Raw genomic sequence first — 72,089 nt, 5'->3', positions numbered from 1 at the left:
GGCATTTTTACACTTTTCTTTTGTCATCTTAAAATGCTCCTAATAAGTGTGTGTCAAACTAAAATGTAAAAGAAATCCACCAGGTATTGAAACTCAAAAATGTTTAATTCTCATATATTTCTAATAAAAGTCTGACCAATCATTTTAGTCGGTCCGAATAAAACAATTGGCCAAACCTGACTGAACCTCCTGTCAATCATCCATTACGGCCGTCCAGCATCCGATCCATTATCGCCATCTCCGCATCCAATATGTGTCCCTCTGAATCTGACACTTCACTGGCGCTGCTCCTGTCACTGACCACAGTCTACTGTCTAGGATGTGTTTGGATAGAACTGACATGCACATGTGGAAGGGATTAAACGGATTTATGAACAGAAACGACAACTGAGGGGCACAAACGGGAGTCTGATGAATGAAGGATGGAGATAAAAGTCCAGAAGTCAGCTGTACTGGACTGAACAGGTCTGCATAAAGCTCAGCTTTTATGACGGTGGGACTCATACAGGTACATGTACATGGTGTCACACATGTAAGATGATGTAGGATGATAACTGTATGGACTATGAAACTTCAAATGTCCACGGAAAATTCGCAGAGGGCGCGCGTTCACAGTGCGCGCGCCCATCCCCTGGGCACTGCAGTGAAGACACTGACCCAGTACTGCACAGACCAGGTCTACTGATGGAACAGGAGCCGCGGGCCCGTGGCAGGTGGATGATGCATCTGATTACTGAGGGAGGGGTCCGCGGACACGCCAAAACGGACCGGACCTCCGCCTCTGCTTCCTCCTCCGTTTCCATCGCGCATCAGATGAGAGGAGGAGAGAGGAGGAGGAGCCTCAGAGCTCAGGCAGAGGGAAGGGGGCGGGGCTTTGGAGGGAGGCGGGTTGTTCATGTTCAAACTTTTACTAAGTGCTGTGAGAAATGCCACATCGGTAGGTATAGCTTTAAGTTCTTACATTAATATCTATGGCATTGTACTGACAAAAACAGTGTTTTTAGGCATTCCATGTTTTCTTTTGTCTGTTTTAGTCACATGATACACACAGGAGTTAGTACTTGATTGCATAACCATTGCTTTTGATGACTTTTGATGGTCTAATAATTTTTCAGCAACTGTAGATCCAATCAGTAATGCACATGTATAAATGATTAGGAATAATATTGTTAAAATTGCACTTATTTTTCATAAGAAATTTCATTTTTTTAGGCTATTTTCATCTTCATTGTTCAGATAGTTTGTAAATGTAAATATTTTCCTAATTTAATGTCATTTTTTTGCACTAAAACAGAGAAAAGTTTGGCGTTGTCATTATTCAAGGCTATTATGCTACCATCTTACTTGAATGTGGTCCCTGAACTACAGTTGTGGAAAAAATTATTTGTTAAATCATTAATTTCTTGTTCATTTTAATGCCTGGTACAACTAAAACTACATTTGTTTGGACAAATTTAATTATAACAACAAAAATAGCTCATAAGAGTTTAATTTCACAGCTGATATCTATCAATTTTCCATGTTTTTTTGATAATAACCAAAATTTCTTAAGTTCATACATCAATATCTATGGCATTGTACTGACAAAAACAGTGCTTTAGCATTCCATGTTTTCTTTTGTCTGTTTTAGTCACATGATACACACAGGAGTTAGTACTTGATTGCATAACCATTGCTTTTGATGACTTTTGATGGTCTAATAATTTTTTCAGCAACTGTAGATCAATCAGTAATGCACGTGTATAAATGATTAGGCAAAAATATTGTTAAAATTGCACTTATTTTTCAAAATAAACTGAAGTTTTTTCAGGTTATTTACATCTTTATTGTTCGGATAGTTTGTAAATGTAAATATTTTCATAATTTGATGTATTGTTGGGGGGAGGGTTGCACTAAAACAAAGACAAAAGATTGGAGTTGTCATTATTCAAGGCTATTATGCTACTATTTTACTGGAATGTGGCCCCTGAACTACAGTCGCAGAAAAAATTACTAGTTAAATTAAATGATCAATTTCGTGTTCACTTCAATGTCTGGTACAACTAAAGGTACATTTGTTTGGACAAATATACTGATAACAACAAAAATAGCTCATAACAGTTTAATTTAAGAGCTGATATCTATTTTCCATGTATGGATCGTTTGTAAATGTAAATATTTTCATAATTTAATGTTATTTTTTTGCGCTAAAACAAAGACAAAAGTTTGGAGTTGTCATTATTCAAAGCTATTATGCTACTATTTTACTGGAATGTGGCCCCTGAACTAAACAGAGTTGGACATCCCTTGGGTTATCGGATCAGTTCGTGGGTCAGGGTCTCCTCAGACCTCCTATGGCGGCAAATGAAATCCCCCTGAGAAGTCGCCTCTTCAGGACCAGCTGGGAAACCCTGAGTGAGCGCGGAGGCTGAATGTGTAACACCTCCTCCTCCTTCAACAGCTCCTCTTGAGCCGTCTTTGATCGACGACACTCAGCTGCCAAACGCTCGAGTGGAGCGGCTCAGCGGCCAACAACCAGCGTCTGTGTTTGGATCCGAGCGGCGTGCACGGTGCCCGACTCATCCTAGTGTGAAGGGGACGCTGTGCGAAGCCGAGTGTGTCCTCAGCTGACATTATGTTCACCGAGGAACACTGACAACAAAATATAGAAATGAAGTTGAAATCCAAATGAATGACAGGGCGTGACTTTTCATCTTTACTGCAGTTGAAAAGGGTTTTTATGTTGCATTTCTTTAAGACTCTCCTGTCTTTCTGAGGTTATTATTGTAAGCAAGGTTATTATCGTTAAGGAAAACTAACGAAATGAGGAAAACTACAATTGAAAAAAACATTTTTGTTAACTGAAATAAATAAAAACTATAAAGAAAAAACAATAATAATAATGGATCGGATTTATATAGCGCTTTTCTAGACACTCAAAGCACTTTACATTATTGATCCATTATTCATTCGCTCTCACATTCTCCCTCTGTTGGTGGTAAACTACATTTGTAGCCACAGTTGCCCTGGGGCAGATTGACAGAACCGTGGCTGCCATTTTGCGCCTACAGCCCCTCCGACCACCCCCAAACATTCATACACCAGTGTGGGTGCCACTGGAGGCGAGGAGGGTGAAGTGTCTTGCCCAAGGACACAACGGACTGACTAGGACAGAGTGGGATTCAAACCGCCAACCCTTCGGTCATTGGACGACCCACTCTACCACCTGAGCCATGGCCAATGGTCAATAACTAACCAGTAAATAACCAATGGTCAATAACTAACTAAAACTGTATTGTGTGCTTACAAAACTAACTAAAACCGATAAAAAGTATGGATAAAATTCCCTTCATTTTCGTCTTTGTCAACGTCGGATTGATACGAAAGCGATTTATTTCGCTCAAGCAATTTGGGGGATGGAAAAAAAATGACTTATACCTGAAGATTAAAAAAAAAATGAGTTTGATAGAAAATGCGAGAAGTGGATTGGATTTAAAAACAAACCCATCAGCACTGAAATGGTTACGTGAAACCCTTATTTTCCTTTTATTGTATTATTTATGAATATCTTTTGTTGAATACTGGAACCCTCAACTGGCCTTGCTGTACTGTTTGTTGTATTTGATGTTCATGAATATGTGAAAAACAAAAAGAATTACACTGCACAAACACCAGAAATACCTGATCCTGGATAAGATGGATCCCATTTCTAGTTTATAGGTTGAAAAACAAAGGGATCACAGGCCTATTTTTAATCTTTTATTACAGTATCATCAATGAAATTGAGCGGTTCGGTGATAGAATCTACTTATAAACACACTAATGGACTGATCATCTTACATATTGATGACCTGTTTGTATTTAGACTCTTGTAACTCCAGACTGCAGGTGCAGAGGTTTTGGCATCAGTTTTTTGGCTCAGATTAGATTTCCTACCCGTACAAGCCCAGTTTTAGACTTTAACCCTTTAACCCCTGAGATGTTATTCCAGGTAAACGTGCTGCTGTGAATTTGTGTCTGTTTCAGTATCATAAAAGCTGCTGTGAGTATGTGTTTGTGTTCCTTTTATTCAGTGGTTTTGTTTTACTGTGTGTTTTAGGTCAAAAGAGGTGGAATAACAGAAAAAGACAAAGAAAAAAAGTTAAGTTTTGCAGGTTTTTACTAAACAAGACACTCAGAATGTGCATTAATAAGAGATTTAGGATGTTGAACATGAACTGGGAACTGGAAAACACTAAACAAGTATTTGAATTTAGGCCCGGTAGTTTTTTTTTTTTCGGGGCTCTTTTTTTAATTTTATTTTTATTTTTTTTATAAATCAATCCAGATTCTTTTTGGCACCTGGTTGAACTCCAAAAAGCAGTTACATGGTGGAAACTGAGTAAAAACACAGTAAGTACAGGGTGGGGAAGCAAAATTTACAATGAACATTTAGTTGTTTTTTCTCAGCAGGCACTACGTCAATTGTTTTGAAACCAAACATATATTGATGTCATAATCATACCTAACACTATTATCCATACCTTTTCACAAACTTTTACCCATATGAGTAATCAGGAAAGCAAACGTCAAAGAGTGTGTGATTTGCTGAATGCACTCGTCACACCAAAGGAGATTTCAAAAATAGTTGGAGTGTCCATAAAGACTGTTTATAATGGAAAGAAGAGAATGACTATGAGCAAAACTATTACGAGAAAGTCTGGAAGATACTATTAAAGAAGAATGGGAGAAGTTGTCACTCGAATATTTGGGGAACACTTGCGCAAGTTTGAGGAAGGGTGTGAAGGCAGTTATTGAGAAAGAAGGAGGACACATAGAATAAAAACATTTTCTATTATGTACATTTTCTTGTGGCAAATAAATTCTCATGACTTTCAATAAACTAATTGGTCATACACTGTCTTTCAATCCCTGCCTCAAAATATTATAAATTTTGCTTCCCCACCCTGTAAGTAAGTAAATAAATAAAAATCACAATAATGCTGCAAACAACAGTGAAAACAAAAAAACAAGGTAAACTTTATTTATAAATAAATAAAAACCCTATTTGCACTTTTGATAATGAGTCGGACTCACTCACTGCTGGAGGGTGCACTGAGCATGCTCAGATATCAATGGAAAGGACAAGGTCTATTCTATCAGCACATTCTGAAATTTTCCTATTTCCTATTTATAACACTTGAATTTTTATGAATATTTAAAATAAATCATCCCTTCAATTTCAGTTCAGTTCAATTTTATTTGTCGAGCCCTACATCATAACAAGGTTGCCTCACATGGCTTTACAGAATTAGCTGGATATGAAAATAAACAGTCAAATAAACAGCAGATGAAGGAAATGGATTAATGTCCTGGGCATCCCCTGTTCATAGACCCTCCTTCTCAGCAAGGAAAAACTCCAAAAACCCAGTGGGAAAAGAGAAACCTTGTGGAGAACCACAGTGAAGGAGAGATCCACTCCCATGGATGGACAGGCTGGAGATGAAACCAGGACTGACGGACGTCCATGTAGTTCCAATCCGTTCAGAATGAGCGCCACAGACACGTCAGGGGTTAAAGGGTTAAATTCAGTAAATGCTGTTACAAAGTTTAAAGCAGCTCCTCCTAATTCCATGTAAAGGTGACTCTGAGTTTGTTTGTAGAGTGGTTTCAGTGTTTCTTAAAAAAGTTGGAGGTAATGAATAAAAGGCGGAGGGAGCCCGGATCAATAAGTCTGATTGGGTCTGATTGTCTGACCCAAAGTCTTATCCAGCTCCGGTCCTGATGTACAAATACAAACCCTCATGAATTAAATATTAGACAGACAGAGGAGAATCAAGTCTGAGAAAAGGCAAATGGAGATCTAATAAGAAAACTATGCTTTCTGTTCGTCTACATTTCCTTAATGATTATGCACAGCAGTGGCGGATCTAGAAAAAATGGAGGAGGGGTGGAGGTGGTGGTGGTGGGGGGTGTTATCGTTAATGAAAACTAACAAAATGACGAAAACTAGATTTGAAAAAATATTTTTGTGAACTGAAATACATAAAAACTACAATTAAAAGAAAAAACGATAGCACTGGGTTACAAAAAAATGTTTTTTGCAAGTTGTCTAGGTTTTTTTAACTGAATTAGGACCATTTTGCACCGCTAAATCCAAAAATGACATCTGTTTTTCTCAATCAGGTCAGTTTTTTTTGCTAATTTGATTTTGAAAAATTTGATCTTCTCACACAATATCATAATTAATACAAAATAAGATTGGTAAGCACACTTTATGAAACTTGTGACTTGATTCCTGTTAGGTACAATGGTGTATTCACCGCAGATGTAGCAGAATACGTCAGGCTTATTTTTGCAAGATCTTCTAGTTGAAGCCATTTCATTCACTTGTAATATTAAAAAAAAAAACATTAATCATAAATTGGCAAAAGTAAAATCTTCAGAACTCATTTATTGCAAGAAATATGAAAGAATTTTGTATCATATGATGTGAAAATGCCCATAAATATAAGCAAAAATGTTAAAAAGCCAATATGTAGCATAGTTCAGAAAGTTGACCTGATTGAGCAAAATTAATGTGATTTTTGGATTCAGCACACCAAAATGATCCTAAATCAGCTCAAAAAACTTAAACAATAAATTTGTTGTTGACCAGTGTTATGCACAGCAGTGGCGGATCCAGGAAAAATGGAGGAGGGGCGGGGGGGTGGATGTGTTATCGTTAACGAAAACTAACAAAATGACGAAAACTAGATTTGAAAAAACATTTTTGTGAACTGAAATACATAAAAACTACAATTAAAAGAAAAAAAAAAAACGATAACTGAAACTGTATTGTTTGCTTACAAAACTAAAACATAAAAATTATGGATAAAACTCCCTTCGTTTTCTTCTTTGTCAATGTCGCACTGATATGAAATCACCTTATTTCGCTCAAGCAATTCTATCTGGCGGCACCATACGGCACTTCACGGTCTGTTACTTCTCATCACTTGTGGTTTAGAGTCGTCTTCTCGTCCCCATTCTACCTGGAAACATGGAGACTAAAAGAGAAAACAGCAGAGTCCTGTATGAGATTTATTTGAATACAACAGTAAGGAAAATAAAAAATATGAAAAAAATAAATAAGTAAAAACTACCAAACCTGCTCTAAAAACTAACTGAATTAGAGTAAAAAAAAAAAATCCAAAACTATTATAACCTTGGTCGAAGCAAAACAAAATTAACCCTCCGGTATCCCGTCCAGCAAGGCCCTTACTAAGCACCAAGTGTGCCATTTTGGCACACTTGTAGAATAATATCAAAAAAAATTTCATACAGTTTGTTTTTAATTCTTTTACACTTTTTTTTTCTATTTCATCAACTTGTGCCGTAAATAAAAATACCAAATACTCAATAATTGTCACATTTTTTAACCCCTTAAATGCTGTGTTTGTAATGTAAACAAACCATTTTTTTGGATGCAAAAAACACAAAAAAATATTTTTTTCAATATACTACATAAAAAGTAGATCACATATTATTAGATTTTTTAATCCTGCCATATGTCAGTGACTAACTCCAACATCGGTTAATTTGCATTATTATTTTTGGCGCTAGGTCAAATGTTCTGTTCAAATTCTAGCATATGTCACCAAGTGTGCCAAAAAGGCACACCTATAAATCAAACTATTAAATATTATATATTGATTTATTTTTCTGCTCTAATTTGATTTTATTTTTGTAAATCAAGGTCAGTCCTAATCATACATATCAAATGGAAGAAATAGTGCGTTTTAGGCACACTTTCTTTTGTTTACAATGTGCACATTTGAGTTGGTGGCCAGAATTTTACAGATCATGCAAAAATGAACAACTTTTGAATTCTAACCTTATTTAAATTGTGAAAAATAATATGAGGTTTTTTAACACGAAGTGCAAAGTGTGCCTATAAAGCACACCCGGATACCGGAGGGTTAATAGGAAGAGGAAATACATTCACAAGGGGAATAATTAACATGAAGCAGTGCATATGTGTTGTGCTGCAAAATGGAACAAATTTTCTTTACTTTTTTATCTCAAGCTTTCATATATTTAATCCAACAAAAACATTTCACTTCTCGTGTATCTGTGATTTAATTAATCATGTGTTAAATTCAGGAGGGCGGCTTCTTCTGTTCCTCATGTTAAACATTCTTTAATTATATCACTGTCTTTATTCTGATTCCATCTATTCTGTGCTCAGCTCTTTCTATCTGAGTCATTTTTCCTCTGGGTGTTCCATTTATTTATTTAGAATGCACTGAACTGTGTGTGTATGAAATATAAATAATAACCATAATGTAAATAACTCTGTCTCATCTTGTCTAATACTGTAAGAGACTTGATAATTATGTTTACATTCATGTGACACTGGGGAAGGCATCAACTCTCGACTCTTCTTTCAGAATTGATCTGATGTTATATTCAGATCTTTTTCATTTACCTTCATTTATAAAAGACTCGAGCAGAGGATTGTGGGTAATTAAGGATCCACAGATGCATCCTTGAAATATCTCCAAAGGAAGGACTCAAACATTGAAGGGGTCCTAGACATTGGAACAGTCCTTCAGGGGAAGATGCATCTTTTATGTAAATGAATCCTTCCTTGAGATCGGAACGGCCACTGATGAGCCCACACCCCCAGGCCTGGCTCCGGGGGCTGGGGGGGGGGGTGCTCTTTGTCCTTGATCCAGATCTGGGCTCCCATAATGATTTTAGCCCACGTCCTCACCAGGGTTTCTGCAGGTATCAGCAAATCTAATGTAATGGTTATTAATGCAACGTAAAACAAATTTAATGCCCGTGTCCAACTGGGGGGGTGGGGGGGTATGTACCTGGGGGTGCGTTCCATACATAACGTCACTTACACTAGCGTGAAACAAAACTGAAACTTAACATGCTTTCAATAGTTGCTTTTCCACTGACCCTCAAATTGTGCAAATATAACTGGCACATAAAAATTGACCTAATGGAAAAACGACAATTTCACCAAAAGCTTCATTTTTTGATTAAAAGTTTTTGCACTGGCATGAGGTGGTTTTCTGGGCGTAGTGAAAATGGTATATCGCACAAAACTGCAATGGAAAGACCTTTTTTTGCAACTAGAGTCAGGTGAATTAAAAAAACGGATGCTGACATACGTTCCAACAAGCAAAGAAGAAGAAGAAACATGTCGCGGTATGTGTGGACACACCAGGAAACCCAATCATTTTTTCATTTAGTACGAGATAGAGGGGTAATATATAATAATAATGAATATATCTGTAAATCTACACAATCTTTACATTCGTCGCCATGTTTATGGAATAACTTCTCGTGTCATCTCGTGATAATAAATAAACAAATCATCGCATTTGTGATTTAATGTAAAAACTGACATTATGCGCTTCTGTTTTTTCGACAATTAGTAAATATTGGTAAAGGTTTGCGCAGATGTCCAATGGAAACACAACTAGTGTCCGACTCCGACTTCTAGGCCTCTATTATACAGCAGACTTTACACGAAATTTTCACAACTTCTAACCTGTATCCACTGAACCCCCCCCCCCCACACACACACACTGCTCTATGGGCCCCCCACAAATGCTGGGCCCCATGGATTTGTCATGTCCCCCCCCACCCCCCACGCCCCCTTATTGGTGCCCCAGTTTATATATATATTAGGGCGACACAATTCTGGCAAAAATGTCAATCATGATTTTTTATACATACACACACACACACACACACACACACACATATATATATATATATATATATATATATATATATATATATATATGTATACGTGTGTGTGTGTGTGTGTGTGTACACTCACAGTCAGTGAAAACTTTGAGACCATATTTTTCGTCATAATTTTTATTTTGAAACCCTAAACTGGAATTTTTTCATATGAATCATTTGTTTAGTACATTGGCATACAGAAACAAAAATCTAAAGTTTCAAGAATAATTTCAAAACAAAAAACTTAATAAAAGCAAATGGCACCTGCCAGACACAAAGTCACAACAGTAGTGGTTCTGGTCGGGAGTTGTCACTCTCCCTGGACGTGGTCTATCGTCAACAGAGCCTGTGGTGTTGTGGTGTTCAACCAGGTTTCTGGTTGTGGGTTGGGAACATCCCATACATCGGCCTGGCTATATCACTGCAGCTCAAACTGGCCTCCACCATACCCAGTGCCCGGAGATGTTGTTTACGTGATAGACGTGGCATGATACCATTCACTGGACTAACAATGGTGGTCTTTTTTGGGCCTTTATATAGGCCTTCAAAACCAATCCTCAAATTGTGCAGATACCCACTGAGTATTGCTCAATGTGTATTTGGTCCACTTTTGCAAAGAGACCAACCCATGTGCAATGAACCGTGACAACATGACAACTCATCATTATCTCAACTACCCGAGCACTAAGTCATCAATAAATCCACAATGAATAATTACAACCCCCTACAAGTAGAAATATGCAGATATTTCTACCTCAGAGTTTCTATTGATTGTCAGTATATCTATCTATCTATCTATCTATCTATCTATCTATCTATCTATCTATCTATCTATCTATCTATCTATCTATCTATCTATCTATCTATCTATCTATCTATCTATCTATCTATCTATCTATCTATCTATCTATCTATCTATCTATCTATCTATCTATCCATACATACATACACACACACACACACACACACACACACACACACATATATATATATATACATAGTAGAACTGTATATACACACAACGGTTTACCGTTGACGGGCTTTAACCAGGTTCTGAATAGTTCCTCCTCCAACCACTTCTGCTCAAACTTGCATTTTCCCATTTTTCCCACACTTGCTAATATTCCCTCCACTCTTTCACCACAGCATGAACACACTCACAGCACATTGCATTCCAAGCATCCGGTTTTGTGACTGTGCATCAGCCATAAATAATGGCCAATTAAAGGGTTCTGCCTGTCAAATATTGCACTATATTTTCGATCAAAATGATGAAATGTGTATGTAATCAAAACAAATTGTGAATAAAAATGATTTGGTTTTTTTCCATCAAGTGTATTTAATATTTTAATGCCTCTGGACATCAAATTTAATGCTTTTTAATGACACTTAAGGCCTTAATTTTCGCAAAATCTATTTAATGACTTAATGCTTTTTAATGACCTGCAGAAACCCGGCTTACCTTAGAGGCATTTGACTTGGGAAAATCTACAGGGACATGATGCTTCTCATAACCAATCTTCTAGTATCATTCAGGAACCGCTCTGACATGATAATGTGGCAATCCATGTAGGGAAAACAGCCTTTCAAGTGGAAGATTAGATATCTTGGGGTCTGATTCACAAGTAGGGGATGGATGGGGACTTGAAAACCAGATTGGTGTAATGTCTGCACTGATGTGGATGCTGTATTGGTTGGTTGTGGTGAAGAGAGAAGCAATCCAGAAGGTAAAACTGTTGACTTCCTGGTCAACATTCCCACCCCCACAAACTGACAGAAGGGGGTTTGTGGATTGAAGTGGCTGAAATGAGTTTTTGCTTGAAGGATGTTTGGGCTTGTCAATACAGTGAGGTATTTGGGCGCCAGGGGCTTGGAAAGTGCCTCTTCACCACACTTGGAGGACCCATTTGAAGTGGTTCATCTGGTTGGGATGCGTCCCTGGTGATGTGTTTAGCGATGGTCCAGACACAAGGACTGGCAGCTTTTGCAGACACAAATCTGGTGCAAACCAGATAAAAACATTGTAATTCACAAAACACCAGCAAAGGATTTTATCGCAGACTGATTTTGCAAAGCAGCGGCACGAGGTTAGAATAGTTTTGGATTTGTCATTATAGTTTAATTTGATCTAGTTTTGACTTTTTTTTTCTCTAATTCAGTTAGTTTAATTAGTTTTTAGAGCCGGTTGGCTAGTTTTTATTATTATAATTATTTTTTTTCCTAAATGCTTAATTTTAGATTTTTCGTTTTTTTTTTTTTTTTATCTTCCTTGCCGTCGTCTTCACATAAATCCCATATAGAACTCTGCTGCTTTCTCCCAACTTTAGTCTCTTTAGTGGAATCGTTATGCTACATTTTTTGGTCAGGACGTAGCCAACATGGCGTAGAGGCAGAAACGTTCCAGACGACACCAGGTCCACTGGAACACTGTCAAAACTTCTGTTTCTTCAAAAGGGTGGAATCCCTCCAGTATACTCAAACATTTGTCCACAGCATGTGATTCATTTACAGGAATGTCACATATTTGATACCAACTTAGCGACACTTGTGAATGTAGAGGCAGAGTTAATGCTGGGCCCAGTTCCGGTTCCAGTGCGGGCAACAAAAAACGTCGTACCACCTCAAATATAAGTTTCCGAAGGTAGGGGAAAGGAAATGAGGTGCACAAGAACGGGAGATGATTCGAGCCGAGCTGAACTGGTTCCACATAGTGGACATGCGGCAATAGAGGAATTAGTAAAGCGCCTTTAGTTTCACTTTCACAAAGGATCGTTAATAATAATAATAATAATAATAATAATAATAATAATAATAATAATAAACTTTATTTGTATAGCACCTTTCATACAGAAATTGTAGCCCAAAGTGCTTCACATTGACTGAAAAAATACAATATTAAAATACATTAAGATTTGATTAGAAATATAATAAAATAAAAATAAATATAAAAACAGCGCACATTAAAATATTTGATTATGCATAGAATTTTTGAAGTGCAAGAAATAAGATGAAATTTGAAATACAATAAAATAAAAAATAAAAGCAGAAATACAATAAAATAAAATAAAAATAAAAACCGCACATTCCTGGATCCTGAATTGTGACCCCATTTTTATCTCCTTTCAAAGGCTAATGAGAATAAAAATGTTTTTAATTTGGTTTTAAATATATTCAGTGAACTGGCTTCTCTAATGTCTTTTGGAATTGTATTCCATAACTTTGGTGCATAGTTAGTAAAGGCTGCGTCCCCCATTTTCTTTGTAATATTTCTGGGAGTCGCTAGTAACCCTGCGTTTGATGACCTCAGTGTTCTAGTTTGTACATAATTGATCAGTGAGTTTGCAATGTAACTTGGTCCGGTTGCATTTAGAGCTTTATACGTGAGGAGTAGTATCTTAAAATCAATTCTGTAGGTTACCAGTAGCCAGTGCAGGGAAACCAACACTGGAGTAATGTGCTCTCTCTTCTTGGTTTTGGTTAATAACCTAGCTGCAGAGTTCTGAATCAGCTGAAGTCTGTCTGTGGTGCTTTTTGGAAGACCTGTAAGGAGTGCATTACAGTAGTCCAGTCTGCTGGAGATAAAAGCATGGACCAGTTTTTCAGCATCCTTTCGATTTATAACCGGCATTACTTTGGCTATGTTTCTGAGGTGGAAGAATGACGTTTTAGTGACTTTCTTTATGTGGGACTTAAAGTTTAAGTCTGAGTTTATAATGACTCCCAGACTTGTCACTTCTGGTTTGATCCAGGAAGTGAGTTTGCCCATATCTTCAGTGTAATTTTTGCATTCCACAAATTCATCCTAAGACCCGGACTGGACTCTTTGGCGGGCCGGATTTGGGCCCCGGGCCGCATGTTTGACACCTGTGCACTAAACTGTTAAGACTCGACTACTGTAACTCACTCCTGTCCGACAATAGCCAAAAATCACTGTCCCGCCTCCAACTGGTCCAGCAGTGGCTTCTCATTGGTTTAAACAGACGACGTCCCATCACCCCAGTCCAGTCCTGGCTTCACTCCACTGGCTTTATGTACATTTCAGAATTGATTTTAAGATTTTACTGATCACTTTTAAAGCCTGAATGCACCTGGCCTCTTTCTACATATCTGACATGCTAATCACCTAAGAGCCAGTACGCACTTAGATCCTCGGGCGGGAGGAGGGGGGGGGGGGGGGCTCCTGACTGTTCCAAGGTCAAGGCTTAAATCTAAAGGTGACCGTGCTTTCTCCATCAGGGCCCTTTGACTTTTGGAACAGCCTGCCAGAGGAGATAAGGCTTACAGAATCACTGACATCTTTTAAATCACTTCTTAAAACCCATTTTTCTAGACTTGCCTTTATGTGATGTCTCTTTTTAATGTATGAATATTTCCTTTGACCCTTTTTTTTTTTTATTGACATGTTGTTTTATTCCATTCCTTCCTTTTTATATTGATTTGACAGTTATGTCTGTGCAATCTCTGCCCTCTCTACAGCAATGTATTTAAATTTATTCAGAGTATCACGTTTTCCTTGTTTGCTGCTCTTATCTTTTTTACTGTGCTGTTTTTCTATGTTTTAGTCTCTTTGCTTGAGTCTTCTTTATTTCAGTTGTATCCTGCTGTTGTACCCTTCTGCTTTGTCTGTCAAAGCACTTTGTAAACTCAATGTATTCTTCTTCTTTTTCTTCTTCTTCTTATTATTTGGACCTGAATCAATCAAGAACCCTAATAAATACCCATGTACCTCGGTTTTAACCCATAAAGACTCAAACCATCTACTGATCTAAGCTGTTTAATACCTGCTGATCCACTAATCCTATCAATACATGTAAATAATTGGTGTAAAATACAGTTATTCATCTTTTCATGGTCATCAGATACGACCCATTTGGATGTTCAGAGGCTCAGTAGTTACCATGGAAACACTGTCATCTTCTACAACATTGACTCACCAGTAAAACCCATGGAGTTGGATCAATGACAGTGGATGGAAACACTTGGTTTATGTTCAGTTAATGATAGATTTTACCGAAAAAGTCCCATTTTCTTCCGTTTTCTGTGTTTTGGTAAAAGTCCTCAACTTTAATTTGAGCTTTAATTAGCATCTACATGATCAGTAACATAAACACAGGAAAATACCTGATTTTCACTTAAAAATGCAAAACACAGGTAATAATATTAGAGTAAATGCTGATAAATCACTTGAGAAAAGTTAAACATATACTTCTTGATCCATTAATTCTATCAAAACATGTAAATAATTGGTGCAAAATACAGTTTATCATCTTTTAATGGTCATCAGATATGACCCATTTGGACGTTCAGAGGCTCCGTAGTTACCGTGGAAACACTCTCATCTTCTACAACATTGATTCACCAGTAAAACCCATGGAGTTGGATCAATGACAGTGGATGGAAACACTTGGTTTATATTCACTTAATGAGAGATTTTTACTGAAAAAGTCATATTTTCTTCCGTTTTCTGTGTTTTTGGTAAAAGTCCTCAACTTTAATTTGAGCTTCAATGAACATCTACATGATCAGTAAAATAAACACAGGAAAATACCTGATTTTCACTTAAAAATGCAAAACGCAGGTAATAATATCAGCATAAATGATGATAAACCACTTAAGAAAAGTTAAACATATACTTCTTCATCCATTAATTCTATCAAAACATGTAAATAATTGGTGCAAAATACAGTTTATCATCTTTTAATGGTCATCAGATACGACCCATTTGGACGTTCGGAGGCTCCGTGGTTCTGTAGTTACCGTGGAAACACTGTCATCTTCTACAACATTGACTCACCAGTAAAACCCATGGAGTTGGCTCAATGACAGTGGATGGAAACACTTGGTTTATGTTCAGTTATTGATATATTTTTACAAAAAAAGTCACATTTTCTTCCATTTTCTGTGTTTTTGGTAAAAGTCTTCAACTTTAATTTGAGCTTTAATTAGAATCTACATGATCAGTGAAATAAACACAGGAAAATACCTGATTTTCACTTAAAAATGCAAAACGCAGGTAATAATATTAGAGTAAATGCTGATAAATCACTTGAGAAAAGTTAAACATGTACTTCTTGATCCACTAATCCCATCAAAACATATAGATACTTGGTGTAAAATGAGTTTGTCATCTTTTAATGGTCATCAGATACGACCCATTTGGACGTTCAGAGGCTCCGTGGTTCTGTAGTTACTGTGGAAACACCTTCATCTTCTACAACATTGATTCACCAGTAAAACCTATAGAGTTGGATCAATAACGGAAGGAGACACTGGGTTTATGTTCAGTTATTGATAAAATTTTGCTGAAACAGTCACTTTTTCTTTACTTTTGTGTTTTTTTTTGACATAATAACCCTCATCTATAACACTGGGTTACAAAAAAATGTTTTTTGCAAGTTGTCTAGGTTTTTTCAACTGAATTAGGACCGTTTTAGCACCGCTAAATCCAAAAATGACATCTGTTTTTCTCAATCAGGTCAGTTTTTTTTGCTAATTTGATTTTGAAAAATTTGATCTTCTCACAAAATATAATAATTAATACCAAAATAAGATTGGTAAGCACACTTTATGAAACTTGTGACTTGATTCCTGTTAGGTACAATGGTGTATTCACCGCAGATGTAGCAGAATACGTCAGGCTTATTTTTGCAAGATCTTCTAGTCGAAGCCATTTCATTCACCTGTAATATTAAAAAAAAAAACAATCATAAATTGGCAAAAGTAAAATCTTCAGAACTCATGTATTGCAAGAAATATGAAAGAATTTTGTATCATATGATGTGAAAATGCCCATAAATGTAAGCAAAAATGTTAAAAAGCCAATATGTAGCATAGTTCAGAAAGTTGACCTGATTGAGCAAAATTAATGTGATTTTTGGATTCAGCACACCAAAATTATCCTAAATCAGCTCAAAAAACGTAAACAATAAATTTGTTGTTGACCAGTGTAATGTGAGTTTTTATGAATATCTACATGATCAGTGAATTAAATATAGGAAAATACTTGATTATTACTGTAAAAATGCACAACACAGTTGATAATATTATAATAAATGGTGATAAATCACTTAAGAAAGGTTAAATATAGAGGAAAAAACTATGCTGCCATATACGTAGCACTGGGTCTTTATGGGTTACGATGGAAACGGTGGTTAATTAGCTATTTACTAAGTTAATGACAGCAATTAGAAGTGAGGGGATGAAAGGGTTATGAGTTACTATGGTGAAGTTTTAATAAATAAGGCCATTTGAGATGACATTTAAAGCCTCGGTGATGCACGGGGGAGCAGAGCTGCAACAAGTGAAAGGTTTCCCATTAGATTCGACTGGATAAATTAAATGTGTAAAGTGGAGTAAATACCACTTCTATAAACACGTCTCTAAAGTGTTGTTCCGTTCAGTGTGATGGTGCGATGGCCGTGCAGGGAGGGGGGGGGGGATTTGTGCAAAAATAGGAGGAGGTTTTTGCGAGAGATAAATTTAGGAAGCGGAATCCAGGGAGTGAAATGCATTTAATGCTTCAGTAAAGGCTGTGATTTCATGGATGGGATGGTTGAAGGAGAAAGAGAGGGCAGAGCAGAGTCAGGAGGTGTAATATGTTTGGTACCTTATATTTTATTGAAGGATCATTTATAGCAGCCAGACGTGAAACACTGCTTTAATTTTAAAGACTAAACTGTAAATTTCATGAAGCGTGAATCACATCAGGGAATTCAGGGTTTGGAGTAAATGAAAGTACTGTCATCACTTTTTAACGGAGCGACATGAAATATTTACTTTAATCCATAAAGGTCCAGTGTTACTTTTGTGGTGGTTCTATTTTTTACCTTTCCTTAAGCGATTTATCACCATTTTTTCTAATATTATCCTCGGTATTTTGCATTTTAAAGTGAAAATCAGGTACTTTCCTATATTTATTGTACTGATCATGTAGATTTTCATAAAAGCTCAGATTAAAGTTGAGGGTTATTACAACAAAAACAGAGAAAACTGAAGAAAAAGTGACTTAATCAGTAAAATATATGATTAACTGAACATAAACCAAGTGTGTCCATTCACTGTCATATGGGTTTTACTGGTGAATCAGTGTTATATAGAAGATGAAGGTGTTCTCACATTCACTACGGAGTCTCTGAACGTCCAAATGGGTCATATGTGATGACCATGAAACGATGACAAAGTGCATTTTAAGGGCTATTGTTTTGGGTTTGGTTTGTGTGTTTGTTTGTTTGTTTGTTAACAGTCTAGCAGCAAAACTATTGCTTCAATTCATACAAAATTGGGTTTGTAGATTGTCAGTGACCCAGAATAGATGTTATTACATTTTGGGAAAAGTAGGTCAAAGTTCAAATTTTTTATGAATTTTTAAAATCTTTTTTTTTTTTTTCCACTTCTAATGGGAGAAATTTCACATGTCTGTAGCAGCCAAAGTATTGGTTGAATTCATACCAAATTTGGTTTATAGATTGCCAGTGATCCAGAATAGATGTCATTACATTTTGGGAAAAGTAGGTCAAAGTTTCAATTTTTATGAATTTTTTAAAATATTTTTTTCCCCACATTTACTTATAATGGGCAACATTTCAAATGTCTGTAACAGCAAAACTATTGGTTGAATTCATACCAAATTGGGTTTATATATTAACAGTGACCCAGAATAGACATGGTTACATTTTGGTAAAAGCAGGTCAAAGTTAAATTTTTTTTAAATGAATTTTTACCTTTTTTTTTTCCCCACTTACTTATAATGGGTGAAATTTCACATGTCTGTAGCAGCAAAACTATAGGTTGAATTCATACCAAATTGGGGTTATAGCTTACCAGTGACCTAGAATAGACATGTTTACATTTTGGGAAAAGTAGGTCAAAGTTCAAATTTTTTATGAATTAAAAAAAAAAAAAATCTTCTCCCATTTACTTATAATGGAAAAAATTTCAAATGACGATACAAACATCCATTTTGTTTCAATTTACTTCAAACTTGGCACAGATATAGAGGCAATTGATATTCTGACATCAGCACATGCATAGACATGATGACATCAGATAGATCGATATCAAAATAAGCTACAATACCTGCAAGGGGCGGGGTTTGTGCCTGACAATACTTGTTTACATGTATTGATAGGATTAGTGGATCAACAGGTATTTATCATTTTATATCAGTTATTGATTTTGGTTTCTGGTGGATGTTTGGGTCTTTATGGGTCAAAGTGTTAGGACTTAACCCTAGCTGATATTGCATGAACTGTTATATGTTATCATCAGGTTGCACTTATGATATTATAGGTTTGGTTTAGAGATGAATAAATACATTGTGAGTCATTTTTTGGGGAAAGTGGTGGATATACAGGGTGGGGAAGCAAAATGTACAATATTTTGAGGCAGGGATTGAAAGACAGTGTATGACCAATTAGTTTATTGAAAGTCATGAGAATTTATTTGCCACAAGAAAATTGACATAATAGAAAATGTTTTTATTCTATGTGTCCTCCTTCTTTCTCAATAACTGCCTTCACACACTTCCTGAAACTTGTGCAAGTGTTCCTCAAATATTCGGGTGACAACTTCTCCCATTCTTCTTTAATAGTATCTTCCAGACTTTCTCGTAATAGTTTTTGCTCATAGTCATTCTCTTCTTTCCATTATAAACAGTCTTTATGGACACTCCAACTATTTTTGAAATCTCCTTTGGTGTGACGAGTGCATTCAACAAATCACACACTCTTTGACATTTGCTTTCCTGATTACTCATATGGGCAAAAGTTTGTGAAAAGGTATGGATAATAGTGTTAGGTATGATTATGACATCAATATATGTTTGGTTTCAAAACAATTGACGTAGTGCCTGCTGAGAAAAAACAACTAAATGTTCATTGTAAATTTTGCTTCCCCACCCTGTAGATACAGAAGAACATGGGATATTTAATGAGCCTCGGCGAAAGGAGGAGGCTGTGATTATAACACACAGGGATAAACACTTGGATTAGGGTGGATTGAACATGCGGCCTCACAGTGGAGGAGATTAGATTGAGTCGATAAGAGGAGGAAGAGGAGGAGGAAGAGGGGACCGATGAAGAGTGAGATGCAGGAGAAGATGTTTGGAGATAGAGCAGAGGATTAATTTAATGGGTGATGGAGAGTTTAGAGCAGCAGGTGACTGGGATAAGAGGCTGAGGAGGAGGAGGAGGAGGATGATGATGATGATGATGATGATAGAAAAGACCAACAGTAGTATATTTAAATGCAGGATTGAGTCAAGATCCTGTTTTATTCACTCGCAGCAGGGGTGCAAGAGGCTTTTTGTGGCTTTTTTGTTTAACATTTAAATGCGATGAAACAAACGTCACATCACAAACAGATGACTCGTTAGAAGGGTTTTGAAAGAATCCAGTCTTTACCTCCACACTGACCTTATTACCTCCGCCAAGGAGGTTATGTTTTTGCCAGGGTTTGTTTGTCTGTTTGTTTGTTTGTCTGTCCGTTAGTGTGCAACATAACTCAAAAAGTTATGGACAGATTTGGATGAAATTTTCAGGGTTTGTTGGAAATGGGATAAGGAAGAAATGATTCAATTTTGGTGGTGATCGGGGGTGGGGGGGCCCACAGGGGGGGCCACTGATCAGCCTTGGTGGAGGTCTGCGCTCTCCGAGTGCTTCTAGTTTGTCTGTTTGTTTGTTTGTCTGTTTGTTTGTTTGTCTGTCCGTTAGTGTGCAACATAACTCAAAAAGTTATGGACAGATTTTGATGAATTTTTCAGGGTTTGTTGGAAATGGGATAAGGAAGAAATGATTAAACTTTGGTGGTGATCGAGGGTGGGGGGGCCCACAGGGGGGGCGCAGACCAGAAAATTTCATCAAAATCTGTCCATAACTTTTTGAGTTATGTTGCACACTAACAGACAGACAAACAAACAAACAGACAGACAAACAAACCCTGGCAAAAACATAACCTCCTTGGCGTGGGGGGGCCCACGGGGGGGGCCACTGATCAGCCTTGGCGGAGGTCTGCGCTCTCCGAGTGCTTCTAGTTATTTGTGTTATTGACGTCCTTCTCTATGTGTCCCTAACCTCTACAACCTATTACACCCTGAGTGGGAGGAGTATCTGAACCACTCCCCTGCAAGACCCATTATCAGACCATCATCCTCTCCTGCATCTGTACACTGTAAACTCCACCCATGCATTGGACAGAGAAGCTTGAATAAAGTCACTATTAAAATTAAACGTCCACTTCCACTGATCAGCTCCACCTTTAAGCCTCAGCTCACCTCTTCCACAATCGCCACAATCCTAACCTCCAGTCGTCATCATCATAATCATCATCATGATCTATTTACTTATTTTAAATTAGCCTTAGTTTTAGTCGATTTTAATGTATTAATTTTTTTATTAGTTATTTATTTTTGTCATATGGCAAATACAAGTCCTCAGAAACCAGTTTTGTTCTCTTCTTTGTGATGGAATGACAAATGAAACTCCTTTGAATCCTTTGAATTTTTATTGCCATTGTTGTCAGTCAAGTTAAAGATGTACTGTATATTACTGTATTTTAGGACTGTCAAAATTAACACGTTAATGCGGATTAATCCATCATCATGATTAATCCGATTAAAAATGTGAACACAATTAATTTTTAATAGGTTGGGAGGTTTGTTGTATAATTTGTTTTTGTTTGTTTTTTTTTGTATTGTGTTTGTGTGGTTCCTTAGGTCTAAGTACATGTTTATGTAAATGTATGATTTAAAATAATAATAATAATAATAATAATAATAATAATAATAATAATAATAATAATAACAAGAACAATAATAATAATAATAATAATAATAATAATAATAACAATAATAATAATAATAATAATAATAATAATAATAATAATAATAATAACTAGAAGCACTCGGAGAGCGCAGACCTCCGTCAAGGCTGATCAGTGCCCCCCCCCCCCCCCCCCCCCCCCGTGGGCCCCCCCACGCCAAGGAGGTTATGTTTTTGCCAGGGTTTGTTTGTTTGTTTGTCTGTCTGTCCGTTTATGGGCAACATAACTCAAAAAGTTATGGACAGATTTTGATGAAATTTTCAGGGTATGTTGGAAATGGGCCCCCCCGTGGGCCCCCCCACCCCCGATCACCACCAAAATTTAATCATTTCTTCCTTATCCCATTTCCAACAAACCCTGAAAATTTCATCAAAATCTGTCCATAACTTTTTGAGTTATGTTGCACACTAACGGACAGACAGACAGACAAACAAACAAACCCTGGCAAAAACATAACCTCCTTGGCGGAGGTAATAATAATAATAATAATAATAATAATAATAATAATAATAATAATAATAATAACATGTTAACACAATTAACCCATCTAATGACTCTGAACGTCTCTGCGAATGCATTTTGGGCAGTTTGTCCAAGTAGAGTTAGTGTCATGCATAAATAAATGGTGAGTTGATCTGGTAGTGACAGGCAGCAGAACTAACCCATAAAAGATGGAAGACACTGAACAGCACGTTGGCCTCTGGATGGAAATATGAGGACACAAAAACCCAAGACGGAACAGTCGACCGACAGAAAGTATAATACACACGCCGCAAGAAGGAGTTTTCTTTTCACCGAAGTGCTTCAAGTTTAAAATATTACATTAACGTGAAACGTACGTTCAGGGACGCTGCCACCAATTATGGGTGCCATGAAAACATGATCGTTGTGGAGCCTACAGAAATTCACTATCTTCTCAATCTGTTGGACTAGGAAGGGGGTGAAGGGGGTGTTAGAATGTGGGGGTGCAATCCATAAACAACGTCACCTATGATACCGAAAACGAAACTTAACATGCTTTCAACAGTTGCCTCCCGACTTCTACACATCCCTCATACAGCAAATCTTGCATGAAATTTTCACAACTTCGATATCCACTGGGCCCCCTTCACTGCTCTGTGGACCCCCTACAAATACTGGGCCCCATGAATTTGTCATGTTTACACACACCCCCATCCCCCCTTATCGGCACCCCAGCATACATTATACAGGGATTCTACTAGCACTTCAACTAACGCGTCAACCAGCTTGTGACAAACACGTTAAGTGCATATGTTGTCCATTCATTCTTGAGTCTGTTTACTCATGCAAAATGAAACATGATTAATATAGATTAAAAATGAATGATATTTAATCGCAGTTGTTACAGTGGGCTGTACTGCCTCATCTCCCCCTCTAAGTATGTGTTAATATTGTAGTGTGTGTGTGTGTGTGTGTGTAGTATGTATTGTTTTCAAAGGCCAGGACTGACCCTCAGGACTTCCTTTTTCTTCTTCGGATGTGGAACCTGCTGATTGTAGGATGAAGCTAATTGCCTTAGCCCCTCCCACCAGCTCATCATTCCTAACAGGTCCCAGCTGACTGCTGTGGGCCGCTGCAGGCGGCGGGGGTCTGCACTTCACCTCAAATGCCTTTGGTGTGGGTTGTGTTTGTGGTAGCGCTCTTTAGTGAACTCGGTTTTTGCTTTTACCTCAGTTTTCTGTTGTGTTTGAAATGAAGTTTAGTGTCTATAACACTTTTTTGTTAACTGAGTTTTGTTAATGTTTGAGAGCTGTAATAATGGTCTTTGTTACACCTATACTCACTCTTCCCCTGTATGTATGTATGTATGTACAGGGTGGGGAAGCAAAATTTACAATATTTTGAGGCAGGGATTGAAAGACAGTGTATGACCAATTAGTTTATTGAAAGTCATGAGAATTTATTTGCCACAAGAAAATGTACATAATAGAAAATGTTTTTACTCAATGTGTCCTCCTTCTTTCTCAATAACTGCCTTCACACGCTTCCTGAAACTTGTGCAAGTGTTCCTCAAATATTCAGGTGACAACTTCTCCCATTCTTCTTTAATAGTATCTTTAAGAAAGTCGACATTGCTGTGTGATGTTCTATTGGTAGCATGTTCTAAAACGCCCCAAATAGCAGAATCCAGAGGGTTTAGATCTGGGCTAGAAGGCGGCCATAAACATGATTCCCAAAAATTGCTCAAGTTGGATTTGTTGCTGTTGTCAACAAGTGTTTTGGTGTTCTTGTGTAAGATTTTAACTTCAAATCATATTTTACTGCATTTCTAACGCTCTTGTTGTCTACCTCAAGTTCAATTACCATTTTTCTCATGGATTTGGTTGGATCCTTTAGGATTTTGGATTTGAGAGCTTTAATAAAAGCTTTGGTACGTTTTTTGTTGCTTCCTCCACTTCCAGACTTTCTCGTAATAGTTTTGCTCATAGTCATTCTCTTCTTTCCATTATAAACAGTCTTTATGGACACTCCAACTATTTTTGAAATCTCCTTTGGTGTGACGAGTGCATTCAGCAAATCACACACTCTTTGACGTTTGCTTTCCTGATTACTCATATGGGCAAAAGTTTGTGAAAAGGTATGGATAATAGTGTTAGGTATGATTATGACATCAATATATGTTTGGTTTCAAAACAATTGACGTAGTGCCTGCTGAGAAAAAAACAACTAAATGTTCATTGTAAATTTTGCTTCCCCACCCTGTATGTATGTATACTGAACAACAAAAGAAACGCAAGTTTTGGTCGTTAATTTAGGCAAGAGTTCAGCTGTCCTGTTGAGTTGTCAACTGAGATACACATTACAATAAGTGAGTTGTTACCACTGGAGCGTGTGTTTGCAGGCAAACACGACCACGAGTCATGTTGAGCACGTGTACAAAGTATCAGAGGTGCGGTACGTTTTGAGTGATATGGTAGTGGGAGCAACAAATGGGAGTGGCAATTCCCTTTGTTTATCCGGGGGCTATAAAAAGAAATGGTAAGATTCAAAAGTTACTGCATTACCACGATGCCTCGCCTTAACGATAATCTGAGAGAACGCACCATTGGTATGCTTGATGCTGGTTTAACGGCTCGCAACGTTGCCAGACGTCTGCAAGTGCACGAGTCCACCGTCAGTAGGCTGAGGACACGATTCTGTGACACAGGGACCACTCGGGACAGACCAAGATCCGGAAGACCACATGTGACCACCCGTAATCAGGATCGCCATATTCGCTTGGCCCATCTCCGTGACCGTCAACTCAGTGCTACAGGGACAGCAAGAGAGACCCACTGTAAATTTCACAGCTGGATATAAATATCTCATATGAAACCAATATTCATAATAAAACTCCCATATAAACCAGTACCGAAACATACTTGCGTTTCTTTTGTTGTTCAGTATATTTATTTATTTAAATGTTACTATTTTTTTTTTATTTTTTTTTTTTTATTTAACCTTTATTTACCCAGGCAAGCAATTAAGAACAGATTCTTATTTACAAATGCACCCTGATGCAGCCAGACTCTATTTATATATTACATTATAGTACTATATTTCTTAGTGTATGTTGCTTCTCACTTTAGAGACAGAGGTGTAGCATGTCAGCATGTTTTTGTTTTGTTTTGTTTTTTGTTTTTTTTAACGTAGTTATTTATCATTTTTTTGGTGCAGATAAAAGTTACATTGAACATTTTAATATTACATTTCAGAGGTATTAAGCATGTCCCATTCTTCCCACCCCCTCACCCTCCCATTACTGGTCCTACATAACATACTTAATGATAGTAATAAAAAAAAAAAATAGCAAAGCACTCGGACCAAAAAGGTAAAAGTAAGTAAGTAAGTAAGTAAGTAAGTAAATAAATAAATAAATAAATAAAAGAATAGAAGCAAAGAAAAGAAAAACAACAGCCTAATAATAGACAAATCTGCTTATTCACAATTACATCCTACACACAAGCTATGGACAGGTAATGTTATTAATATTATTAGAGTACACAAGTATATATAGTATATCTTTTGACAGCACTAATATGTATATTTATATTTTATATTACTATATGTATATCTTATATGACTATATTTATATATTTTATTACTATATTTCTTAGTGTATGTTGCTTCTCACTTTAGAGACAGAGGTGTAGCATGTCAACATGTTTTTTTTTTTTGTTTTTTTTTTGTTTTGTTTTTTAACATAGTTATTTATCATTTTTTGGTGCAGATTAAAGTTACATTGAACATTTTAATATTAAATTTCAGAGGTATTAAGCATGTCCCATTCTTCCCACCCCCTCACCCTCCCACTACTGGTCCTACATAACATACTTGATGATAGTAATAAAAAAAAAAAGAGCAAAGCACTCAGAACAAAAAAGGTGAAAATAAATAAATAAATAAATAAATAAATAAATAAATAAAAAAAAAAAAAAATAATAATAATAATAATAATAATAATAAAACAAAAGAATAGAAGCAAAGAAAAGAAAAACAACAGCCTAATAACAGACAAATCTGCTTATTCACAATTACATCCTACATACAAGATATGGACAGGTAGTGTTATTAATATTATTAGAGAGTACACAAGTATATATAGTATATCGTTTGACAGCACTAATATATATATTTATATTTTATATTACTATATGTATATCTTATATGACTATATTTATATATTTTATTACTATATTTCCTAGTGTACGTTGCTTCTCTCTTCAAAGACAGGTGTGCAGCATGTCAGCCTGTTTGTTCCATCTTTTCTTTTTTGGTGATAATGGCTTTGTCCAACTCCCTGTAATTGCTCTGACAGTGCACACACCATCTAAAAAGTGTTTTCACACTTTGCACGACTTGAACCATGCTTCAGTTCGATTCAGACCGTGTCCATTTGTTTTGATTGGACCAAAGACACCTGCAGATTTAGAAGTGCAGCACAGACCGAGAACAACGGGTGTGAAAGCTATAATGGTCACCAGTGACCAAAAACATACTGGTCTAAAATATTTAATACTCCTTGAACCACTAATCCTATCAATATGTGCAAATAATTCACGTAAAATGCAGTTCCCCAGTTTTTCATCATCAAATATGACCCATTTGAATTTTCAGAGGATTCATAGTGAGAATTTTCTGCAACACTGATTAATCATTAAAACACATGTAATTTGACAAATGACAGTGGTTGTTGACATTAGTTTTAATGTTCAGTTAATGAAATACTAGCGGCATGGTACCCGTGGTGCCATTGTAAAATAGCGCCCTCCAGTGGTGGAACATCGGGACATGCATCGGACACGCGTCGGACAAAGACGCGCCGGACACAGAACGTCCATTATAGTCGGATTTTCTTGAAAAAGTCACTTTTTTTTTGTTTTGACATGAAAAACCTTTGAATTTACTCTGAGCTTTTGTTAACATCTACATTGTCAGTGAATTAAATATAGAAAAATACCTAATTTTCGCTGAAAAATGCAAAATGCAGAGGACAATATTATAATAAATGATAATAAATCACTTCGGAATAAGTTAATTGTAGAGAATTTGCTACAAAAGTAGTTGCAGGTTTAAAAAGTTATAGCGATTGCAATAAAGAAATACCTGCCAATAATGTAATTTATTACATTATTGACTCAAATGCATCATTCAAGAAGGATACGTCCCATGTAGTTCTCTCTCTCTCCTTAATTATGTATCAATATGAGAATTATTTGTTGCACAAAACCTTTATTTAGAATATTGTTTGCTTAGATATGTAAATCCATAATTTCATGTGTGGAGGAATATTATATAATTCAGGGTATATAAAGAGCATTTGGTAGTTGGATGATGAATGAATATGATGACCATGCCATCCAGTGTAACTATTGGAATAATGAAGATCAAACTGCACAAACTGAAAAAAAAAAAATCTTTTAAAAAATTTCCCCCAAAAACTCCAGTCCTATTTATGTATTATCACATTATCGGCTACAGTCATTTTAAAGGTTTTTTTTTCTTCTTCTTTTTAATGCAAAGCCAATATTGTAATGCCCAGCAAGCAATATTATAACTTATTACATTAAAAAAGAACATATCACTTTTTTTTTTATTACTTAAATTTTTATTGATATTTTCAACATTTATAAACAACAATAACAACAACACTGTTTTGGAGTCACATTATTCATAGTCCATCCGTTCTTTGCTTCTTCTGTTATTCCTTTGTTGCTTCATTTCTGTCGCTGTTTCCCATTCTGATTACAGTCCATTTTCTCAGTTTTTCTTCAAACCCTGCCTCTTGTGATAAGAGACGAAACGTTTTCAAAACAGCTAAACCAGTCCAGTTGAACCGAGAACAACCACCAAACAGAAGTCCCGTCTGCTCGTGTTATAAACAGTGGAACAGAGTGATTTCTCCACAGAGGATCTTCTGACTCTGTGACAGAATGATTTCATCTAAAGCTCTGACTGTTCTTATGATGTCAGTGAAGTAACTTTAGCAGTAGTAGAAATAATTTGCTTCAGGAAAAAAACAAAAAGAAAAACAAAACAAAACGTGGTGTGTGTCTTTGGAGCTCCGACCAGCTTATATGTGACACTTCAGAGTGGGAGTGGGAGGTGAGCTGTGCTTCCTCTGCACTTCTGTGGACGTCTGCTGCAGGCCGACCGACGCTGGACTACTGGATTAAAGAGGACAATGAAATGAGAGCAGTGGACAGTGCGTGTGCTCTCAGCAGCCTGCAGCACACACACACACACACACACACACACACACACACATTTCACAATATGTCTGCTGACCAACAACACGCCTGCAGACACAAACCACACTCTGTTCTAATGTGATCTGCTGGTGCTGCCTTCAGCTGCTTACATCACACAGAGTCCACGTTCATGTGGAGCCCAGGCTGAATGTTAGTACAGCGGTTTCAGAAAAAAAAACACTAAATGTGTCAACAAAGGAATATTACTTGTCTAAACTGAATCATAAAAGTGTTAATAATTAACATACTTACATACAAACATAACATTTATGGAAAGACAACCATAAAAATGGTGTAATAATTCTTCATATACTGTAGTGTATTTATATATAGTCTAGAAGTAAACAAGGATTTATTAACCCTTTCATGCATAGTGGTCACTACAGTGGACAGTTATTCTCCAGCTGTTCTCTTGTATATTCATGGATTTTTTTTGTTTTAGTTCCATATGCTTACAAAATGTAAAATTTCATGATGGTTCTAGGACTCCAACCTAGAACCATTGTGAGTCCTAGAACCATCATGAATTTTTTTTTTTTTTTTTTTTTTCGTGAGTCCTAGAACCATCATGAAATTTTACATTTTGTAAGCATATGTGATGGTCTTTCAGAAAATAAGTTCTTTTGGTTGGTATTCCTTGTCATACCTGTGGTATTTGAAAGTGCAAATGAATGAAAAATGTTATTTTGCGATTTTATTATGACAAAAACAACAACAAAAAAGGATCATACCCATTAATAAATGCTGATCTGATTACTCTATATACTTATGTAAAAGGATGTGTAATTATTTGCAATATATCATATTTGGTTTGTGTTTAATTGGTCAATAAATATAGATATAAATATAAAAGTTTCAAGTTTATTTTCCAGATTTCACAAGGTCATACCACAGTCCCAATACAGACAATGTTATTGAGAATACACATATGCAATCTATATGTGGTAGTCATTCTTTGCTGAAAATTTCATGCATTTAGCTAGAAAACTTACTGAGATATTGCACTGTAAAATTTGCTACATTTTAAGACGATCGTGAAATGCACCAAAAACGGCAAGAGGGGTACCCTGTTCATGAATTTTTTTTCTTCAAATGTATGTGATATATCAGTCTGAAATTTTGGCTGAGGTGTTTTTTAGTGTTGAACTTTATATGGTAAAAATTTCAAGCAAATCTTAGATGGTCGAGCAGGAGGCACTTGTTGAATTGAGGTGGAATGACCCTACTGTAACTTTGCTGTTCTTGATAAACCTGATCTGCAGTGACATGTTTTAGTATAAATCAATTGTTATGTGCTAGACAAAATGCTTTTTTTTTTTTTTTTTGCATATTATCTCCATGAAATGAGTAATAACTAGCATTAGAATATGTTAAAATGTGAGAAAACATCAGATTAGTAGCATTAAAATGTTTTTATTTCATTGTTTTCATCTCACTTTCTGATATTGGGTTGTAAACACGTTTCTTTACTTCAAAAATTAAATGCATGGACATTATGTAACTCCATGAAAAGAAAAAAAACAATCACATTGCTTTTTTCATGCCTAAGGAGGAATAAAAACACTCAAGAAAAAAATTTTGACTAAGGTTTTCATAATTCATGCATGAAAGGGTTAAAACCTGTAGCAGCTAATATGTGATCATTTTTGTCATTATAAATGTAATAACTTGGCGATAATAATTAACCTTTAATCCTTTCATGCATGAATTATGAGAACCTTAATCAAGATTTTTTTTTCCTGAGTGTTTTTATTCCTCTTTAGGCATGAAAAAACACAATGTGATTGATTTTTTTATTTATTTATTTTTTTTTATGAACCTATTTTTCATGGAGTTGCAAAAATGTGCACTCAGCTGGACACCATGTATTTAATTTTTGCAGCAAAGAAACATGTATTTACTGTCATACTGTGTGAAAACTATGAAATAATTGTTTTTTTTTAATGTTGCTAATCTGATGTTTTCTCACATTTTAACATACTATATTAGTCCTGTGCTCAGATCTGTGCACTGGCTTCCTGTGGCTCAGAGAATAGACTTTAAAACAGCTCTGCTCGTTTATAAGTCTGTCCATGGTCTAGCACCAAACTACATCTGTGACATGTTGGTCCCATATGAACCATCTCAGACCCTCAGAACCTCAGGGACTGGTCTTCTGCTGGTGCCCAGAGTCAGGACTAAACAAGGTGAAGCTGCGTTTCAGTTCCTGATGACGTGAGACAGACCTGGACTCTGACAATGTTTAAGTCCAGGCTGAAAACAGCTGTTCAACTGTGCATAGAACAACTGAAAGGGTTCTATCTGCACTCTGACCTTTTACTTTGTTTTAATTGATTATTATTTATGTTTTATTGATTATGTTTTAATTATAATTGTGTGTTTTTAACCTGTCTCTTTTCTATTTTTGTAAAGCACTGTGAATTGCCCTGTGTATGAATTGTGCTGTACAAATAAATCTGCCTTGCCTTGCCTTACTATAATAGTAATTATTACTCACTCAAATAATATGCAAAAAACAACAAAACACAACAACTTAAAAACAAAAAAAACAAACAAACAAAAAAAAAAACGGTTAATTACAGTCTAATAACAATTAGCAATTGATTTACACTCAAATGTTGCTGCAGATCAGGTTTATCAAGAACAGGAATGTTACAGTAACGGTATGAATTGCTGTGTATTATGGGATGGTGCATAAATATCCACTGTGTTGGTTGATATGCAAGTAAAACAACAAAATCCATGAATATACAAGAGAACAGCTGGAGAAGAACTGTCCACTGGAGTGACCACTGTGCATGAAAGGGTTAAAGTCAGAATTCTGAAGAAAACAAAAACAAAAACAGAATTCTGAGTTTAAAGTCAGAATTCTGAGATTAAAGTCAGAATTGTGAGAAAACAGTCAGAATTCGGAGAAAAAAATTAGGATGCTGAGATTAACGTCAGAATTCTGAGATTAGTCAGAATTCTGAAAAAAAAGGCAGAATTCGGAGAAAATTTCAGAATTCAGAGATTGAAGTCAGAATTCTGAGTTTAAAGTCAGAATTCTGGAAAAAAAAAAAAAAAAAAAAAACCCAAAACAGAATTCTGAGTTTAAAGTCAGAATTCTGGAAAAAAAAAAAAAAAAAGTCCGAATTCGGCGTTTAAAATCAGAATTCTGACTTTTTCTTAGAATAATCATAAAAAATATATATCACGCCTTTTTTTATTTTCCAGTGGCCCAAATCCTCTTCTGTACGAAAGTGATATGAAAACAATGAAATAAAAACATGTTTAATGCTGCTAATCTGATGTTTTCTCACATTTTAACATATTCTAATGCTAGTTATTACTCATTTCATGGCGATAACGTGCAAAAAAAACCTTTGTGTCTAACAAAAAACAAGTGGTTTGCACTCAAACATGTTAGTGCAAATCAGTTTTATCAAAAACAGCAAAGTGACAGTAAAGGTCTGAATGTCAGTGTATTATGGGATGATGCATGAGCGTCCACTGTGGTTGACATGGAACTAAAACAACAAAACCCATGAATATACAAGAGAACAGCTGGACAATAACTGTCCACTGTAGTGACCACTATGCATTTATTTATTTATTTATTTATTATAAGAGCTACATCATATCACTGAAAAACTGAGAAACTCCACTTTTTCTACTCTTTACTTTTTCAGAGCATATGTGCGGATTAGTGGTTCAATACTTATTGAACATTTTAGGACAAATAGACAGTTACCCCACAGATTATGTTCTCTGTCTTATTTATGCCAGTTTTTGTCAAAGTTTTCTTGCTACATTGTGCGTTGCTATGGCTACAATGTATGTTTTTTTATCCAGCAGTATTCATACTAGTGTTGCATTTTTCATCACTTGCCTCCCAGCTGTTTACAGCCGGTCAACAGCGGCACATTTTTTTTTAATACAAACAGTACTGTGAAAAAGTCTAAGGCAGCCTTTAGTTGTTTTTTTTAAAAGCAGGTTTGGAATGTGTAACAATAACTATCCAGGAAATACGTGCACAGTACGGAAAAACACACACACAAAATACTATATGGTAAACTGTTTGGATGTTTTCTTAAATGATCCCATATGGCTTCTACAGTATTCAGATTTTTTTTTTTTTTTCTGAAATGCATTATTATTATTATTATTTTTTTTTTATTTTTTTTTTAATTCCTGTTGTACATATATTTCTACAAAGACTGATAAATGCATATGTTTGCTCATGCATTTCACAAAACAAACAAAAAAAAAGATTATTGTAGAGGTTATGTTGGATCCTGTTTTTGTGTTTTGTGAGGTATATCTGATTATCAAGATAAATATTCCTGTTAATACCAATACTACTGATAATATTAGTATAATGCCAACACTACTACAACCATTACTACGGATACAACTACAGTTAAAACTAAAGCTATATGTAAACAAATGGATTCTCTTAGTAACAGTGAGTTTGTGTTTGGATCAACAGTAGATTCCATCACAACTGTTACCTTTTGAAATGTGACAGAATTCTTCCATATTTAAGAGAAAATCAACACATTGACAGTTTCCATGTTTGCAGATAAATGCCATCAGAGATGCCTCCTGGAATGTCCACTTTTCTGTCCTCTCTCCTCCTCCTCTTCGTTATTTCTCCATCCGTGTGGAGTTATGAGGCTCCAGAGGATAAAGAAGACGTGTTTGCTCGGAAAGCCTGTCCTGCCTTCCTCACCTTCACCAACGCTGCATATTTGTGTGGAGCCACAGTGGAGCTGCCCTGCCTCTGCAAACCCCAGCAGGTAACCACAAACAAGACATGGACTGACTTCAGCCCACCGCTGGGTTTCCAACTCAGCTGTCGTTAGGAGCACCAGAGAGACTTCAGCTGTTCTGATAGGTTTACCCAAAGGCTCAACAAATACACACTGTTTTTACGTGTCCAGGTCCACACATAAAGGCTCTAATACACAGGTGTCAAACATGCGGCCCGGGGGCCAAAACCGGCCCGCCAAAGGGTCCAATCCAGCCCCTCGGATGAATTTGTGAAATGCAAAAATTATAATGAAGATAGTAACAATCAAGGATGTGAAAATTCAATCTGAAGTGGGTCAGACCAATAAAATACAATCATAACAACTTATAAACAATGAAAAACGCAATTTTTTTGTCTTTTTTTAGAGTAAAAATTGTAAAATTACACAAAAATGTTTATATTTACAGACTGTCCTTTTAGAAAAAAATGTGAATAACCTGAACAAATATGAACAATACGCAATTTCTTAGCAGACATATGTGGAATTTTACCAACATTCTGCCTGTTACTAAATATTGTGTGTATTTGTAAATCCACTGTGATCTGTCAGTTGTGATGCTCATGTATAAATGATAAACTAAGGTGTAATATTGTTAAAATTGCACTTATTTTTCTTAAGAATTTTCAGGTTGTTCATATTTGTTCATGTTATGTTCAAGTACAGTTCGTAAATGTAAACATTTTCATTATGGAATTTTACTTTTTTCACTCAAAAACACAGAGAAAATTTTGTCTTCAGTATTTATCAGTTCTTATCCTATTATTTATCTTATTTTACTGGTCCGGCCCACTTTAGATCATATTAGGCTGAATGTGGCCCCTGAACTAAAATGAGTTTGACATCCCTGCTCTAATACAAGGGTGTCAAACATATGGCTCTCGGGCCAAAACCCGTCCACCACAGGGCGATACTGCAACGGGATATCATGTATTGCATACAGATAACACGTGATTAGCAGCTAGCGCATTTGACCAACATGATATCATGAATTGCGGTCAGATAACACGCCACTTTTAATTGGCATGTTATCTGTGCGCGTTATTGACCCTTTGCATGTTACGTCACGCTCTGTTCACGCTGCAAACAAGTGCTATGATGGACAGCCGAAGTGCCGGACTGCACACTGGACGGAAAACCAGCTGATATCGAATTTGCTCTGAACGTTCTTATTTTTGTTAGTTTATTAACCCTTCTTTACATGTACAGTAGTCCCACACAACAGTTCCATCCTTCTTCACAGACACTCATGGTTTCAGCTGGGTTATACACAAAGCCTGGATATGATGGACCTGAGATTACAGATGGAACAGGCTCTGTTTGTGTCCATAGCATATTAGCTCCACTAAATGCTGGGTTAACTACTATGAGCCACTATGTTCCAGTGGCTGTCATAAGTAGCCTTCAATGTTAGCTCTTTTGTAGTGGCCTTTTTTTTTTTTTTTTTTTTACCAGGTACACTATGTTCTATGAAATACTGTTATTGTCATTATGCTGTGCCATATGTTCTAGTGGTGGAACTGTACATATTACTGTGTGTAGATAGTAGAAAGGCAGACACTTCAACAACAGAGCTAATACTGTAGGATACTGATGACAGACACGAACATTATTACACAATGTTAGTTCATTAGAGCTGCTTTGGGTTCCAGTCTATTTGAGTTTTGATGGCATGCTGTGGGAAACATGTTAAAAACATAAACAGCTAGCTAGCTAACGTTAGCTGTATCTTTCCTTTACCATTATGAGATACATTGCTTTATTGTTTGTTTTTAACTGCTTTATTGTTGGTTTTTAACTCTCCTGTTTTACTGTACGGTGTCCTTGAGTGCCAAGAAAGGCGCCTATAAATAAAATGTATTATTATTTTTATTATTCCTCTGTCGTGAGCGCAGTACAGCGACTCTGTAATCTAACCTGAGACTAAGAACTGGTATCATCCAAACTTTTGTATGCTTTTAGATCAGCACCTGTATATGGGGACGCTCCGTTTAGAACAGAATGGTACAGATCGTGTGCATTAAACTCTGGTAGACTGGAGGATTTTGCTAGATCTGTAAACACATCAGGAGGGAGAAGGTATGAGTCGGTAGCTAGCCCTGCTATCGCTAGCTGCTCCAAATAGCATTCTTTGCGCCATCCAGTTGGGTGAGTCACTTCGCAGGACAACTCCAAAACTTTATTTTCAGTGCTGGTAGACATAATCTGTCGCTCATTCGTTTGTTTGTTGTGTTGCTTTTGCCGTCCACCATGGCACAGCACCCCTAGTCACGTGATAACTGTGACGTCGGTGCAAAGGCTCAATAGAGGGAATGCACATCCGTCACTTCCCCCCTGGCCCACGCCCCTCTAAGTCAGACTGAGTGGCAAAAACAAACCGGCTCAACATGGCGGAGCATAGCACTAAACACAGCGAGACCGGGAAAAATGTGGAATATATCATGAAATTAAAGACAAGTGGACTGGACATGGATCCATACAACTTCCAAACAAGTGGTCTACAAACATTGATATGTGGGTGGAAATCACGTATCCTGACATTTATATGAACCTGATTTCAACGCTGGGAAAATACCCAATGCAAAGGCTGAAAGCATACAAAAGATAAAGAGTTGTTGACATCCTCGTCATGGTTACTTAGAGGATTACAGCTGGTGAGTGCTTTCAATTCAACATACTATTGTTTTTGAGGTTTTCTGTCAGTGCAGACGTATTTTCGTGGCAGTGATTGCCAAGGAAAAGGCCCAGCAGTAGTGCTCACAGTTCACTACTGATTTACTGGAGTTGAACCCTTAGTATTGACCCAAGTGAGTGGATGATCTACTGGTACTGTGGAGATTTAAGTAGAGTTCACATCAAATACTTGATACAACACAGCTACAACAGCTTTGTGCTAGAGTACCCCCTTATTTTGAAAAGTAGGTTAGCCTCAGTTTAAGCTAGTTTACAAATCATGTAGAGCACAAGGTTGAGAATCACACAATTGAAGACAAAAACGTTTCAGTTATGAAATATAGAACTAAATGACAGATGCTAACATTAAGAGCTTTACTGAGAAGTAACGTTAGCCAAAATGATATGTGATTTAAGGTATGAGTTTACACAAGAATACAGCATAAAGTAACGTTACCTGACACGAAATGGCAACCACAAATCCAGGTTTCGTTGCCTGGATTCCAGTTATTTCTACAAATTGCAGCGATCCATCTGCTTCTTCTGTCTTTGGCTTTAGATAGCCGCTAAAACAATAGCTCAGAGTGCTTTTTAAATCTATTTGTGCAATCGGTGTCACAACAGCTCTTCCCCATTTTTAGATTGTTCAAAAGTTTTCGCAGTATTCAAGCCAAAGCCGCTACTCATCTCCCTCTTTCTGCCACTCTGTGGACGGAACCACGGTGACTTCCGGTAGCGGTGACGTCACATGCATACAAGCTTTCAGTGTGTATATTTATGCCGCGTAAAATAGCACATCATTAGTGCAATTAGCAGCTAGCGCGATTAGTACTTAGGGTTAGGTTTAAGTGATTAGCGCAATTACCGATTAGCACGTTTAGCATCATATTTATGCTGTGTAAAATTGCACACCATTAGCACGATTAGTGGCTAGCGGAGACAGTGGTTAGGTTTAGGGTTAGTGATTAGCGGTTAGCGTATTGGCACGTCATCAAATGGTGTTAAATAACACACGAAAAGATGAAACTGCATACATACAATAAACTGGCGTCACATACAACTCGATTTCATGAGATCAGTCTGCATATTAACAGTAAAGGGTGTCAAAATTATTTTAATTCAGGGACCATGTACTAATTATACTGTTATGAAATGGACAGAGTTTATTTTTGATGTGTAATACTGCTAGCTAGCAATCTAGCTAGGTAGCAACAAAGCTAATGCTGTAGCTAATGTGATATATTCATATACATTTCAAATTTAAAAAAAAGAAAAAATGATCAGAGTGTTGAGAATAAAGTCTTGCAGTTAGGAATAGAATCATACGAGGCATCTGTCTAACATGTCAGAAAGTGACCAGATGGGATGAGAACCACAAAGAAACAACTTTTAGAGACAAAAGTGATGTCAGCTCAAAGCACTGTTGTTTTCACTCGCGGACACAGCTCTAAATGAAAAGAATGGAGTTTGATGATGAAATGGCAGCATTTGATTATGAGCCTTATTAAGGTGTAAAGTTATTATGGGATGTAATTATGTTTGTTAAGTTGCTGTTTGTTGTCCACGGTTCAGACAAAACTGTGACTGTTCTGACCTTATTTGGGCGATTCCAAACAGATCTTTAGTGCAGAAAACAGATGTGGTTTGTGGTTTTACTGTGTCTGTTTTCTGTCTAAAAACAGAGCTAAGCTAACAAAATATTGCTCCTATCAACTTGCTGTTTTCGCTAGTTCCTTAACCAAAAATACGTAAGTATGACAAACTGCAGCAGTCAGCTCTGTACGGATTTTGTGTGAATCGCGAGACACACACACACACACAGACGCCACTTGGCTTTTATAATATAGATTCAGCCAGTGATATAGTCTGTGGATACATAGCATTGATTCATTGGTGTGTTTTTTTTAGTCATTAGTGTATTCTGGTACGTGACTTCCATGTGCTGCTGAGAATTAGGAATATCAATACGACATATTATGTACTATTGATAGCATTGGTGTATTTAAAGGAGTTATTTTATAAACCCTTTAAAATGTAGGACACAGGTGTCAAACATGCGGCCCGGGGGCCAAATCCGGCCCGCCAAAGGGTCCAATCTGGCCTGCTGGATGAATTTGTGAAATGCAAAAATTACGCTGAAGATATTAACAATCAGTGGTGTCAAAATCATTTTAATTCAAGTTCCACATACAGTCCAATTAGATTTCAAGTGGGTTAGAGCAGTAAAATATTATCATAATAACCTATAAATAATGACAACCCCACATTTTCTCTTTGTTTTTTTTGGTGTAAAAAAGTAAAATTACATGAAAATGTTTACATTACCATACTATACGTTTACAAAAATGTGAATGACCTAAACAAATATGAACAAACAGAAATGTCTTCAAATTAAATGCAATTTTACCAACATTCTGCCTGTTCCTAAAAGTTTTGTGCGATTGTAACATACGTGTAAATGATAAACTGATAAACCACGGCATAATATTGTTATGCCTTGGTTATGTTATGCATCCCTGCCTATCTTCAAGAAGCTCCTGAAGACCCAGCTCTTCCTAGAGCACCTCCTGTCCTAGCACTGTCAGACATTCCATTTTAAATATTTTAATTAGGTTTTTCCCAGGATTATCACAGATTTTCCCAGGATTATCTCTGGACCTGCTGCGGTGGTCCTGCCTCTCCCCTGCCCTCATCATCATCACTCACTTATCCTCAACTACCTCCATGTGTCTCCCCCTACTCCCCCTCTCCCCCAGTCTCTATCTCTATCGCTCTCTCTTTTTCTCTTTCTTTACCCTCTCTCTCTTTAACCCCAACTGGTCAAGGCAGACGGTCATCCTCCAGGAGTCTGGGTCTGCTCCAGGTTTCTGCTGTTAAAGGGAAGTTTTTCCTTCCACTGTCACCAGTCACAAGTGTTTGCTCCTGGAGGATTCTGTTGGGTTTCTGTAAATTGGCTTAGAGTCTGGTTTTGACCAACTCTATATATAAAGTGTCTTGAGATAACTTTTTTGTTGTGATCTGGTGCTATATAAGTAAAATTTGATTGATTGAGTGATTTGATTGGTTTTCCCCTGTAAGTCACTTTGGAAAAAAGCGTCTGCCAAATGCGTAAACATAAACATAAAATTGCACTTGTTTTTCTTAAGACAATTCAAATTGTTATTCGGATTTTTAAGGAAACTTTGTAGATGTAAACCTGATCATAATATAATTTTACTTTTTTCACTGTTATTATTTTACTGGTCCGGCCCACTGGAGATCAAATTGGGCTGAATGTGGAACTGAACTAAAATGAGTTTGACACCTCTGATGTAGGACAAAAAAGCAAAAAGCTGTTAGAAAAATCCATCCATCTGGCCATTTTCTGAACAGTTTAGTCCTTGTTGTCAGAAAATTTAATTTTTTTTTTTTTTTTTAAAGCTCCAATAAAGTAGAGATCCCTGAAAACTCTGTTTAAAGACTGTTTTTAGCTTCTCTGTTCATTAAAAGGAACCATTATAGGGTGGGGAAGCAAAATTTACAATGAACATTTAGTTGTTTTTTTCTCAGCAGGCACTACGTCAATTGTTTTGAAACCAAACATATATTGATGTCATAATCATACCTAACACTATTATCCATACCTTTTCAGAAACTTTTGCCCATATGAGTAATCAGGAAAGCAAACGTCAAAGAGTGTGTGATTTGCTGAATGCACTCGTCACACCAAAGGAGATTTCAAAAATAGTTGGAGCGTCCATAAAGACTGTTTATAATGTAAAGAAGAGAATGAGAAGAGAAAGTCTGGAAGTGGAGGAAGCAACAAAAAACGTACCAAAGCTTTTATTAAAGCTCTCAAATCCAAAATCCTAAGGGATCCAACCAAATCCATGAGAAAAATGGCAACTGAACTTGAGGTAGACAACAAGAGCGTTAGAAATGCAGTAAAATATGATTTGAAGTTAAAATCTTACACAAGAACACCAAAACACTTGTTGACAACAGCAACAAATCCAACTTCAGCAATTTTTGGGAATCATGTTTATGGCCACCTTCTAGCCCAGATCTAAACCCTCTGGATTCTGCTATTTGGGGTGTTTTAGAACATGCTACCAATAGAACATCACACAGCAATGTTGACTTTCTTAAAGATACTATTAAAGAAGAATGGGAGAAGTTGTCACCCGAATATTTGAGGAACACTTGCGCAAGTTTCAGGAAGCGTGTGAAGGCAGTTATTGAGAAAGAAGGAGGACACATAGAATAAAAACATTTTCTATTATGTACATTTTCTTGTGGCAAATAAATTCTCATGACTTTCAATAAACTAATTGGTCATACACTGTCTTTCAATCCCTGCCTCAAAATATTGTAAATTTTGCTTCCCCACCCTGTATGCTCCTGTCCGTGGTGTGTTTCAGGTCCAGTCGGTCGTGTGGTTCTTCAGGAAACACTCGGGCAGTCCAGAGGAAACCAAAGGTCTGACCGATCACCATGGTAACCAGCTGTTGGACAGCAGTCAGGTTCCTCACCATGGCGACCTACGGAGCCGATTCTCCATCCGCCTGTTCAGCCTGCTCATCTTCAGGGCGGGGCCTGATGACGCTGGCCTCTACATCTGCGGCTCCGCCCACAGGGACTTCTTCTATGGTTACGACCTGGATATCCAGGAGGTTCACGTGATCAGCTTCACCTCGAGGTGAACGGCAAGAAGGTTATTATAGGAAATCAAACACTGAGGCCATCAGATGTGAGCAATGTATTATTTAACTGACAGCAGCCATCGACTCACAGCTCAACACATATCGACATTCAAGTCAATTCTTAACAGATGTTCCAAACATTATGACGATAGCTCAGTATGACTGCTGACATAAACCACATCTGATTCTTCTGAAAAGGATCAAATATCACCATAAATCAGCACAAACATCATTCATTATGTTTATTTATGAGGAACATGACAAGAATTCCAATACCTGCTCACTTCCTGGATCAAACCAGAAGTGACAAGTCTGGGAGTCATTATAGACTCAGACTTAAACTTTAAGTCCCACATAAAGAAAGTCACTAAAACGTCATTCTTCCACCTCAGAAACATAGCCAAAGTAATGCCGGTTATAAATCGAAAGGATGCTGAAAAACTGGTCCATGCTTTTATCTCCAGCAGACTGGACTACTGTAATGCACTCCTTACAGGTCTCCCAAAAAGCACCACAGACAGACTTCAGCTGATTCAGAACTCTGCAGCTAGGTTATTAACCAAAACCAAGAAGAGAGAGCACATTACTCCAGTGTTGGTTTCCCTGCACTGGCTACCGGTAACCTACAGAACTGATTTTAAGATACTACTCCTCACGTATAAAGCTCTAAATGGAATCGAACCAAGTTACATTGCAAACTCACTGATCGATTATGTACAAACTAGAACACTGAGGTCATCAAACGCAGGTTTACTAGCGACTCCCAGAAATATTACAAAGAAAATGGGGGACGCAGCCTTTACTAACTATGCACCAAAGTTATGGAATACAATTCCAAAAGACATTAGAGAAGCCAGTTCACTGAATATATTTAAAACCAAATTAAAAACATTTTTATTCTCATTAGCCTTTGAAAGGAGATAAAAATGGGGTCACAATTCAGGAACCAGGAATGTGCTGTTTTTATTTTTATTTTATTTTATTGTATTTCTGTTTTTATTTTTTATTTTACTGTATTTCAAATTTCATCTTATTTCTTGCACTTCAAAAATTCTATGTATAATCACATATTTTAATGTGCGCTGCTTTTATTTTTATTTTATTGTATTTCTCTCACATTTCATCTTATTTCTTGCACTTCAAAAATTCTATGCATAATCAAATATTTTAATGTGCGCTGTTTTTATATTTATTTTTATTTTATTGTATTTCTAATCAAATCTAAATGTATTTTAATATTGTATTTTTTTTCAATCAATGTGAAGCACTTTGGGCTACAATTTCTGTATGAAAGGTGCTATACAAATAAAGTTTATTATTATCATTATTATTATTATTATTATTATTATTATTATTATTATTATTACATGCTATTGAAATACAAAACGAATACTATGGAGTCCAAACATGGGCCTCGATAAACGATAACTGTCACATTACAGGGTATAAAAGCTCATTTGGACATTCAGCCTTTACTGTTTTTGCATTTTTCATTGACAATCACTTTCATTTTCTATATTTAATTCACTGATCATACAGATGTTGATAAAAACTCTGAGTAAATTCAAAGATTGGATCAAAACTGAAGAAAACAAGTGGCACCAGGCACAACAAACCCCACCCCTCACACATATTTCCCCCATTTTAAGTAAATGGGAAGATTTTAATCATTTTAAAATTTTTAAAACATTTCAACTTTGACCAACTGTTCCGAAAATGTAATGAGATCCATTCTGGGTCACTGGCAATCTATAAAGTCAGTTTGGTACGAATTCAACCAGTAATTTTGCTGCTACAGATGTGAAATTTCACCCATTGTAAGTAAATAGGAAAATAAAAGATTTAAAAAGAGATCAGCAAAATTCAACATTACCTTAAGACCCTAAATAAAGAAGCAAACATCCACTGACAAACAAAACCATCTACTGATCTGAAATGTTTAATATCTGCTGATCCGTTAATCCAATCAATTCATGTAAGTAATTGGTGTAAAATACAGTTTGTCATCTTTTCATGGTCATCAGATATGACCCATTTGGATGTTCAGAGGCTCCGTAGTTACCGTGGAAACACAGTCATCTTCTACAACATTGATTCACCAGTAAAACCCATGGAGTTGGATCAATGACAGTGGATGGACACACTGGGTTCATGTTCAGTTACTGATAGATTTGACTGAAAAACTAACTTTTTCTTCATTTTTTTCTGTTTTTGATATAACAAGTGGTGTCAGGCACAACAAACCCCACCCATCGCACGTATTGTGGCTTATTTTAGCATTGATCCAGCTGATGTCATCATGTCTATGTGTGTGCTGATGTCAGCATATCAGTTGCCTCTATATATGAGCCAAGTAGTAAATTGAAACAAAATTGATGTTTTTATAGACATGTGAAATTTTGGCCATTATAAGTAAATGGGAGGAAAAAAATCATAAAAAATTCAAACTTTGACCTAGTTCTCCCAAAATGTAATCACATCTATTCTGTGTCACTCGCAATCTATAAACCCAGTTTGGTATGAATTCAACCAATAGTTTTGCTGCTACAGACATTAGAAATTCCGCCCATTATAAGTCAATGGGAATTTTATTTATTTATTTATTTTTTTATTAATAAAAATTAAAACTTTGACCTACTTTTCCCACAATGTAATGAGATCTATTCTGGGTCACTGACAATCTATAAACCCAATCTGGTATGAATTCAATTAATATGTTTTTTTCTGCTAGAGTGTTACGAACCAAAGAAACAAACAAACCAAACCATAAACAATACCCCTTGCTTCTCCTTTGGGGGCCGGGGTAAAAATGACTTTTTCAACAACATATATCATTAACGGAAGATAAAAACAAGTTTTTCCAGCCGATATCATTGATCAGACTCCATGGGTTTTATTGATGAATCAATGTTTTAGAAGAGGACGGTGTTTCTACGTTCACTACGGTGCCTCTGAACGTCCAAATGGGTCATTTCTCAGCTTAGCTTCAGCACATATTTGCCTAAGTCATATATTTTTCAGGTCAGAGCCAATGATGAAAAATGAAGCAGGAGTATTAGCAGTGTAAAGTTAAGCTGATACCACAGTTAGCCCAAAAATATGACTTAGGCAATTATTCTATGAGGCTAATGATATCTGATGACCATGAAAAGATTTTAACTGAATTATTTACATGTACTGATGGGATTAGTGGATCAACAGTCATTAACCCTTTCATACATGAATTATGAGAACCTTAGTCAAGATTTTTTTCCTCCTTAGGCATGAAATAAAATGCAATTGACTTTTTTTTTTTTTTTTGTCATGGAGTTACAAAAATGTCCACTCAGCTACACCATGTATTTCATTTTTGAAGCAAAGAAACACGTATTTAAAACCCAATATTTAGAATTTAGAATAGCCTTTATTGTCATTTGACAGTACAGTACAATGTACAGTACATCAAACATAACTGAGTTTGATGTAGGGCACAGGTGTCAAACATGCAGCCCGGGGGCCAAATCTGGCCCACCAAAGGTTCCATTCCGGCCCACGGGGATGAAAGTGTAAAAATGAACCTGAACAGTCCAGGTTGTCAAAATCATTTTGGTTCATGTTCCACATACAGACCAATGTAAAGTAAAAAGTAAAAAAAATAACAACACAATAAACCCATAAATAATGACAACTACAAATTTTCTTTGTGAAAAATTACGTGGAAAAAACTGAAGTGAAAAAAATAAGATTACACTGTAAAAATATTTACATTTACAAAACTATTCTTTCACAATAAAATGCAAATGAATACATAAATAAAAACAAAGATGAACAACCCGAAATGTGCAATTTTAACAATGTTCTGCCTGTTACTGAATGTTTTGTGCATTTATGGATCCACTGTGATCTGCAGTTGTGTTAATAATAAGAGATGGAATATTGTAGAAATTGTTCAAATTTTAGTTCTAAACTCCAAAACAATAACAATTTAACAATATTCTGTCTGTTACCAAATGTTTATGTAATATTGCGTGTCAATGTACATGTATAAATAATAAGTCGAGGTATAATATTGTTTAAATTGCACTAATTTTTCAAATGAAATTGCTGCTTTTTCAGGTTATTCACATCTTTTTTTTTGGCAAAATGTAAATGTTTTCATAATTTAATTGGGGGTTTTTTTGTACTAAAACAAAATGAAAAACATTGATTTGTCATTATTTATAGATTATTAAGTCATTATTTTTCTGGTCTGGCCCTCTTGAGATCAAATTGGGCTTAATATGGCCCCTGAACCAAAATGACTTTGACACCCCTGTTGTAGGGCATCAAGGGTGCGCTGCAAAACACTGAAATAAAAACATTTTTAATGCTGCTAATCTGATGTTTTCTGACATTTTACCATATTCTGATACTAGTTATTGCTCACTTCATGGAGATAATATACATTTTTTAAAAAAGAATCTTTTTGTTAAAAACAAATCTGATTGACCCTCAAACATGTTAGTGCAGATCAGATTTATCACGAACAGCAAAGTTACATTAATGGTATGAATTGCTGTGTATGAGATGATGCATTAGTGTCCCCTGTGTTGTCTGATATGCAACTAAAACCACAAAATCACTGAATATACAAGAGAACAGCTGTAGAATAACTGTCCACTGTAGTGACCACAATGAAAGGGTTAAACATTTTAGATCAGTAGATGCTTTTGGGCGCCGGTGGATGTTTGGGTCTTTATGGGTTAAACAGTCCTGTATCAGCAAAGACAGGTGTAAAAATAACTGGAAAAATTCACATGGATCCAGATAAATGTCAATAACAGACCCATGTTAGAATACTCTCCTTAATGTTGGACTGTTTCCTGGCAGACATTCTGTTAAACAGCTGAAAAACTCCATTGCCTGGTGGAAGAAAGATTATTTGTTATCAATACATTATTGATTTTTTTTTTTTTTCCCATGTTTATTTTATGGAGCCTTGTCAAGTACATGTAGTAATCTTTTTTTTATTAAACCAATAAGCCCCACAGCACTTGCAAACCCCAGATTCTTATGTATCACTTTAATCAATGTTTCATGGAGCAGCAACAGGGACAAAAAAAAAAAAAAAATCTGCTATAAAACAATATCCTGTTCGATTTAACCCAGAAAGACCCAGTGCTACTTTTGTGGCAGTTCCCAGGTGAATTTTTCTGTCTAGTTAACCTTTTTTTTTAAGTGTTTTTTCGCCATTTATTATAACATTATCCCCTGTATTTTGCATTTTTTTCTGGAAAAATCTGGTATTTGGATATACAGTCTACTCTCGTTAAACCGCCCGCCGTTATACCGCCATTTTCGCTCACCGCCGACCAAAACCATTGCACAAAAATCCCCAATGCATTATTCCATTAGCCACCGCCATTTCCGCCTATCGCCATCCGCCAGCCCAGTTCCATGCACAAACAACACTTATACCATTGATTTCCCGACCGTTATACCGCCAGCGTGATTGCCATCGAGTACACATAAATTTTAACAATACACTGAAACAAACGTGCCAGACGCTGATCGCGACAAGCTACGAGTAGGTCTACGGAACGGCCACCGTTCATTTATCGCAGAACACTCAGTAGGTCAGGATGTCGGGAAGAGGACGTGGGATTAAGCCAAAGCCTCAAGATGATGGGGTGTCATTTCCCGACACGGTATAATAATGCTTAAAATGTTTCCCCACTTTAAATGATCCCTTACAACATAACAGAATCAAGATTTATGTAGAAACGCAATTAGAACGGGTTAACGGAGGCAGCATAGACATCATATATTAAAGACATGCACATTATGGACGCAACCCGTTGTAACGCCATTTTCGCTATACCGCCAATTTGGCCGTGAATGGAAGTTGGCGGTATAACGAGAGTAGACTGTATTTAATTTACTGATCATGTAGCTGTTTATAAAAGCTCAGATTAAAGTTGAGGGTTATTACTCCGCCCCCCAAAGGGGAGGCGAGGGGTATTGTTTTGGGTTCGGTTTGTTTCTTTGTTTGTTAACACTCTAACAGCAAAACTATTGGTTGAATTCATACCAAATTGGGTTTATACATTACCAGTGACCCGGAATAGATATCATTACATTTTGGGAAAAGTAGGTCAAAGTTCAAATTTTTATGAATTTTTAAAATCTTTTTTCTTCTCCCATTTACTTTTAATGGCCGAAATTTCACATGTCTATAAAAACATCCATTTTGTTTAAATTTACTGCAAACTTAGCACATATATTGAGGCAATTGATATGCTGACACTAGCATACGCATAGACATGAGCTGGATCAATGCCAAAATAAGCTACAATACACGTGAGGGGCAGGGTTTGTTGTACCTGGAACCACTTGTTTTATCAAAAACAGAAAAAAATGTAGAGAAAGTGAGTTTTTCAGCCAAATCTATCATTAACTGAACAGAATTTTTCTCTCTATTTAACCTATCTTAAGTTATTTATCACCATTTTATTGTAATAAAATTCTCTGTATTTTATTATTTGTTCAATAAAAATCAGGTATTTTCCCATATTTAATTCACTGATCATGTAGACGTTCGTAAAAGCTCAGATCAAAGTTGATTGTTATGATATCAGAAACAGAAAAATTAAGAAAACATGACTTTTTCAACAAAATATAACATCAACTGAATGTAATCCCAGTGTGTCCATCCACTGTCATTGATCCAACTCCATGGGTTTTACTGGTGAATCAATGTTGTAGAAGATGATGGTGTTTCCACGGTAACTACAGAGCCTCTGAACGTCCAAATGGGTCATATCTGATGACCATGAAAAGACGACAAACTGTATTTTACACCAATTACTTCCATGTGTTGATCAGATTAGTGGATGAACAGGGTTATTTACATCAGTAGATGGTTTGTTTTTTGGGTCTTTATAGGATACCGTCAATAGTAAATAGTTTATTTGGGGTTATTTTGTAACATCACAGGTTTTCAGTATTAGGCATGTAACGATTACTGGCATAACGATAAACCGCGGTAAAATTGCAGACAGTTAGTATTACTGTTTAAATTCTAGTTATCATGATAACCATGTTTGATTACCACACTTTTCCAGAGAAAATGTCTATGTAAAGATCTGATTTTATGTCAAATATTTGAGTATAGTTTTAATTTATTACAATTTTGATTTTATATACCTAATATTTGGAACCAATATTCACTTTTAAAGTCTTTGAAAAGGTTCGTTAAGCATCTTTGTGTTATTTATGCAATAAATTATATCCATTTTTCAAATCGGATTTTATATTTTTTTGTGTGTTTTCTGGCCTTTTATGTTGATATGGTAGGTTTAAGTGAAAAAATAATAGACAGATGATATAGATGAAGTTCTGCTGAAAAAAAAAAAAAAAAATCCAAATATGGGTATAGTAATATTTGTTTATATAGTATATAAAGGCAAAATCAAAAGGACTGAAAAACAGACAAAATAGGGTCAGACCACTAAGGGTTGATACTTGAATGTTTCTGCCAACAGAAGGTACATTGTGCCTATTATTTTTTTTTATTTATTTATTGATTTATTTATTTTTAATACAACTTGGTTACATTATTTTGGTGTGTGTATTAGTACTTTTTGAACATTTTGAGCACAATTTCAATAATACCGTGATATTAATGATAACCATGATAATTTTGGTCACAATAACCATGATATGAAATTTTCATATCGTTACATCCCTAGTCAGTATTAGTAGTTAACTGGATGTTCCGTTTTTTTATCCCTCAGTAAACAGAGGACGCTCAGACGCTTGTCCTCGCCTCAGCCTCTGTTCCAGACCTTCACCCGTTTCAGGTCCTGGTCTGAGTGCGACCGATGTGGACTCCTAGGTGAACAGGTCCGAGCCGGACTCTGCTACGTCCACTCCCAGTACCTGCACGTGCGCTACAGACGCACCAATCAGACGGTGGTGTCCTGTGGCTCAGGGGCGGTGCCTAGAGCTTTTGGCCCCCTGAAGAAGAAGGGCGGAGCCAAACTGGAGGTCAGAGGATGTGAAGTGACCTGTCCGGCACAAGCTCCGCCTCCTTCCAGACTGGTCGCTTTGATGGCTCTTCTAGGATACAGGTACACTGTTAAAACCAGCATAATAGAAAGCCAAATTATTCTTTTTTCTTTTCTTTTCTTGTTTTTCTTCTTCTTTTCTAAGCAAAAAAAATCAAATATGGTACTTTCACATGGTGCATTAGAAACTATCTGAATATTTCTCAACCTTTTTGATATTATTGTTAGTCTTAAACCTGTGAAAAAATACAAACCTCTATTTATTTTAAGGATAAATTTGTAGTTTTCCTCAAAACTGCTCAAAAGTTTGTTGGTTGACTTTGTGACTTTTTTGTAGATCTTCCCAAACGTGAATATCTGCTCCTTTTCTTTGTCAACATATGAATATTTTATGGTTTTGGACTAGGGGCTGGATTTAGAAAAGGTAACTGTATACAGAAGTCAGTGTGTGTTATAGTGTGTTACAACCAACCGAGGGCAACCTGAGCCTGTTTGAACGGATGAATGTTTTATTTCAGGCAGATAAAAAGCACAACAACCACCAAAAACAAATGCCCCAAGCCAATTAACAATGTAAGACAACCAAAAAAGAAATGTATACTTTTACACAATACTGTATGTCCCAAAAAAAAATCTCAGTCAGACTTTCTGCAATGATAACTTTAAAAACAGTGAATCAATCAAAATGCAATTTCAGGGCAAGACACTATTACTTATTACCTACATCTTGAAAGTTCAAGTTTTGGCTAGTGCCATGCTCTCTGTATTTCCCGACATTGTTTAATATTGTCTTTTTCGTTGGGGCATCCCGATCAAAGATCCACATTTCTCCGTGACCATCATGAATCAAATTAAATGGGGTTTTCTGCAAGACGCATTCACAGTTGACTGAGTTTGGCCATACTTCAATACACAGAACGCCTTTTCTGTTGCATTAAACAGCATGTCTATTCCTGAAAGCCGAACAGTAAAAATGAATACACTTTTTTGAGCAAAAAGAGCAAACCAGTTTTAAACAAATTATTTGGTGATGAAATTATGTCAGTTTTTTTGGGACACCCTTTATATCAAACATAAATGTGTGTTTCTTTGCTGCAGTTCTGCCTCCTCTCCACTGGAGGTCCCCGTCTTGTACCTGAACCACCCTGCAGACCAGATCCTGACCCTGGGCTGCCCCGGAGCCCGGTCCAACATGGTCGTGGCCTGGGACCGGGGATCGGAGCCCCTCTACAGATCTGAACACAAGACGGGTTCCAGGATATGGATCGATACCGGACACCATCTGGTGTTTAAACCAGCACGGACTCAGGACTCAGGTAACCTACAGAGGTCAAAGGTCATAGGTCAGAGACTGTCTGTTGCAGGGGAAGTTTATTTTTACCTCCGCCAAGGAGGTTATGTTTTTGCCGGCGTTGGTTTGTTTGTCTGTCTGTTTGTCCGTGTACAAGAAAACTCAAAAAGTTATGGACGGATTTGGATGAAAATTTCAGGAAATGTTGATACTGGCACAAGGAACAAATGATTACATTTTGGTGGTGATTGGGGGGTGGGCACACTGATCTGCCTTGGCGGAGGTCTGCGCTCTCCGAGTGCTTTTCTAGTTTTAGATAAATTTAAAGGTGCGGGAGACTATCATGACCAATTTTTCATCTAATCTGTAAAACCTCAGTCATATCCTCAGTATCACAAATCTGTAAGTCTTTCTCTGATTACTCACCTGAGTCTCTTGCAATTGCATATGAACAATTTTGAGGTGCCATCCACCATAAACAAACCATGTGTTTACAAACTGAGCCGGGAGGTAACTTGGGCATCTTTGGAATTTTGTTGCGACATGCATTGTGGGAAAGGGAGGTTCGCACAGCCGCCTTACAGCAGCAGCTGGAACAGACACGATCGGAAACGGCAGGAGCTCCCTTCCCTCTATGCATATGCCCCCAGCCGTTTCCGCGTTTCAGCCGTTTCCGCGTCGTGTTTGTTTCATCCATACAATACCATATGGTTGCACTGCCGCTGCCACTGTCAGGCAGCTGCACGAACCTCCCTTTCCCACAATGCACGTCATGACAAAATTCCAAAGATGCCCAAGTTACCTCCCGGCTCGGTTTGTAAACACATGGTTCGTTTATGGTGGATGGCACTTCGAAATTGTTCACCGTAATGCAAGAGATTCAGGTGAGTAATCACAGAAAGACTTACAGATTTGTGATACTTAGGCTATGACTGAGGTTTTGCAGATTAGGTGAAAAATTGGTCATGAAAGTCTCCCGCACCTTTAAATTTATCTAAAACTAGAAAAGCACTCAGAGAGCGCAGACCTCCACCAAGGCAGATCAGTGCCCACCCCCCCAACCCCCCAATCACCACCTCCCAATTCAGTTTGTAAACACGTTTTTTTTTTGTTTTACTTATATTTTACTGCTAAATTTTAGAAATTTTACAACACAATTAGAACAAAGTGTCAGTTGTCGTCATGTATTTTGTCCTTTTTTTCCATCGATCTTCATAAGTTGCTTGCTGTCGTCTTATGATATACGCAAGTTTCTCCATGTTGTGAATTTCTTCCACAATGTCTCTCCAATTATTTAGGGTAGGGGGGTCCTCTTTGCACCATTTTCGTGTGATGGCTTTTTTAGATGATGCCAAGAGGATTTTAATCAAATATTCATCCTTACTTGGTATGTCTTTTCCCGTTAAATGACCCAAATTTAACACAGAACATGTCCTTGGTACTTCGTATCCCAATATTTTTTCAAGTTAACACATGGTTCGTTTATGGTGGATGGCACTTCGAAATTGTTCACCGTAATGCAAGAGATTCAGGTGAGTAATCACAGAAAGACTTACAGATTCATGATACTGAGGATATGACTGAGGTTTTTACAGATTTGATGAAAAATTGGTCACGAAAGTGTTCCGCACCTTTAAGGAAAAAAGAAGACGTTGGCTTCTGAGGACAAAAATGCGGAACACTTGGCTGGATTGATGAGCTAATTATAAGTTTGAGACCGGAAATTAATTAATATCTGTCGAGGGAGTCAACTGTGTAGAAAGTTTAGATATCAGTATGTTTTGGCCGATCCTCTTGCCACTCTACTGTCATGTATTAATTCAGTCCGGGCTCTAATTTGACTTGTTGTTGTATATTAAGCAGGAGCAGGAGCAGGGAAACAAATGTAAATGAAGCTCTTGTCACTTACAGCTGACAGATGATAACGTTTCTGTTGCAAATCAGCCGTGTCCACATTGGAATGAACTGTTTACTCAGTGGACAAGTGAGTAAATTAAGTCTGCATTAAAAGCATCTGGCGTCCTGTTAAGAGTGCAAATGCCTGTCAGGTTGGATGTGCACGGTGCTGCTCATGTTTTAAAGCTCTTAAAAGGTCCTCTTGGAGCAGGGGTGTGTCTGAAAATACTTCTTATCTACTTTTCCTGACCGCTAATCCTTGACTTCGGTGGAAAATATCACAGGATTAAAGACAGGTGGAAAGGAGAATTCAGAAGGACTCAGTGTAGTGTTTAATTCAGGTTGTACTACAGTAAAAATGACTGAAGAAACTGGTCTAAATAAAAACTAAAGCTACAATATAAGCCGGTCACACTCATTGTCTGTGTATATTTGTCAGTGTAAATCCTGAATCAGTACAATTGCATTAAAATACTAAATCTAAAGCTCTAAATTTTGTCTATAAATCTACTTCATATTCAGTATTAACCCTTAACCCTTAGGGGTCCACGGTCACGGCCCCGTGACTGAATCACATGACATTTTCAACACGTCGTAGCGTCAAAAAGTCAAAAGTTATGGATGGATTTTCAGGAAATTTTCAGGAAATGTTGATACTGGCACAAGGAATAAATGATTAAAATTTGGTGGTGATGGGGTGGGGGGGGGGGACTGATCTGCCTTGGCGGAGGTCTGTGCTCTCCAAGTGCTTTTCTAGTGTTTTCATCTGGATTTGTCTATATGTTTGTTTGTCTGTCTGTTAGCAAGGTAAGTCAAAAAGTTATGGACGGATTTGGATGAAATTTTCAGGTAATGTTGACTCTGGCATAAGGAACAAATGTTTAAATTTTGGCTGTAATCGGGGGGTGGGGCGATTTTTTTGTTTGTCTGTTATCGAGATATCTGAAAAAGTTCAGGACGGATTTTCATGAAATTTTCCTGAAATGTTGATACTGGCACAAGGAAGAAATGATTAAATTTTGGTGGTGATTGGGGGAGGGGTTCATGACATTTTCAGGAAATGTTAATTCTGGCACAAGGAACAAATGATTAAATTTTGATGTTGATGGGGGGGGGGACTGATCTGCCTTGGCGGAGGTCTGTGCTCTCCAAGTGCTTTTCTAGTGTTTTCATCTGGATTTGTCTATATGTTTGTTTGTCTGTCTGTTAGCAAGATAAGTCAAAAAGTTATGAACGGATTCGGATGAAATTTTCAGGAAATGTTGATACTGGCATAAGAAACAAGTGATTAAATTTTGGTGGTAATCGGGGGATGGGGTGGGGCGATTTTTTATTTGTTCGTCTGTTAGCGAGATAACTCAAAAAGATCTGGACAGATTTTCCTGAAATGTTGATACTGGCACAAGGAAGAAATGATTTAATTTTGGTGGTGATTGAGGGGGGGGGGTTCATGACATTTTCAGGAAATGTTAATTCTGGCACAAGGAACAAATGATTAAATTTTGATGGTGATAGGGGGTGGGGGACTGATCTGCCTTGGCGGAGGTCTGCGCTCTCTAGTTGCTTTTCTGGTTTCATATTTTACCGATAAAATTGGTGATTTGTTTTGTAGTTGATTTTTGTGTGTTTTTTACTTGTATTTTTCAACAATTTTTTAATCCATTAATATAAATTTCTATACTATTAATACCTATTGTGCACCTTAACCCTTAGGGGTCCACGGTCACGGCCCCGTGACTGAATCACATGACATTTTCAACACGTCGTAGCGTCGGAAGTCGGTCATGTAGACCACTGGGGACAGTTGCATTCAAACGTGTGGACTTGAAACACTCTTTTATTTGATGTTAAAAGAGCAAATACAACCGGAAATAAAACGTTTTGAACCCAGGCAAACAAACGTGATTAAAAGTATGAAAATGAGGTGGTGGTGGTTGGGGGGGGGGGGGGGGGGGGGGGGGATTATATTTCTTACCATATGTTCGTCATTTTTTGTCCGTTTTCAAAATGGAAAAAAACTGCCTGAATCCACAGATTCTAATCCACAGACTGCATTAGTATTATAGGTAAGGGTGAGAATGACCCCCACCTGAACTGGATGAGGAACCTGGGAGGACCGGGGTGGGGGGGACTGAAGAAAATGCCTATGTAACGATATGCTTTTATGTCAAATATTTAGGTATAGTTTTAATTTATTACAATTTTGATTTGATATACCTAATATTTGGAACCAATATTCATTTTTAAAGTCTTTGAAAAGGTTCGTTAAGCATTTTTGTGTTATTTATGCAATAAATTATATACAATTTTCAAATTGGATTTTATATTTTTTGTGTTTTTTGTCCTTTTGTGTTGATATAGTAGGTTAAAGTGAAAAAATAATAGACAGATGAGACAGATGAAGTTGGGCTGAAAAAAAAAAAGACACCAAACATGGGTATAGTAAACATTTCTTTATATAATATATAAAGGCAAAATCAAAAATACTCAAAAACGGCCAAAATAGGCTCAGACCACTAAGGGTTAAAGATGTAATACTGTGTTCATGATGACTTCCAAATGGACCTTAACCATTCAAAACTGATTTACAGCCATTTATTCTAATATCAACCTCCCCATTTTTCAGTGAAAAGCAGGTATTTTCCTTTATTTATTTTACTGATCAAATAGATGCTCATAAAAGATCAGATTAACCCATAAAGACCCAGTGTAACTTTTGTGGCAGTTCCCAAATGAATTTTTGTCTCTATTTAACCTACCTTAAGTTATTTATCACCATTTATTGTAATATAATTCTCTGTATTTTACATTTGTTCAATAAAAATCAGGTATTTTCACCTATTTAATTCACTGATCATGTATTTGTTTGTAAAAGCTCAGATCAAAGTTGATTGTCATGATATAAAAAAACGGAGAAAAATGAAGAAAACGTGATGTTTTCGACAAAATATAACATCAACTGAGCATAAAATTAGTGCCTCCATCCACTGTCATTGATCCAACTCCGTGGGTTTTACTGGTGAATCAATGTTGTAGAAGATGACGGTGTTTCCACGTTCACTACAGAGCCTCTGAACGTCCAAAAAAGACACATCTGATGCAGCTGAAAAGCAGAAAAACTTCATTTTACATGAATTATTTATACCTATTGATAGGATTAATGTCTCAAAAGGTATTAAACACTGTAGATCAGTAGATGTTTTTGGTCATCGGCAGTTGTTTAGACAAAAAGGACAGTTTGAATGGAGAATATGACGCATTTTCCAGGCCTGTCATTCCTTACCTGTCCACTAGGGGTCAGTGGGGAGTCTCGCTCCCCCTGATCAGATCCACCTGAGTGCACCAGCTGACCCTCATCATCACATCAGCCCTGGTCTTTTATTTGTGAGACTGTTTTCATTGCTGGAGCACCTTCTGGAATCCACACAGAACAAGGGAAAATAAAACAGAAAACAAAGCTGAAAACATATGTTCACTTTCGGGAATATTAATTTGGTAAATACAACAACATTTGGCAAAGACAAATCAGTAAATACAGAGACATTTTGGTTGCCAGTGAAAGCTTTTGTGAACATAAATGTTGGTGTTCTACAGACTGTTTTTGTTTCGGGGGTAAAGAACATAAGTAAAAACAGACTTCTTTTCCCATTTTCATGTTTTTTTTTTGTCTTTTTGGCAGAGGTTTTCACTTACTGTCATTCATCATGGATTTACCATCATGGAGATCCTGCAGTTCAGTTGTATGACTGTAGATTTATTCAATTAGAAATACAGATATTCTTGGTGGCTGGTGCGTGGACACTAGGCTGTCATCCCTCTGCTCATTAGGACTACATGTCTGGATGATTCAGGAGGAGAAATCTGCTACAACCCCTCAACATTATTGTTTAACAGTTATTTTTAAAGGGGTTATATTTAGGACTGATATTCCAAACTCTCACCAGCAGGAGACACATACAGAACACACATAGGACCAAAACCACCAAGGAATCAATGCTAAGTATCCTCGACTGTAGCACAAGCTCATTGTTTATGCACTATTATTATTATTATTATTATTATTAGTAGTAGTAGTAGTAGTAGTAGTAGTAGTAGTAGTAGTAGTAGTAGTAGTAGCATGGTATCGTCACTTTTTTTTTTAATCTTAAAATTAAAACTCATAGCTGGTTATTTTGACAGTCGTTCAAAGTAACACTCTTATAATTGCAATTAAATTTTATTTACAGAGCCCAATATCACAACAAAGTCACCTCACAGGGCTATGTAGAAATTGTTGAATTGATTAAAAAAAACCAAAAAACAATGAAAATAAGCAAACAGTCATAAGCAAATGGATAAATGTCTCAGGCATCCCCCATCCTTAGACCCTCCTTCTTGGCAAAGACAAACTCCAGAAAATCTTCATGTGCTGCATCAGCTGATAGTTTACATTATAGCTCTGTTAGCTTAGCTCTGTTTTTAGACTGAAAACAGACACAGTAAAACCACTAATAAACTCCATTTTCTGTGGTTTGTGTTGTTAAACAAACAACTTAGCAAAAATAATAACATCCTATATTATTATATTATATTATATTATATTATATTATATTATATTATTATGTTACGTCATATTTTATGAAATATATTAATATTACAAACTCTCAACAGTAGAGGAAATATGTGTACCAGAACATACTTAGTTCTACCAAAACCACCAATGAATCAATGCTCCATATACACGACTGTAGCACAAGCTCATTGTTTATGCACTATTATTATTATTATTATTATTATTATTATTATTAGTAGTAGTAGTAGTAGTAGTAGTAGTAATATGGTATCATCAAGTTTTTATCTTAAAATTAAAACTCATTGCTGGTTATTTTGACAGTCGTTCAAAGTAACACTCTTATAACTGCAATTCAATTTTATTTACAGAGCCCAATATCACAACAAAGTCGCCTCACAGGGCTATGTAGAAATTGTTGAATTGATTAATAAAAAAAAAAGAAAAAAAAAAAAAAGAAAATAAGCAAACAGTCGTAAGCAAATGGATAAATGTCTCAGGCATCCCCCATCCTTAGACCCTCCTTCTCGGCAAAGAAAAACTCCAGAAAATCTTCATGTGCTGCATCAGCTGATAGTTTACATTATAGCTCTGTAGCTTAGCTCTGTTTTTAGACTGAAAACAGACACAGTAAAACCACTAATAAACTCCATTTTCTGTGGTTTGTGTTGTTAAACAAACAACAACTTAGCAAAAATAATAACATCCTATATTATATTATATTATTATGTTACATCATATTTTATGAAATCTATTGATATTACAAACTCTCAACAGCAGAGGGAATTTGTGTACCAGAACATACTTAGTTCTACCAAAACCACCAATGAATCAATGCTCCGTATACACGACTGTAGCACAAGCTCATTGTTTATGCACTATTATTATTATTAGTAGTAGTAGTAGTAGTAGTAGTATTGGTAGTAGTAGTAGTAGTAGTATGGTATCATCACTTTTTTTTTATCTTAAAATTAAAACTCATAGCTGGTTATTTTGACAGTCGTTCAAAGTAACACTCTTATAATTGCAATTCAGTTTTATTTACAGAGCCCAGTATCACAACAAAGTCGCCTCACAGGGCTATGCAGAAATTGTTGAATTGATTAAAAAAACCAAAAAACAATGAAAATAAGCAAACAGTCGTAAGCAAATGGATAAATGTCTCAGGCATCCCCCATCCTTAGACCCTCCTTCTTGGCAAAGAAAAACTCCAGAAAATCTTCATGTGCTGCATCAGCTGATAGTTTACATTATAGCTCTGTTAGCTTAGCTCTGTTTTTAGACTGAAAACAGACACAGTAAAACCACAAATACACTCCATTTTGTAAGGTTTGTGTTGTCAATAGTTGAACTAAAGATCTGTTTGGAATCGAATAAACAAGGTCAGAACTGTCACAGTTTAGTCTGAACCGTGGATCAACAAACGACAACTTTAGCATTGATAATAACATCCCATAATAACTATATACCATCATAAGCCACATAATCAAATGCTGGTAAACTCTATTCTTTTATTTATATCTGTGTCCAGTGGTGAAAACAACAACAGTATTTCTTGTTTTTATCACTCTTTTGTGACTCTAAAGGTTGTTTCTTAATGGTTCTCATCCCATCTGGTCGCTTTCTGTTGCTTTGGTCGAAGGCCTCGTTGTGTTAGTTTTCCTCATCATGGGAGATCAGCAAAGTGACTCACTATTTCCTCTAGTGGTCATATAAATCCACCAGTGTAAATAAATTCAGTTCATATCTCTGTCATGACTTCAGAGCTCTTTATTCTCAACACTATTATGATCATTTTCGATCATTTTTGTAATATTTGAAAGGACAAATACAAAATAGCTCCTTAAAGGTTAACCATGACACTTTATTCCACCATTTTATAATATACATAGACGTAGACTTTATTAAACTGAAGGGAGGATTTTAATAATGCCTAATCAGTAATAATTGAAAAATATATATATATATACAGATGATTGTACTGGTCAGTAATCGGCTGTCTGTTGTCCTGTCTGTTCAGGTACATATTTCTGCTGGCTTCAGGGTCGCAGATCGGCTCAGGTCCGTCTGCTGGTCTACGTTCATCTGGGACGTGGACAGTCGATATTGTCACATCCGGATTTCGTCCCAACTCTCACCACTCTTCTCAAATCCTACGCCGCCATGACAGCTGTGTTCTGTCTGCTGCTGTTTGGAAGAGCCATGGTCCGACACCGCAGAGACCCCCCAGACTCACACCAGGACTAAAGTTTAAAAACAGCTGTGGGAATATTCTGAGCCTGTTAATGGTAATTAGATTAGAATACATTACAAATCCACTACTGTTGAATGAAGAATAAAAGGTGGAACTTTGTCTTTGTCATCAAGAGCCTTTGAGAAAATGCTTCACATTAAGATGTTTTTTCTAAAATAAAAACTACTTTTTGCCCCAGACCTGAACCAAACTGAACTGAACCAAACTGAACTGAACCAAACTGAACCGAACCAAACTGAACCAGACTGAACCAAACTGAACCAGACTGAACCAGACTGAACTGAACCAAACTGAACCAGACCTGAACCAAACTGAACTGAACCAAACTGAACTGAACCAGACTGAACTGAACCAAACTGAACTGAACCAAACTGAACCGAACTGAACCAAACTGAACTGAACCAAACTGAACTGAACCAAACTGAACCGAACTGAACCAAACTGAACTGAACCAAACTGAACTGAACCAAACTGAACCAGACTGAACCAAACTGAACCAGACTGAACTGAACCAAACTGAACCAGACCTGAACCAAACTGAACTGAACCAGACTGAACTGAACCAAACTGAACTGAACCAGACTGAACTGAACCAAACTGAACTGAACCAAACTGAACCAGACTGAACCAAACTGAACCAGACCTGAACCAAACTGAACCAGACTGAACTGAACCAAACTGAACCAGACTGAACCAAACTGAACCAGACCTGAACCAAACTGAACCAGACTGAACTGAACCAAACTGAACCAGACTGAACCAGACTGAACCAGACTGAACTGAACCAAACTGAACCAGACTTGAACCAAACTGAACCAGACTGAACTGAACCTTTGACATTTTCTTGTATGTAAATAGCAGGTTTCTGATGTCATCTGAGCAGTGCCTACTACAACCACTTCTACTACTACTACAACCACTTCTACTACTACTACAACAGCTACTACTACTACTACTACTACTGCTACTACTACTACTGCTACAACTACTTCTACTACTGCTACAGCTACTACTACTTCTACTACTACTGCTACTACTACTACTGCTACAACTACTTCTACTACGACTACACACTTCGACAACTACTTCCACTACTGCTACTACTACTTCTACTACGACTACATACTTCGACAACTACTTCCACTACTACTACTGCTACAACTACTTCTACAACTACAGCCACTACTGCTACATACTGCTACAACCACTTCTACTGCTACAACTACTTCTACTACAACTACAACTGCTTCTACTACTACAACTACTACTGCTACATACTGCTACAACTACTTCTACTACTGTTTCTACTACTACAACTACTACTGCTACAACCACTTATACTGCTACATACTGCTACAACTACTTCTACTACAACTACTTCTACTACTACTACATACTGCTACAACTACTTCTACTACTGCTACTACTACTTCTACTACTACTACTACAGCTACTACTACTACTACTACTGCTACAGCTACTACTACTACTACTGCTACAACTACTTCTACTACTACAGCTACTACTATTTCTACTACAACTACTACTACTACTACTACCACCCTTTTTGCTACTGCTACCATTACTATTGCTGCTACTGATACTACTACTGCTGCTAATAGCACCTTTTTTATCACTACTACCAGTACTACTACAACTACCATTATCACTATTACTTCTACTACTGCTGCTGCTGCTACTACTACTGCTACCACCACCACCAGTACTACTTCCACTAATATTGCTGTTAATAGTGTCACTACTACTAGTACTACTACTACTATTACGTCCATTATGACCACTACTACTTATGCTACTGTTACTGCTACGACTACAACTACACTACTACTGCTACAACCATTACTACTACTACTTCACCACTACTGCTACTTCTTACTACTGCTGCTAATAGTCCCACTACTACCACTACTACTAGTACTAGTGCTACTACTGCTATTCCCATCTCTACAACCAATCCTACTACTACTACTACTACTACTACTACTACTACTACTACTACTACTACGGCTCAACTTCCAAAATAAAACAGAGCATAAATCCTAAACCATGACACTTTGGATCTTGTTTGTGTAAAGTAGGCCAGGTTTTGTTGTCAGAAGTTCCAGCTGTTGGCTCCATTACACACAGCCCCAATAAACAGTCGATGAAAAGTAGAACACTCATTTTTGTTCAACTGATAAAAAGCCAGGAATCAGTGAGCTGATCAATTCCGTGAATTATATGTTTGATATATCTGCAGAAGGTGTTTTCATTTCTCAGTATGCACATCACCTCTTCTTCAGTAAAGGCAAAAAAACCCACCTAAAATAAGCATCTTTTTCTTTTTTCTTTGCAAAACTGAGTGATTTTATCACACTTTCGCTTCTCTATGAACATTGTCTGAGTGGAGATTTCAAAATGCTCATAAAATATGTTGAGAAAAACATACCTAATACCTTCATTTTTCTCTTATTTAGACACTGAGAGCATCTGTTTGACTCAGAGAAAGATAGTAGGGTTTGGTTTAACACAATCCACGAATGTGATTTAAAAAAAAAAAAAAAAAAAAAAAAATTGACTTGTACATGTATTTTCTTTTACTTTAACCTTAACTTGAATCAAAGCACATTTACTTCAGAATTACACCTACGAATATAAACATGTTTCTATGTGTAAAGTAAAAAATAGCAAGTACTTTAGTTACAACTAACGCATTGACCAGTGGGGATCCATGGGTTGTAGATGTGGTAGTTTTTATGCTGTTATGTATTTGTGCATGCTGTACCGCATTTGTCCAGCAGGCACCGCCAAAGCGTTCTGGCCATAGCAACGTGAATGTAAGGCTATTGAATTCCAAAATTACTAATATCTCCCAAAATATTGGTCATATCAATTTGCAGTTTTCGCTAGTCTCTTCCTTGACCAAAAATACATAACTATGCCAAACTGAAGCAGTCAATTCTTTCCGGATTTTGTTTGAATCCCAGGACACTCGCACACTAGGGCGTCTCATTTTTGGGACTTCTTTTCTGATCAAGCTCTTAATTTGACCAGTTAATCTCTTATATATTAGTAACTCCTAAAAAAAAAATTTCGAGGGTACCAGATGGGTAATCAAATGTTCTCCAGTGAAAGCCCTGAGTGCATATCTTTGAAATAAGACAAGACAATAAAGAAATCAGCAAAAATGTGTGATTTTACCCATTTTTCAGTGTCAAATGACCTTGACCTTGTCTAAAATCATGTGACCTTGACCTGTACATGATTTGAGACCTTCATAAACAACAGTAGCATCCCCCAAAACCTCTAAGATGACATCTGCATGAGCAAATATTGTATAACTAACCAACAAATGCATGATTTTCCATTGAAAAATGGATTTTCTGCACTCGGTTAATGGGCACCCTAAAGATGGCGGTGGGTGGATGGGGGGGTGGGGGTCTAAAACTTTACGGATTGGGCCAAAATTTTTTTGGGGAGTTACTAATATATAAGAGATTAACTGGTCAAATTAAGAGCTTGATCAGAAAAGAAGTCCCAAAAATGAGACGCCCTAACACACACACACACATAGAGGCCACTTGGTTTTCATAACATAGATTGGCATCATCAAATATAAATGCATACAGGTGTGGGTAAATAATATTAAAATGTTATTTCTCTGCAGCTGTTTGTTTTGAATCACTCTCCATCTTAACTCCCCGGAGAAAATATTCCGAGACCTGTGCAAAATGCAGTGCTTTGAATTTCCCCTCCTGCATGGATTTTTGAGATAATTTCTGCTGTTTTTATCCCAAGTGTTTACGTGTGCGGAGACGCCGAAGTATTCCCACCTGGTGCAGCCTCTTCAACAGAGTGTGAAGTGGTTTCAGGTGTTCTGTCTCTGCCTATAACAGCCGAGAGGTTCAACAAGACAACGGGAAGATACTCAGAGAGAATAGACACATCATGAAAAGAAGATCAAAAAGAAACTTACAAGAAATGGAAACAAAAAAAAAAAAAACTCATTAGGAAGTGAACATCCTACATGAAAAAAAATCTATCTGCAAGAAAATATTATTTCAGTGAATTATAGTGGGAACAGTAATGAATAGATTTTCTGCAGTTTTCAGAGACCAAACACATATATACATATATTTTCATTATGTTTGTCTGGATTTTATTAGTCTAGAATTTTAGTGTTTCATCAAAGCCCACATAACTGTATGAAATTCACCTCCAAGGATATAAAAGAATTGGATTATCTTCATTCAGAGTCTGATTCTGATTACATTTATTGTCCCTAAAACACATTAAATTATCCTTTTTAGAGATTCACCGAGTCTCTCAAAAAACAATTCCCCAACTGGTTTTAACTAAGCAAATACTTTCAGATCCTTTCATTGGATAATTCCAGTAGTGATTACTATGTTTGAACTGGACACAAGTTCTTTAACCCTAACCGATGCAATGAGTAGCTTGTCATTTTTGAGACAACCATCAGTTTGTAGAGAGAATAAAGGTGAAGACACACCAAATTCTTGCTGTTTTCAGTAGTCTCTTCTTTGACCAAAAATACATAAGTATGCCAAACTGTAGCAGTCAGCTCTTTCTGGATTTTGTGCGAATCCCCGGACACACACACGCAATTCTTGAATTCTTGTTTTTATTTATTTAATCTTGTTTATTTATTTTATTCTTTTACTTATCCATGCTGCTGTACTGATAAATGGTGGAACACCGAGCACTTTTTGTTCTGTCTGGACGCTCGATCAAGTACCTGCCTAACAGGTTCAGTGTACGTCTTGCTGTAATGCCGAAAGCAATCACTTAGTCTGCAAAACAAATCTACGCACAGGTACAAATAAAGCAACCTTGAACCTTGAAATTGACTGCGAATTGTCACCAGAAAAGGTAGCCTGAATGATCAGTCAACTCCCATCTCCCCGACACTATCAAAAAAGTGTGACGAACACACCAAATCCACTACCGACTTGAGCGTACATTCTGCATTTGTGTGAGATGTAATGTCTCCATAACAGCAGGTGGTGCCAAACTGTATTGTGGCCCAAAAAACGAAAAACCGGAAATGACGGAACATCTATGGAGACCAAAACACAGAGCTCGCTGTCGTCAGTCATTGTTGTCAGCAGAGAGTATTGAGTAGTCAAGAAGGGTTGTTGTACTCGTTGAACGGATGGCTAGTAATAAGAAGATACCGGCGTTGTTAGCTCTAGGGCTTCTTCTTGTGGAAGAACAAAGATTCCAATCTTCTCGTTCACTGATTCGCTAGTCAAGGGCTATCCCTCCACCAATCAGACTGGTCAGACTGAATGACTGGGTAATGGCCGATTACACATGTTGAATCAGCTAAAAGACTGGTGACGGCATTAACGATGGCCGATTGCACGGAACACACCAAACAGACTCATGTCACCGACCTCGCCAGACGGCCCGACAATGTCCGACCACCAAAAATTGGAGAGAGATTGGACCATGCCAGGATTCATCAGGCTCAAATTGGGAAATCATGGTTCAGGAAGTCCACACCTGAACCCCATCTTTGGGTTGTGCGTGACAAGATTTTACACAGTGGCCTGACAGTGCCATCATTGCAATTTTGGATGAATCTAAATTTCGTGACATTTATCGTGGCCTTGCATGACACCTAGAAACCACAGTGTGTATTACAGTGTGTTCTGTAATCAAAGCTAAAAGCCATTAAGTGAAATATTATGTGTGGGACCTCTTTATATTTGCTCTGGTTAAGATGATACTTCTTGTAAATTATTATTGCATCCTACAGGACCAGAGTATCTGAATTATTATTAGTAGAATTATTAGTTGGCAATACAGTACAAAAGGCAGCATTTGAGGTTAACCTATTGTTTCTTGAACAGGAGACAAATATCTCCGTTAATAAAAAAATACAAAATAACACAACTGTAGCAAACAACAAAATGGATAATCATGGTACAGATTCTTTCCAAGGCTGCTCATGAGCTTTTTCTAATGTTCACTAAATTAACTGCATGTACAGGTTGATTTAGTGTCATTTCGAGATCCTGCAAAACACAGTAGCATGTTTTACAATAAACATGACATCATTTTGGAGCACATTCACAATATTTTTATAGAAAAACTTGAAAAAGATGGAAGAGATGATGAATAAACAACATCCAAACAGCTGATTGTCTTTCTTTTTTTTCTTTTTTTTCAATTTGATTTTGGTTTAGTTATTTATTCCAAACATGCAATGAAATTTCACATATATGCGAACTAGCAAAACACACATAATAACACAAATTTAACCCTGGAATATTGCTTGTCTCACAAGGGCTGTGGGTAAGGCGGGTTACAAATGGTATTCTTGGTGTTGATATGTTTTGCTATCTTCCGTGCTAATAATCACCAAATGACAGGCCAGTTTCAGCAAGTTTTATTGTCAGCAGCTCAGGACAACGTGCACTGAAAACGCTCAACCATGGACTCAACTCTCCTGCGTCACACCAAAACAGGTCGTACCACAAACAATAGGCAGGAACCAAAATATTAAGAAAGCCAAGAAGAAACCTAATAAAAGAATAAATCATATAAATTGACTAAATAATTAATGAAATATATAAATTACAACATAAATAAATGTCAAAATAATAAACAAAAATTAATAATTTGGAAAGAAAAAATATTCAAATTAAATGTTACACAAATATCAAGAATCATAACAATCTTAGACAGAAGAACAGCTCACTAGTTCCATTTACATGCCTGAAAAGGGGTGGGAAAAAGTGCAACTGTTTTTTTGGGGCTCAGGTGGTGCTTAGGTGCAGTGCCCAAGCCATTCTAAGTTTTATAATGATAGAAAAAAAACTTGCAGTAACGAGTTCAGAAAATAAGTAGAGCAGAGCAAACTAGAGCAGAAAAAGACCAGATACACCAGTGTGAAGAGATGGGTTTGAGCCAGGACTGGAAGTTGGAGAGATATTCTGTGTTATCAGTGTCTTGTGGGAACAAATTCCAAAGATGAGGGGCAGAATGTGATGGTTTGGCTCCCTATGGAAGTCAACCAAGCAGATGGAGTGGAAAGTTGGAAGGCAGAGAAGGATCTGAGAACACAGGAAGAGTGTATATGTGAAAGAATTCAGAAAAGTTTGTAGGTGCTAGATTATGGAAGGGCCTTGAATGTGAGTTGCTGAATCTTAAAAAATCTTAAAATCTATATCCAGTTGAACGGGGAGCCAGGAAAGTATCTTAATAACAGGAGCGATATGTTCAAAGGTGTTCTGGAACTGTGACGAGGTGAATACTGAACCAACTGAAGTCTATGAAGGCACCAAAGATGATAGAAATACAGTAGTTGGTACAGGATGTAACCAAGGTCTGAATGTGAATGGCTGTGCTCATAAATCTAACTGACAGGTGAAGAAAATTGATACTGCATAGTAGGGAAGTGTAACGTTGTTGATGGGTGTCAAAAACTAGTGTGTAGTTGATAATGACAGCCACACTCTGGGAGGTAGGAAGAGCTATGGAGGTGACAATGACAGAGAAAAACTATTAGATACAGTTGGAAGGGGTGGATTTGGAAAAATACCAATTTGAGAAAGTTGTGCAAAAACCAGGTTTTAATTTTCAGTTAGCAATCAGAATGGGAAGAGGGTTGTAGTGTCTTAGTTAGTTGGTGGTCAGAAAGAAGTTGAACATTGTATTTCCTGAAAATATGGTAAAGATGTAATGAATGGAATTGGCCCCAAGACAGAGCCCTGGGGGATTCCACTAGTCCCTCTGGGTCTGTGGTTATAAATATTTAAACTGTGCAAACTGAGCAAGCTGGGAGGTGATATGTTGATGATTCTGGGAGCTAAAGGATCAAGGAGAATGTTACGTGAAATGGTTACACTCAATATGATTCATGGTGTTTGAACTCTGAAAAACTAAAAAAACATGTTGACAGTTGTGTCGAATGATCAAGTAGGGCTGCCCGATTTTGGCCAAAAATAAAATCCCGATTTTGTACTTTAAAAACTCGATTTTTGGGTAAAACTGCAAAAGACAACAGAAGTCGGAATGTTGTTTTCGTGAGCAGCCCGCAATGCAAGGCCCTGCTCCCTACCTCAAAACTGTGTTGGTATCACGGAATCCCTAAAAATTTTAAGATGGGCCCAAAGACGTTATACCAACGTAAGTCAGTGACAGGCATCAGTCATGCTTGCATGCATGGACCACGTAATATGAGTGATCCCCACGTAGTTATATGTGAATTGGGGGATCTGTTTGTGGAGTAGACCGACCCAAGACACACGCCTCGGGATTCCCTCGGAGCTGGTGGATGTGGCTTAGGAGTGGGCTGTCTGGTACTCGGCTGAGGCTGCTACCCTCACAACCCGGATCGGACGAAGATGGTACGGTATGGATCCGTGCGTGGACAACGTAAGATGCGTGATCCTCATGCAGTTATTGCGGTGTCAAAAAATCAGTATTTTAAACAAAAGTATTTAACCTGTGTTCATTCACATGCCAGAAGTTATTCTTAGTGTAATGTGTGGATTGCACCAGAGTAGCTGATTTTTTTCCTGGGAGACCCTCGAAAGAACGAACACATGAAGCCATCGAAAGAACACGTGAATTGATGGAAAGTTACAAAATGGGGCGGGAAGAAAGAGAATGTGAGCTCATGGAAAGTTTCGGCGAACGTGGTGTACAAGAGAAGTACACGTGAGGAAAAATTTTGGACATTCTGGGAAATAATTTACATTTTCTGGGAAAAACTTGAATATTAATATATGATAAATTAATTCTAGGAATCAACTGCATATGTATATTCTCTGACCAATCCTGATAGACACCAAGAAAACCATACCCTATCGGAGACAAGCTAAAAAAGGAGGTTTCCGGTGTGACTAGATTAATGTTCAAAATATGATAAAAAATGGGTATGGTTTGTAGCTAAACGCAACCTACTACTGAAAATATAAAAATGGTCTCCCGGGGCGAAAAAGTCAGTTGCTTCTGCGGATGTCAACTCAGTGTTTATTTTATGCATGAATTAACACTTTATGCGGCTCCAATTCTGCTCGATCTACGACTTTGACTTGACTCTGTGTGCATTTACTTGACGAAGCTCCACTACGTAGATGGGAGTACAGAGACGTAAATTCAACATGCCAGAGTACAGTGAGGAAGAGCGTCAAAGGGACCAAAGATGTCTCCCACCTGCGGCAGTAAATTTTTCACAACATTATATTTGAATGGGGGGATCCGTGTGTGGACCACAGCTTATATTAGTATCACTACTGTGGGCCCAGCACAGATTTAAGGTCCGTGGTCATTACAAGGACTTCTGTGAAAGACTGCTGTCATAGTTAGGAGGAGGGTCCTATGGTAGCGTGCAGCCTAGAGATGATTTGACGATTTCCTTTTTAAAAAAATCATCCTAATTTTAATATCTGATTTCGATTTAAAATTGACTTAATCGCGCAGACCTATGATCAAGAATTGGGCAAGTTGGAAATTAATTGGAAACGAGAAAATCACTCGGACAGCGCAGACCTCTGCCAAGGCATTTCACCCTCCCCCAAATCACCACCAAAATGTAATCATTTGTTCCTTGTGCCATTATCAACATTTCCTGAAAATTTCATCCAAATCCATCCATAACTTTTTGAGTTATCAAACAAACAAACAGACAGACAAACCCAGATGAAAACATAACCTCTGCCGTTCCTTGGCGGAGGTAATTATTTTGATCAATGGGGATTGCACTGTAGCAGGGGTGTCAAACTCATTTTAGTTCAGGGGCCACATTCAGCCCAGTTTGATCTCAACTGGGCCGGACCATTAAAATAATAATCGTGAATAAAGTAAAATTATATTCTGATCAGGTTTACAAAGTTTCCTTAAAATCTGAATAACATGAACCACTTGAATTGTCTTAAGAAAAACAAGTGCAATTTTAACAATATTATGCCTCGCTTTATCAGTTTATCATTTACACATGTGCATTACAATCGCATTAAACATTTAGTAACAGGCAGAAGATTGGTAAAATGACATTTACTACTCTTAAAACATTTCCATTTGTTCAGATTATTTACATTTTTTGTAAAAGTACAGTTTGGTAATGTAAACATTTTCATGTAATTTTACTTTTTTACACCAAAAAAACAGGAAATTTGGGGTTGTCATTATTTATAGGTTATTATGACAATATTTTACTGGTCTGACCCACTTGAAATCTAACTGTATAACTGTAACTGTAATCGGACTGTATGTGGAACCTGAATTAACCCTTTCATGCACAGTGGTCACTCCGGTGGACAGTTATTCTCCAGCTGTTCTCTTGTATATTCAAGGATTTTGTTGTTTTAGTTCCATATCAGCCAACACAGTGGACTCTTTTGCATCATCTCATACACTGACATTCATACCACTACTGTAACTTTCCTGTTCTTTTATCTAAATCAGTTATTAATTGTTATTAGACTGTAATTAACAGTTTTGCTTTTTTTTTTTTTTTAACAAAAATGCTTTTTTTCTTCTTTTGCATATTATCTAAGTGAGTAATAACTAGTATTATTGTCTGTTAAAATGTGAGAAAACATCAGATTAGCAGCATTAACCTGCTGAGACCCAGGAAAGTGACATTTTTAGCTTTTTTCTATTAAACAATTGTCTTGATTGGAAACCGCATAATGCAACTTTGTTTTTTGCAGTTACATTTTTTTTTTTTTTATTATTTTTATGTATCTATTTTTTTTAATTTTTTTTTTTTTTTTTTTTTTTTTTATGGAATGTCTGTTGCAATGGACAGCATTTTTTTAAGTAAAACTGTCAAACTTTTGTCCCCTACAGAGGACAAAAATGCATTGCTGGGTCTCAGAGGTTAAAAATGCTTTTATTTCATACTTTTCTCACAGTATGTCAGTAAATACATGTTTCTTTGCTTCAAAAATTAAATGCGTGGTGTTCAGCTGAGTGGACATTTTTGTAGTGCCATGAAAAATAGGTTCATAAAAAAAAAAAAAATTCAATTGCATTATTTTTTCATGCCTACAGATGAATAAAAACACTCAGGAAAAAAATCTTGATTAAGGTTCTCATAATTCATGCGTGAAAGGGTTAAAATGATTTTAACACCACTGATTGTTAATATCTTTAGTGTAATTTTTGCATTTCACAAATTCATCCCGTGGGCCAGATTGGACCCTTTGGCGGGCCGGATTTGGCCCCTGGGCCTCATGTTTGACACCTGTGCACTAGAGAGAGGAATAAAAAAAAACTGAGTGAAATGGTGAGAAGAGCGATCATTTCCATTCATTAAAAAAATTAAGAGTATCATACAATCAATTACAGCTAGAGACAAAGATATACAGGGTGACACAAAAAAACAGGAACTTTTTAACAATCCAATAAAACCAAGAGTGATGGAAGAAAAATATTTTATTCATAGTAACTGAAACCTTAAAACATGCCATTTAAGAAACAATGATGGAATTTTCATTTTTTAAAATTACTTCCTGTAGATGGCGTCCTCCTGTACGAATGCATTCTTGAAATCTGCTGTTGAGATTCCTCATTGACCGCTGCAACATCTCAGCTGGGATACTGTGAATTTCATCCTGAATTCTCTGTTTTAACTCATCCAGAGTTCTTGGTCGAGTCGTGTACACTTTACTCTTCAGATAGCCCCACAAGAAAAAATCACAAACGGACAAATCTGGCGATCTAGGGGGCCAGGGAACGTTACCGAATCTTGAGATCACACGGTTACCGAACAATTCTCGCACAGCCGCCAATGGTTACTAAAATGGGGGTGTGTTTACTTGCTCAAGGTCACTGTCTCGCAGTGCTGCCACTTGCTCATGTCTGCCAATACGCACTTCAAAAATTCCCGTTTTTTTGGGTCACCCCGTAATTTTAAAAAATTGAAAATTCCATCATTGTTTCTTAAATGGCATGGTTTAAGGTTTCAATTACTATGAATAAAATATTTTTCTTCCATCACTCTTGGTTTTATTGGATTGTTAAAAAGTTCCCATTTTTTTGTGTCACCCTGTATATTGCTGAAATGTAAGTTTTTGATTTCTTTTCCTGTTTTTTTTTTTTTTTTTTAAATAATTGTAACATTGTGTAGGGCTAAACGACCAGGTGAAAACAGGTTTACCCAGGTCTCTTGGTGAGTCCCTGCTTTTCGACAGGTTAGATTTGTGATCCTTTCAGCGTGTTGATGCCTCTGGCTCTTGGGATGAACATTCAAACACTTGTTGGTCCACAGCTGCGCCCTCCTCCTCTTCAGTCCTATCCAGATTTCTTTTCCCCTGCCAACCTGCCCTGCTGCTTCGCCTCGGCAGCTTTGAATCTCCTCCAAGAGCAAATGCACTCCAGCTTCACTAACAGACTGCTGGATGCTCCACCAAGCCTTTAGGCAGTTTAACGATCCATCAGATTCTCACAGATTGCTTTGATTCATTCAGAGACAGAAAAAGAGAGAGTTCAGAGGCTTTAACAGCAAGCATTGAAGGTCTGCCGTTGGAAACAAATCCTCCTAAAGGGTCAGGATCAAAGTGAACGTCATTGAAAAAAAAAAGATATATCATCTGTGGAAGTACTGCGCAGCATCTCTACCTTTCTCAACCTTTTTCTCTGTCTTTAACACTGTTGTTTTGGAAAATACTAGAGTTGGAATAGTTTTGAGTACTTCATTTAATTAGCGCATGAAGACCCCAACATCCACTGGCGACCAAAAGCATCTACTGATCTAAAATATTTAATACCTGCTGATCCATTAATCCTTTCAATCCATGTAAATAATTGGTGTAAAATACAGTTTGTTGTCTGTTCATGGTCATCAGATATGACCCATTTGGACGTTCAGAGGTTCTGTAGTTACTGTGAAACTGTAAACTAGATCTCACCAGGTTAAACCAACTTATGCCCTCAAAGCTACACTGCAAATTATTTGGTTCTTATCAAGATTAACCCTCCGGTATCTGGGTGCGCCTCTTAGGCACACTTTGCATTTCATTTTTTTTTTAAATTTCATATTATTTTTCACAATTTAAATAAGGTTAGAATTCAAAAGTTGTTCATTTTTGCATGATTTTTAAAATTCTGGCCACCAACTAAAATGTGCACATTGTAAACAAAAGAAAATTACCAGACTAGCATCTGTCTCCCAAGTGTGCCTAAAACGCAGTATTTCTTCCATTTGATATGTATGATTAGGGCTGACCTTGATTTACAAAAATAAAATCAAATTAGAGCAGAAAAATAAATCAATATATAATATTTAATAGTTTGATTTATAGGTGTGCATTTTACGCACACTTGGTGACATATGCTAGTATTTTTGAACATTTGACCTAGCGCCAAAAATAGTAATGCAAATTAACCAATGTTGGAGTTAACCATTGACATATGCCAGGCTGCAAAAATCAAATAATATGTGATTGAATTTTTATGTAGTATATTGAAAATTTTTTTTTTTTTTTTTTGGTTTTTGCATCCCCCCCAAAAAAAGGTTTGTTTACATTACAAACATGGCATTTAAAGGGTTAAAAAATGTGACAATTATTGAGTATTTGGTATTTTTATTTATGGCTCAAGTTGATGAAATAGAAAAAAGTGTAAAAGAATTAAAAACAAACTGTATGAACATTTTTTTGACATTAT

At 36.8% G+C, this 72,089-nt stretch overlaps 1 protein-coding gene across 1 annotated transcript; it reads left to right on the top strand.

Annotated features, from left to right (window-relative positions):
• Positions 1-32,866: 32,866 nt before the first annotated feature.
• LOC115422110 (Ig-like V-type domain-containing protein FAM187A) lies at positions 32,867-58,432 on the top strand. Its single transcript, XM_030138183.1, is given in 5 exon segments — positions 32,867-33,055; positions 40,141-40,433; positions 48,177-48,512; positions 49,548-49,765; positions 58,206-58,432. Coding segments are annotated over 5 exon segments (1,263 nt in total).
• Positions 58,433-72,089: the final 13,657 nt, after the last annotated feature.

This window comes from Sphaeramia orbicularis, chromosome 7 (genome assembly GCF_902148855.1).
Source record: "Sphaeramia orbicularis chromosome 7, fSphaOr1.1, whole genome shotgun sequence".
Classification (NCBI taxonomy): Eukaryota; Metazoa; Chordata; class Actinopteri; order Kurtiformes; family Apogonidae; genus Sphaeramia; species Sphaeramia orbicularis.
This window is presented reverse-complemented; position numbering and strand designations above follow the sequence as displayed.